The following is a 72,089-nucleotide window of genomic DNA, read 5'->3' as shown; positions in this document are numbered from 1 at the left end:
GTGAATCCAAAAGGAGAGAAAAACACACATCAGGCTCCATAAGGTATGCTGGGTGTGTGCTTTTTATAGACTTTTCTAATGTGCTTATGGATAAGGCAAGAGAGTACCTGAATGGTCCAACTTAGTGGCCTGATTGGTTGATCGGATATTTTCATAGTCCATAAGCTGGAAACGGAGGGTCTGGACATCTCCGTGGGTTAATCCGTCGTAATGCCTTTGAATGGCTATAAAGAAAAGGATGCAAAAAAAGTCAGTGGTAAAGTGCCTGAAAGCTGCACAACATATGCTAGATGTGTACTTTTGTAGACTCTACTAATACGCCGGTGGATGAGAGAAAGAGTACCTTACTGGTGGGACTTAACAGCCTGATTGAATATTCTTGTGGTCCTTGTGCTGAACAACGGCAGCTCTGATCCTCTGTGGGATAATCAGTTGGAGCGCCTTCAAATGACTGGAAAGAAAATGCAGAAAAGAGCAAGGCAATGGTAACATGCCCAAAAATCCTATCTATGCTAGTTTCAATACATACAAAATAAGCTGAATATTTCAGTGTCTTTCGCTGAAGTACGCCACCCCTCGTGTGTTAGTAGGTGTTAATGTGGGTACTGAGATGAGCATACTGAAGTGCTGCCATCGTTAGTACAGGTCCGTATCGTGTACCAAATTTCGTATACAAAGATGTAAAGATTGACAATTGCGACGGGAGTGGCACGACGACCGTTATTAACGCGGAATCGTGTTGAAAAAGTCTTACCTTCAGGGGTGAACTGGCCTATAGTGAACTCTTGAGATTCCCTGGTAGGCCTGTGCACCCCGGGCATCTTTTGTATGGTAAACTATTTTATTTTCAATTTTTCTCATAGTACAAGGGTTGGGCTTGCTGAAAATGTTAATATGGTGCCACTTTGAATATTACTTACAGGGCCTCTTTTGAGTCCCAGTCCACCCCTGCTTACCTTACAAACACGGTATATATCGTGTTTAGGGGAAAAACCGGCGGCCGTGCAGCTTTCATGCATCTGTGCTCGAATGGCTGAATCTTGACGCTGAGCCTGGTTACCTAGCAACGTGATTGCTTTAAAATGGCGGCTACCATTTTGGTAACCCTGGGAGATTGTGAAGCCAGGTTGAACTGTTGAAAGTGTCTTGGTGAGGCGCATGCTCTGCACACGGTGTGTTGCGAGAGAATGGGGACGCCGTATTTGGTAGTCATGGCGACATAAATGCTGCAGGTCCTGATGATGGGCATATTATTCCAATTATAAATGCGCGGGAAACAACCAAATGTGTTGCGTGAGATGAACCACATTCTGCCAACATGGCGGCCCCAGATCTGGTTGCACAGAATGCATTACAGGAGAGCCCTACCACGGTGCATGGGTGACAAACATCCTGCTAAACGTGCAACGCTCGTAAAATGCAAGGCCAACTGGTCTGAATTTTTTAAATTAATCTGTTGATGTGTATCTCTGCTGAATATGAGGCCTCAGAGTATCTATAGAACATTGGATACATACAGAAGGATCAGTGCAATGTCCATTATACAAAATTAGGCGATTGATATGACATCATACCGATATCAAGCATTTTTGTTGCATAAGCAGTTGTCACATCTCAGCTCTGAACATAGTTTATAACACAGGTTCAATTACCAGAAAAATCCAATGTCTTGCACACATGAGGCTCATAGTCATTAGCTTACAAACAGGTCTAATGGGCAGAAAAATCCAGAGTCTCGGAAATAAACATATAAATACATTCCATATCAAACATGTCAGCAAAAAATGTAAACCTATACAGGCTACTTGATCTTCAATTCCATGTTCATTATACAAAATTAGGCAATTGATATGACATACCGATGTCAAGCATTTTGGTTGCATATTCAGTTGTCACATCTCAGCTCTTAACATGATTTATAAAACAGGTTAATTGACCAGAAAAGTCCAAAATCTTGCACACATGAGGCTCATAACCATTAGCTTACAAACAGGTCTAGTTGCCAGAAAAATCCAGCGTCTCCGACATATACATCTACATATTCATTCCATAACAAACATGACAGCAACATTTTTTAACTTATACAGGCTACTTGATCTTCAATTTCATCAGTCCTATGTGGTGCATAAACCTGAATAAAATCGGTGTGCTCACCAGTTTGCTTACAGTCAGTGATGCCAGAAATGTTTCCATTCCACAGCAATATTTAGACCGTCCTTCACCGTATTAAGTCTATGGACCCATCTTTGTTCCAGCTGGGTTAAGACTTGATTCATGTCCCCTCCTCGTCTCTGTAGGATAACCTGTTGATGCACAAACCATCTTATGTCCTTGTAGGAATGTGCCATTTTTACAAAGTGCTCCACTAGAGATTTGTCAGGAACGCTGTTCTTAATGCACGACCTGTGCTCAGAGATTCTCTGCTTAATAGCTCTTATGGTCTTCCCCACATATAGAAGGCTGCACAGGCATTCTATAATATATATCACATTTTTGCTGTTGCAATTTGTGTGGGTCATCAATTCCCAATGTATGGTTTTATAGTCAAAAGTTTTCTTGGTGTCTGTGAAGTCACATGCAATGCAGTGGCCACATTTGTAATGTCCTTTCACCTGGGGCAAGTTCCATAGCGTGTAGGATTCTTTTGCTGGGTCTATGTACGTATGAACCAGAGGATCCCTTAAGTTCTGCTTTTTTTTTAAAAGCAAAAACTAGTTTCTTGTCTAGACTCCCTCTGTGTTTTATGAGGTGCCAATGTCGATTTATCACACTTTTTATCAGATTGCTGAGTGGACTAAATGTTGTGACTAAAAGGCGTCATAATCAGATAGTAAAATGCGCATAATATCTACATTGGAGATGATACCAAGTGCAAGTAAAAAGTCCATGCATAATCTATTGCTTACACATAATAAGTAAGTGTTGTTGCAAACACAGTGGGCCGATACTACATTACAGTGTATCTAGAAACTAAGGCAGTAATTCCAAAATGTGTAACATCACAGTATTGGTGTAGAACATATATTATTTGACATTATTTGCCAAAGTCTGTAGATCTCATTGTTAGTATCCAGATACATACACCACAGTTTCAAGTTCAATCATATGAAGCATGTGCATTTGACATCTTCGTTGATTCCTCTTGGGGTTAGGGCATCCAATCTTTCGATCCAACAAGTCTCTCTTTGATCTAATCTCTTTGGCAAATCTTCATGCAGATCTTTTTTGCTGATCACTTCCACAACCTGGAATCGAATCTGAGACATGTCATGTCTTTTTCCTAGCCAACGTCTGGCCACTGCTCAGTTGCCATTCTTGGTCCTGATGCAGGACCGGTGCTCATTCCATCTTTGTTTACATGGTCTTTTGGACTGTCCAATATAATACACCTCACACGGGCATTTAATTGTATAGATCACATTATTAGTGTCACATTTGCAAAACGGTTGATTTAAATTTTCTCTCCAGGTCGAGGATGATTAATAACGTTGTCCTTTGCTACAAACCCACAGTTTGTGCAAAGCAAACAGGTGAAAGTACCTGTCCGTTTGGTAAAGGGAGGCTTTTTAGCTGCTCTAGTTTTAACCAACTGGTCTCTCAGGTTTGTGCTTCTCTTGTGGGAAAATGTGGGTAGTTCTTGGGACAAATGCTATACCCTTGTATCCCATAGTTAGTTGTATTCTTGCTGCATCGACCTCCTCGGGTTTGTAGCCTCAGGCATAGAATTTCTCTCCCATTATGGTGATCTCATCCTCATAGTCCTTTGGGTGATTAACAATCCTCCTAACCCGCAGCATCTGGCTTAAGGGCAAGTTTTTACTAAGGACTATGTTGATGAAAGCTTAGCCTATGTAACGGGTTGTTCCTGTCAGTTTCTGTGCTGAGAATATTGGTTGTGTATTTTCCTGCATATGGTATGATCTTTACATCAAGATAATGTATGCAGTGTTCTTAGCTTTCATTTGTGAATGATATGCATGGATCTATGGTATTGAGATATCCTTCTAAACTTTTGAGTGCCCTTTTCCATATCCCAAATACGTCGTCTATTTAATGTACTCATATAGGCAGGTAGTTACGCTAGACTGCATGGTCCAATATATGCTCTCTTTCGAATGTATGCATGAAACAGTTTACATATATGGGGCCATTTTGGCCCCCATTGAGGTACCCAATACTTGGAGGAAGAATAAAGATTGCCCACGCTAACAGCTCAGGAAGTCTTCATTCTATTAAAGACGAGGAGGCGAGCATTATGCTTTTCTTTCTTTAATACTGCCATAATAGCATTTCAAAAAACATGACTTTTTAAACTTCAGCATTTGTGCTTTTCTGTTACAACAAAGAAATAGCCAAACTGAGGTTTTAAAAGTCCAACTAAAGTGATCCTTCCTTCAAGATGACTATAAAACTAAAACTCCCATGATGCCTATGGGGTGTTGTAGTCCTGACCCTAACTCCTGCTCCAATCAGCTCATAGGTCAGTCTATAAGAACCTTGCTCCCCAGGTCCCTTCCTCTTTCTTTTGCGGTCCAACTCTCCGGTAACGAACTCAACAGTCTTATGAACAATCAACTCAGGATTTCCAATCTAACTGTGTCCCAGGTCCATGAACTGTAACTCTTTGCAACCCCTGGGCGAATAACTTGACTCCGCTCTGAAGACTCAGCGCTCGTGATCATGCTGCTTTCTGGTCGTCTCCTAGGGAAAAACGGAGAACCAATTATGAGGGTGGGTATCACGACAAGTTGAACATCTTAAATAAATCTTACATTAGTTCAACAGTTGTCTACACTTCGGGTGGGATATAATGCTTGCCTCCTCGTCTTTAATAGAATGAAGACTTCCTGAGCTGTTAGCGTGGGCAATCTTTATTCTATGACAAGACAGGAGGCTCGCATTATGCTTATTCAAAGCTCGCTACCACCCTATCAGGTATATCGGATACAGGTTTAAAATAAAATGTCTTAAAGGTCGATTCTGATGACCAATCTGCTGCTTTCATTATGTCTTGGAGTGGCACTCCGGCGGAGAAAGCTCTAGAAGCCATAGCGCCCCTCGCAGAATGCGCACCAAACTGGGATAAGTCCATTCCTGCTCACTGCATGACCTCGCGCACCCATCTAGCTATTGTCGCTGTCGCCACTGCATGATAAGGCTTCCTACGCGCTATTAGCAGCTGCGTGACACCTAGCGGTCTGTAGTGCGCTGTGACGGTCTCGTAATCTTTGATACATTGCGCTACACATAATTTTTTGTTTCCCGTAAAATAGGGGTATGAGATAACACGTGAATCTGATTTCGTTTGCTTGGTTATTGTAAAGGCCGCTCCATCGGGATAGAATATTTTCCTATCTATTTCTAATGCCTTAACGTCCGATACTTTCGGCATGCCGTAAGACACAATAACATTGCTAGCTTGCATGACAGCTGGGATCGGGATAAATTACCGTTATCTGGCCATTCCAGGAAAAGTCGGAAGACCTCTTTAACATCCCACAGGGTTGTGTATCTTGGTTCTGGAGGCTTTTTCAACTTCATACCTCTCAGGAGTCGCAGCACCGTGGGGTGTTCGCCAATGGCGTTACCCTCTACTTGATCGTGCCCTGCTGATATTGCGGACCGTAATACTCCTATTGTTCTAAAGGCGTTGCCTTCCTGAAATCTCATCGCTAAGAAGTTTAGCAGTTGCACTACAGGGGCAGAAAAGGGATCCACACTCTGCTCTGCACACCAGTGCACCCAACTGTTCCATGCAGCGTTATAGCTCTTAATGGTGGAAAGCGCCCACGAATCTCTGATACAGTCTGCAGCGAGTCGCGAAATGCCAGGCAATTCCCATTTTCTCCAGAAACCCTGCAGGCCATTAGTCGTAGAGTGCCCGCTAAGATTAGCGGATGCGCTCTCCCGGTCGGGTCGAGTAGAAGGTCCGGCTGGTGCGGAACAATCCTCGGAAAATCCGTAGAAAGTTCCATCACTACCGGAAACCATGGCTGAGATTTCCAGATAGGGAGCACCACTATTAGGTCTGCTTGCTCTCTGCGTACCTTCGCTAGAGTCCTCGTGATCATCAGAAACGGAGGGAAGGCATAATGAAGCGCCCCTTTCCATGATTGGAGAAACGCGTCTGTGCCAGCCTCACCCGGGTCTATCCTCCAACTGAAATATGTCTGTGTCTGAGCGTTCAGTCTGGACGCAAACAGATCTATGTGTACTGGACCCCAAAGGTCTGTTAACGCTCTGAACACCCTCGGATGCAGTCTCCAATCGCTGGAATCCACCAGATATCGTGAGTTCCAGTCTGCTACTTCGTTCAGATTCCCTGGTAGGTATTCTGCTGTAACCGTTATCTGATTCTGCAGGCAATAATGCCAGAAATCTTTTGCTAACTCTGCCAGCATGCGGGATCTCGTTCCTCCCAGTTTGTTTATGTAACGCACTGCCGAGATGTTGTCCATCTTCAGCAGCACGCAGCATTGCACTTTGTCCTTCGTAAAGGCACGCACTGCGAACGATCCCGCTAGTAGTTCGAGACAGTTTATGTGTAGTTGTAACTCTTGTCCTGACCATTTTCCCCCTGTCTCTACGTTTTCGCATCTCGCCCCCCATCCGGATCTGCTTGCGTCTGATTCTATAATGATGTCTGGAATGTCTCCGAAAATCGCTCTGCCATTCCAGGCTTCCATGTTGAGAAGCCACCACTGAAGCTCCGAAAGCGCTTCCTGATCCAGGGTTATCAGCTGGTGATAACCGAGTCCTCCCTGTAGATGCTTTATCTTGAGCCTCTGTAATGCTCGATAATGCAGTGGGGCTGGAAAAATCGCTTGAATCGAGGCTGCTAGGAGGCCTACTACTCTCGCTAGAGCTCGAAGAGAGATCATCTCCTTTGTTATCAGTACTCTGATCTCCTTCTTTATCGCTCTTACTTTGTGGTGTGGAAGCTCGAGTGTAGCTCTGATTGTGTCTATGTTGAACCCTAGGAACTCTATATTTTGCACGGGTACCAGCTGGGATTTGTCTAAGTTCACTAAGAAGCCCAGAGAGGACAAGAGCGTGAATATCCATTGCACGTTCTTGGATAGCGAAGTTTTGTCTGACTCTAGAACTAGAATGTCGTCCAGGTAGACGATAATACGAATTCCTCTTTCCCGAAAGCCGCTGCTACGGGCCTCATGATTTTGGTGAAGGCCCAAGGCGCTGATGCTAGGCCGAACGGGAGACATGTGAACCGCCATATTTCCCCGCCCCAGTGGAACCGTAGATATCTCCGATGATCCTGGGCTATCGGAATCGTGAGGTAAGCGTCTTTGAGATCTAATCTCACTAACCAGTCCCCTGTTCGGAAGAGGTCTCGCAGTAAATGGATGCCCTCCATCTTGAAATGGTTGTAAACAACCCATTCGTTCAAACTTTTTAAATTTATCACTGGACGAGTTTTGTTCCCTCGGTGAACTAGAAACATATTGCTGAGGAATCCTGGTCCCCCCTGCGTATCTTTTTCTATTGCATTCTTGTGTGCTAAGCTGAGCAACTCTCTGTGTAACAACTCTTCTTCTCCCCGGGACACCTGGATGGGTCGGGGTTCTGAGCCCTGAATGGGGTCCTGTATGAACTCTAGCTGTAATCCTGCTACTGCCTGTAATACCCATGCATCACGCGATAACGCCTGCCATGCGCTCAGAAATTGAAGGGTTCTCCCTCCTACTTTCACGCTTATTACACTCACCTCCTGAGGCTTTGGGTTGTCTGTGAGAGCCTCTTCCTCTACGGCCTCTGGGGAACCTGGCTCTAGACGGGAAGAAGGTGTCCTGCTGCTTCCCTTCCCAGTATTGGGCGCGCGGCCCTTGGGGTCTACGAGAATAATTGAAGCGACCCCTGTAACGTCCGGTCCCGGAAAAAACTCGACCAGGGAATATCATCTTGATTGCGCTTTGCACCCTTTCCAGCGCGGAATACGTGCCTACAAATTGTGACATCTCCTTCGCAAAGGCTTCACCAAACAATAGACCTCTAGCTCCTTCACCAGCCTCATACGAGGCCAAGTCACTTAGTTTATTGTCTATTTTCAGAAGAACACCTCTCCTACGTTCCGAAGACATAGCGCAGTTAGCGTTGCCCATGAGACAGACAGCTCTTTGCGCCCAGTTCGCCAGAGCCGAAGCGTCTACTGGTGTTCCTGTGTCCTTGGCTTTTTCCGCCAGGTCCATTATCTTAGCTAAGGGACCTACAATGTCCAGAAGCTTATCTTGGCACCCTCGCCAGGCTCTGTCTATTCCTTTCCGGATATCTCGCGCTGTTTTCGTCACAAAAGTGACCATCTTGGAGTCAAGCTCCGGTGTCTCCGCCAGTTTGAATGGCAACTCTGGTCGAGGGCATTCTGACCGCATCCTGGACCTTACCTCCCTGTCCAGAGGTTTCCTAATATGCTGCGCCATATAGTCTGCTACTCTGGACGACGGGACCCAATCTGAAGATTTGGGGTGCCTGATAGCTTCTGGGTCAAACATATCGGTGGTACTGTCTATCTCCTCTGCATGTTGCACGGAGTCAACGTCGTCTCCACCTTCGTCCTCTGGCATATAGCCTTCATCATCGTCCCCTAGATTGTTCACCCCTGGGCAAGGGGGTCTATCCTGGCTTTGCCTCTTCTTTTCCAGAAAGGCTCTCTTCAGCCTAGCGACAGGGTCGTCTGGTCTTTGGGGAGCCTCATCCTCCCTATCAAGATTGCTCGGGGGGGTCAAAATATGTTTAGTTTTCTGAGCTGCTTTCCGCCCCTTATGTTCAATCCCTTCAGAGGGATGTCTGGCTGACAGCTGATCAACTGATTCTTCTGCTTTCCTCTTATTGGCAAGCTGGGCTTGCTGTTCTTGAATCATGGCTTCTAGAACTTCAAGCCTCTGCGCAATAGGCTGCACACCTTGCGATACCGCTTTCGACAATGAATCACCTAATACCATCTTAAAACTCTGTGAGAGATCCGCGTCCTGTTGGTACGGGGTCTCTCCCCACTCTTCCTCAGACCACTCGGGAGAGGTGGAAGGTGGAGCACCGGGGCTGTTGGATTGTGCCATCTCTAGTGTTGGTAATACCAACTTCTGGGATGTCAGCAGGGAACAGCAGCAGCTAGGCCCCTGATCCACAGAGATATGCGTATTGCGGGGTTGTGCAGGGCTGCTTCCACAGAGCCTTTAGCCGGTATTAGGTCGATGTTTCCTCACTGTCCGCTGCAAACGCAATGAAATCACTTACGCGCGCGCGCGCGCGGAAAGGTCCCGATGGAATGCTGGGGGACTGAACTTTCCTTCCGTTCCCCTGGGTCCTACTGCCCGACTTGTTCGTCGGCGGGGAACCTCGAGGAGCGGGGCCGGTTGCCTGAGGCGAGCGCGTTCGCTCGCGGCGCCGCCCCCGCCTCCTCGGAACCTGAACAATGCAACGCCGCGGAACAACGACGAGTGAAATAATATTCCGAATGTCCGAGCAACACGGATTACTTACTATATTCTCTTCAATTGTAAATATTACCTTATATATATATACGCTCTAATGTCAATGAAGGACACATTCATAAATATAAGCGTTCTATATACGCTGCGCTGGGGATTATGAACATACGCACACAAATATTCTAAAGAGAGATAATGTGAGGTACTTATCTTTGGCAGCAAAAAAGAAAGAGGAAGGGACCTGGGGAGCAAGGTTCTTATAGACTGACCTATGAGCTGATTGGAGCAGGAGTTAGGGTCAGGACTACAACACCCCATAGGCATCATGGGAGTTTTAGTTTTATAGTCATCTTGAAGGAAGGATCACTTTAGTTGGAATTTTAAAACCTCAGTTTGGCTATTTCTTTGTTGTAACAGAAAAGCACAAATGCTAAAGTTTAAAAAGTCATGTTTTTTGAAATGCTATTATGGCAGTATTAAAGAAAGAAAAGCATAATGCGAGCCTCCTGTCTTGTCATAGAATGTGTATTTAAACTGAAAGTACCAGTTTTCAGAGATAAACTGCAATAAGATGAAAATGAATTCCTTGGATGCCTTTATATCTCCTTCATTCAGGAGAAAACATTCAATGGCTTCCATACCCAAGTCAGGTGGTATAGACATGTATATGTTTTTCATGTCAATAGTGAACATAATGGATCCCTGAGTGTGGGAAATTTGACTTAATTGCTGTAGGAAATGGGTTTTGTCCCAAAATATATGTGCTAATTTTTTGGACTATGGCTTGGAGAAAAAAGTCGATATATTTTCCCTGTGGTTGGAGAATGCTCTCCATGTCTGCCGCGATTGGTCTCCCTGGTGGATTGGTGGGGTGTTTATGAATTTTGGGAAGTGTGCAAAAGTTAGGGATTCTTGGGTGGGTTGTTTGAAGAAATGTCTTGGTATGGTGCTTTATCCACCCTACGTCTTCTGCTTTGGTAAGGATCTCTGCAAGATTAGTCATTATGACTGATGTGGGATCTGTATCCAGTCTAGCTTGTTTGTTTGTTTGTTTTATTAATTTGTAATGCGCGCCAGACCCAGGGGTATCAGGGCGCAAAGGATACATGAATACTTTCAGCATAGACAGTGTTATCATTTAACATCATGTTACATCCCTGTGGGCCTCCTGTGGCTATATTAATAAACTCCTCAGCCACATCTGCAGTTTTGTTTCATCCAAGAATATTTCCCTGATCGCCACTGCATTGGTGAACTCAAGTCTGGACTTCTGCAATAGTCTGTTCCTGGGTACCTCACATGCAAACATTGCAGTACTACAGGTGATCCAAAATGAAGCAGTGCACGCAACATGTGGTCTTACAAGACGCAATCATATCACCAATGCCAGGAGGGAGCTTCATTGGCTTCCTGTGAAACATTGTGTTAATCACAAAGTTCTAACTTTGAGCTAAAAGTGCATGAACAATGAGGCATCTTGATACCTTATTCATCTTACCAAGATTTACCGGCCTAGTTGTCACCTCAGGTCCGCTGATGGGGGCAGGCTCCACAAACCCAAATTCAGACTGAAGGGGTTTGGTGGGACTGTGTCATTGTCCAGGCTCCTTTAACCTGGAATGCTCTTACTCTTGATCTGAGAAAGATAAAAATTCTGACTTCAAAAGAGGGATCAAGACCCACCTCTTTAAACTTACACATTACCCAGCCGAATCTGAGATCTCTCCTTTCTACGCCCTGATCTTTGTTGTCTGTCTTGTTATGTTTTTGTGTGCCCTGAGACCTCTGGGTGTGTGGTGCGTTATACAAATTAAAATAAATAAATACATAAACTGTCTGTCACATTCTTGATCATAATCTGTGGTATCCATAAGCACAAGCGCTCCAAGCTTGTTTGCTGGGCGGATTGTTATATTTTTAGCACTATAGAGATTCTTCACTAGGCTCAATTCATGCGGTCTCAAATTGTTATTTTTAGAGTGTTTGTATGAGATTTCGGAACTGTTTGTGGATGATCGCCACAGATGGTATGCTGGTGGGAGGTATAAAGGTGCTCTTACTTCTAAATTCCTGCATCTGTTCTTCTTGTTCCATTATTTCCCTCTGATTGGTCTCCTCCATTTCATCAACAAAGACTAAGTTTCAGTTCCTCACAAATCTAAATAGCTACACCTGCGTGTCAAAAAGGGTTGTGCTGTATGTGGGGACACACTTTGAACCCCTTTGAAGGGTGTTAATTTCAGCACTACCTAGAGTCCTCCTAGATAGATGTACTACTAGGTTTTCTTGTGTTGTTGTCGTGTTATCTTCCCTCCTCCTTGGTTTCCTTTTCACCCTTCGCGTTCTCTTCCTTTTTGTGTGCTCCCTAAAAAAGTTGCTGCAGATATGGCTTGCAATTCGTTCCCTCCAACTGACACTTGAGTGTTCCCACTGCCCCTTACTGGAGCTTCTTGTTCACTTGTAGTCTAAGACTCTGAGCTTGTTGCATCTGTGGAACTACCCTGCTGTGGTCTTCTTTGAGGTAGTCTGTATTTGTCCATCCTTTCAATACTGACAAACATGTTATCTCCTTCTTAGTCCTTTGTAGAACTGATTACTGTGCCTGTCTCCTATTTGGCATTCCCAACTATGCTTTTTCTTCCTTATACAAAGTAGCCAAATTTGCAGTCCCCGCACTTGTCAACTTTTCTTCTGCATCCTCTTCATGTCAACAGATTGGCTGGTTATCCATTAAACAAAGGGAAAAGAGTAAACTTCTTCTCATCATCTTTAAAACTATTCATGGACTTGCCCACCCTACCTATGTTCACATCTCACGCCCTTCTCTGCCCCTGCTTGTTGCGTTCATCCCCTGCCCACCTTCTGACCACCACTCGCCCCCCATGCACTCCCTCTCATTTCTGCTATCTCCATATCCTCGCTCCCCTTATCTGGAATTATCTTCCTCTACCTATCCGTGGTACTTCATGTATATCACTATTTAAATACAACATCAATGTTTTCCTCCTTTCTGACAAATCACTTTCCTAGCATCCCTCCCCTCCATAACAGCCTGCTTTTCCTGACTTACCCTCCATCCCTACTTCAATTTCATCTCCCTCTACCTTTTGCATAGCACTTCTCTACCATCCCGCTCCTATGTCATGTTTGTCTGGTACTTGTCCCTGGCTTATGTGTCACCTTTCCCTGCAATGTCTGGTCATCAATTCATATTATTTTGCCCATTGAAAAGGACTCACGTCCTCCACTCTGCTATATATACAAATATTCTGTACGCGTTTTTGTGTCAAAATGTGTTGTCTGTTGCTCTTCCAAAATAAATGGATCTGATTCCGTGAAAAAAAAAGTAGTCCGTCATTGAGTTTGATGCTGAGGCCACCCTCTGTTGCCACCCTCTCCGGAGCATCTCTCTCACGTCTAGGCTTAAAAGTCATAGACACCTCTTGGTGTCTGAATAGAATATTGATGCCTTCGAGGAATGTGGACTCATTGTGTGCCATTGGTGCTGATTTCTTTAGCTTTCAATTTGTGCTGGCATTAGGGTTAGTAAAGTACTGTCGGATGGCAGAGCCTGTTCTGGGATGCTCTTCAACCCATTGCCCTTGTTTTTTTTAATTTTTTTTGTTCTTATTGTTGCTTTAACTCCAACATCTCTTCATTGGTGTTAGATGCTTTTCCTTTTACTTCCACTAGCAGAGCTTTCCTTTTGCCTCTCGTTGTCTGATTTATTTTCTTGGATAAAGAGAAGAGGCCCTCTGAGGAGATTTCCAATGTAACATTGTTTGATCCGAAATCAATTTAGCATTGTGAGGGAGGGTTTTGGAACAAGGTTCTTTCCATTTATCTCGGTTTAGTTGGCCTGATTTAGATCTTTGCATTATAATTACTCTTTTCGTTTTTTCCCTTTTGTGTTTATTTTCTGTTGTTCTTGCTGTTTTGCTCTTCTTAGAGTTCACATTTAGGCCCTGCTCAGTCTCTTCAGTGGGATGACAAGCTCGCTTTCAGTGGAGTAACTTTGCTGAAAATGTTGGGGGGGACATCATGGCAACTGAAAGAAGGGGGTGGGGTGGGGTGGGCGGACGGACGTAGGCACTGAGGGATATGACTAAACTACTACATGACAAGAGTCCATTGCTGACGCCCTCGGTTATAACTTTCATAAGACTGAAGTGTGGGCACAGTATGGCATGCTCGTCAGAATCATATACACAAAACATTCCAGTATGCTTTTGTATGGACATTGGGCACATCATACTAAAACAGGTATATGTGCTGTTACATAAGGAAGCACCACATAGGTGCTAATAACCAATGGGGTGGTGACTTGTGCAGCGCACAAATCATTGCTGCAAACATATCACTGTACTGATTTGCCATGGACTATGTCTGCACGGTGACGACAGTGAACGCTACTTTCCTAATCAAGGTGCCAAGTGACATTATGTTGCCATCTGGTGTGCGCGCTAGGCAGTGGCTGGCGTGTTTAGACAATTAAACAAGCTTTGATGCTGAGCTGATACATTTAGTCCATGTCCCAAAGCAGCCACCAGAATACTTAAGCAAGGAAATTAGAGTTAACCTTCCCAGGGATGCGCCATATGTAACTAAAAAGTAAAATAAAAAAAGAAAACGTGTTGGTGTGCCAAATAAAGAGACATGAAAATAAAGAAAATTGTTTAAAACTTTTCTGTGCAGAATTTTAATTCTCTTTTAAGAATGCATAGGTTTGGTCCGCTAACTGATACTTGTGCTGGCCTGGTGAATACAAATGCCCCATGGTCAGTTCTTAACTCAGAGCTTAACAGTTCTTAACATTGAAATGTTAAGCACAAAATACTGTGTAAAAACAATGGCTTGTTAAGTGAGCCAAATGTATAAATTGCCCCACTTGAAAGGCTGTCAGCACAAAGAATGAGGGGCAGTGGTGTGCATGTGTGTGCGTGTGTGTGGTGTGTGTGTGTGGTGTGTGTGTGTTGAGTTAAGGTGAGCTCCAAAGGTCAGATATGAAACTTTAAATGGGGTCCTTTCCCCTTCCAAGGACTCGTGTAAAGAGCTTTGGGGATTCGAGGCCAGGATCTTTTTTCTTCGAACTTCCACGCTCTCTTAAGCTAGCTTTGGAAGAAGGCTGCAGGAGTTCACCCTGGAATTGATCAAAGCCCCCTATCCCCCACCAAGTGCTTCCAATTCTTACTTTCTTTTCTTGGTGATTTTCATCACGCCACTTGCAGAACCTCCCACTTCTGATAGCAAAGGGGAGGAGTTGGGGGAGAGGTTTGAGGATCAGAAGAGAAATTGGAAAAGAGGGGAAGAACAACGTCAAATGAAGGGGTGGGGGTGAGGGGCAATTCTGCCGCAGAAAAGCATAAGTCACATTCCAGTTGCTAGAAGAAACAAGCATTTAATGCCAAGGGTGGAAAACCATAAATGCTGCATGGTGGTATCATTATGAATCCTCATTCCTGATCAGATGAATAGCCTAAAAAAACCTCCTTCGAGCTTAGGGATCAAGTGGGCGCTCACTGTGTCCCGAGGAGCTGCTGCACTCACAACCGGCACGCGAGTTCTCTCCCACATGGACCCTAGTTGATGCCCCTCCCACTGGAGACTACTCTGGACTCTACAGTGAGGCTCGCGAGGCACTTGGGAGTCACATAAAGAAGGATTTGGAAACATATCTTCTGATCCTGAGTGAGAATCCTAATGCGCCTTTATGAGCCTCAGAGCCAGACTGCCCCCCTGGCTCCCAAGAACGAATGCACAATATCATCACCTTACACATGATTACAATGGACAGGCAGGTGAGTGGAAGCTGTGCTGAACAGGTCAGCAGCTCCCACCCTGACCTGAGCTGCTCATTTTTTGGCTTTGGGGGGAGCACAAACCTCCTCCTTTCAGAAGGGGGGTTCTTGATTAACCAAAGCAATGTACCCACGGTTGCACAGGCCAAGGTTAAGACCTACTCATAGAAGGCACGAGAGTGCAACCAGTTCAAAGCCTAAAAGATATGACTGGCAATGCCAAGTTATAAAAGTAGCTAATTACCGTCAAAAAATATGACATGTCAGGGAACACGAGAAAACAATCCCATAAAAAAATATCCTTAACATGTTGCAATCAAGTAGATGAGGTCCCAGGTAACTTGGGCTGCCAGGGGGCATAATGTCAATCACAGAAAAATATCTAAAGATGAGGGAATGGCCAGCAGGGGACACGTCAAAGGGCAGTATTCACCCAACGCCCCACAAGCCGAGCCACCGCGTGGATGCCTCCTGGTCAGAACCTCGCGTGCTATGAAAAATGACCCCCCCAGTCCATTTAATCGCCCAGTGAGGTCTGACCACCAAAGGGCAGGTGCAGGGTATTGGCCCTTCACAGTTTCTCTTCAGCTTTTGGTTTGGGGTGCCGTTTTTGTCAAACCCTAGGATTTGCAATTGGGTAAAATACCCTGTAAATGTTCACAGCTCCTTTCGTATCCCTTCTAGGCGCTGGCTGGGGCCCACTGGTCCTGAGTCTAATAGGCACTGCAGACTGTAACTGCAACCGTCTTCATCTCAAGCCGCAGGCTGCCACAACCACCTCATGCAGTCCATGGGAAAGGCGGGCAGGTCTCCGGCCAGTCGATAGCCCTCTGTCCCCTAGGGTAAGTGGGTGGAATGACTGCCCCACTCCGGTGGCAACTAGGGACACCGCCCTTTCAGCAGGTTGCTTCCAGAGGAAGGCCCTCCTGATGCAAGCGGTTCGGCAATAACCCTTCTTATAGCTCAGTGTGTTCTAGTTCTGAGGGGCAGTCACCAATCTTTGCCCTTCCCTAGCTAATTATGCCCACCTGTGATCTCCTTCGCTGCTTCAAAGCTGCAGAGGTTGTCACCCCCTTCATTCAGTTAAACGCTTTCTACTCATCCTGGGGGAGCCCAGTACACCGCACTACTCCAGCCCTGGCACACTACACGGGTGTGACGTTTACTGCCTCGAGCCTGGCACAGTTGCACCTTAGAACTATGGGACAGGGACCAGGCCCAGGTCACAGAAAGGCATGCTGCAGAGTGAGAATCAAACTCTTCTTACCAGCTGTGCTTTGCGATCATTGAATCTTCGTTCAGGACGGATGCCCGCAACAAGGCCGCAACTTGCAAGGCTTAGGCATGGCAAAAGGCACACACCCACTGTCACTTTGGGGGAAACTGTGCAGTGCGCACGTGCCTCTTATGGACCAGGGTGCCTCACAGTTTGCCTTCGCCTAGAACACTCCAGAAGGTTGCCACAGTGCCGCCCACGCGCATGCATTCGCGTAGCAGCGGCATCATCATTCAACTCACCCACACCCATTATAAGAATTTCATTGGCTGACAAACAGCCAATGAAATATCGTATAGTGTAGTATCCGTAAAGAAAGCCTACAAACTGGCCCGGCCCGCCGCTGCGCTGCACACGCAGAAGCAGAAAATAGAACTCAGCTGAGCTGAGCTTTATTTTCTGCTTCTGCGTGTGGGTCAGCTCATCGAGCAGTGACAATGTGGCCCCCTGACCCTCCTGCCAAAAGGTGGGGGGGACAATAAGGCATGACACAAAAGTTGGGGGGGACAAAACCCCTGTCCCCCCTATAATTACACCCATGCTCGCTTTGCCTCTGTTTAGTCTTGCCAGTGGCCTTCTGGTGTGTTCTTTGGGCCTACTGAAGGTGAACTACCCCTCGGCTCCTATGAATAGTCTGTCTGTTCGTCTGTACTTACTCAGGTCTTATGAGGTCAGAAATGTCACAGGCTACATTATTTAGTGCTGCTTTAATGCCCAAGTGTTTAGTAATCAGGTATAGAATGTATGTATGTTTGGTGAGAACCTTAAATGTTCTTTCTCCATGATTAACCAATGAGGTTAATAAATAGTCTACGGCTTGTATTTTTAATGTGGAAAAAACAGAGTCATTTAGCAGAGCACTCTCTCATTGTGGGGAAGTAGAATGTGGCTCCTGGTTTCTGACATTTGGAATAGTTGGAGGAGTGCTTCTTTCTTACTCTGGGCAAGGCTCACCAGGCTGTACTGAGGCCTGGGCATAAAGTCCAGCCTGGTTGCTATCCGTGTCTAGTGAATCATTGGAACTAGACTCCAAGATGGTAGCATTTAGAAGTGGGAGGGACGGTGTACCAAGTAGACTTTTATTGAGCATCTCAAACATGTCCATGTGGACGGTGAATTTATCCTTCTTCACGGTACTGAGTTGTAGGTCATCAGTATTGTTCTGATTTTTATTCTTGTTGTTCGCGTGGTCATCACTTCCCACTAACAACTCAACCAGAACAGATTAATTCTGTCATTTTGGGACCAAAGCATGCAATGGTGGTGCTTAAGTGGTCTATTTGGGAAGTGCTTAGTGTACCCCTGTAGCAACTAGGGACAATCTTTCTTATTTTACATCTTTTAATCTTATCCCTCTCTTTACCACCTTTGTTCACTGTGGTTCTATTATTTCCCAAGACATACAGATGTAGAGCTCTGGACTTCGATAACAATTCCGGCTCACTTACCAAGACAGGTAAAGCCTTTGCTTTTTTCTTCCTACCGCATCCTTCGTTCCTTCAATAGGTATACCAATGCCAGCTACTCCATGCTGGCCGCCTGCGGGAGACTGCGTGTTTGCAAAGCACTTTGCCTGCAATGCATGTGTCACTTTCATGCCACTGAAGCGCCGCTGAAGCACCGCTTCAGTGGTGACCACCACTTTAATCCGATGTGAGAAAGGGAGCAGAGTAAGCAACACTGCGGTTCAAAGAGCACTTTGCCCAACAATCGCAGCATGAATGGGGAAGATGCTTCTACCTGTTGAGTCTCGAAACAGGTTTTGATAGTGCGCCACTCCAACTCTGACCACCGTTTTAAACGGATGCAAGAATGGGGCACAGTCTGCAACAATGTCGGTCAAGGGGCTCTCTGCATTTTATCAGTACCTTAGTCAGTTCTTGAATGTTTCAAAGTGTCCAGCTGGGCTTCTTAACATTGTGTGACCGGGTGGTGCCATAATCGTGTGATGGTGCGGGTAGGGCAGATGCAAAGTCATACACCACCTCCCACACCTCGCAAGAAAAAGCATAAATATAAATAAGAACACTTTTTTAGCAAACGTTTTTAGGCCTTTTGTTGTTTGAATAACTGCCATGTTGATTATGAACACAAGTAGAATAGAATTCGTTTTGCCACACTTTAGGGAACTAGTTTTGCTGCACTTCAGGGAGCCTAGAAACTAGATACTAGATATGCAACAATTATTTTCATTGCAAATGATAACTAGATGAATACACAGAGCTTTGACTGCCCGGTGCATGAGGATCCATGTATCAACATTGCCAAATATACAAAGCTAAGCTGCATACACAGCCCCCTCAACGACAAGTGCCATCGCGCCCTTGATAGAATGTTTTGGTGAGACCAATAAATGCAAGAAATGATTTCCTGTACACAGGGTCTCCACCATGTTTTGTCTAAAACAGCCACTCATCCCATGATGTAATTAGAAGATTGTCCACCTGCTCCTGAAAGGGGCCCCTAGGGGACACTGACGTCTATGGAAACAAGGCGGGTCACCACACACGATAGAGACGCCAGACACGAGGTTGTATTCCCAAAGCTAGGGTTTTATTACAAAGCAAAAGTCTCAGTTGGCCAACTCGGTCTCACGCCCCGCGACGTGTATCTCTAGACCTCGAGGGACGCAAGAGAGTGAATTACGTACATCAGTTACATATATACAAAATGCATATCAAACAATCAGCTATGACATGTTTAACACCCCCCTTTATTGGGTTTCTTTGAACTTGGTGTGATGATGGACATCTCCGACCACTATGACACCTTCAAACATCTATTCTAGTAACAATTTGCAATTCGTGAGTGCGTAGGCATCTTTCGGTTCTCGAATAGAACACAGCGCTTCTGTCCTTGGAAGCGAACTACATACGGGGGGGAGTTGCATTCCGGACCTTGCTATCTATCAGGTGCTATTTGCGTCCTGGGTGCCGACATGCTCTTAGCGGGCTCAGCAAAGGGGGGCCATTAGAAAAGCATAATTCAAGCCTTTAGCAGTATTATTCTAACATATTCTACCATATAACGAGACTGGCTGGCAGCTGTGAAATGATTAAATGCCCTGCAGCTCTGCTTCAAGGCTACATTAAGGAGGGAGCCGGGCATTCTTCCTGGCGCTGCCTACGTTTGTGTTTCAGCGAACTCTTGTTATCCTCTCGGCCCTGTGGCCTTGTCCTTTTCACATACAGACAACAATGTTCCACAGTCGAGCAGTGTAAGCGGAAAATATACTGCGAAGCAATAGGAACAGAAAGCAATGAGCAATGGTTAGAAAACAAAATGGCGATTCTTGTTACAACAAAATGGCCGTTCATTGGCAAACTCGAAAACCTATATTCTGTCGTATTGTGCATGAGACGGTTGGTCCACGGCCACCAAAATGCGTTTGCGGTCTCAAAGTAGAGGTATCCGCATTTCTAGACTGACACGTTGGCAACATATATCGAGAGGAGAGTTGCAGAATGAGCCATTCAAGGTTAGAGAACGGTCTGGGATCATTGGGGCCGGAGCATGGGAAATGAGGTGGGAGTACTCGTTTTCGAACTGCCCGTTCACATCAATTGCTAATTGGGTTATCTCGGAGGGATGCAACATCCAAGTCCACCCTAAGAACTGCCAACCAATCGCATAAAGACTTTTCATCACTGTCAGCTGGCAACCTGCCTACTAATCAAACAGTTAATGATGCTCATGGTGATGACGTTGTAGTTGATGGGTTGGACGTGGGTGGTTTTGGAGATAGTGGATTAGCCAATTGTAGATTGTAGTGTACATGGTTCTGTAAGGTTTTGATTAGAGTAGCCAATGACTATGTTAGAATTGTATGATTTTTTAAATGTAATTATGTAAATTCTGTGGCTTTCCACCGTATATTCATTGGTCCAATGTAGGCGGGTTGAGAGAGTTATTTGATTTTTCTACTGTCCATTACTATTGCAAAATAAATGAAATAAAGCTGTCTTTTTATTGCACCTGATGTGCTTAATTATTTTGTTTAATTGGATTGAGTTTGGTGGCACTTATACAATCAGATGCAGTGAATGGTGGTGATGCAAATGGGAAGCAGGCGCTGAGTTGGGTTCAGATGCCTTTTTATGCAGCGCTCAAAGGATGCGGGTCAATGACGTCAGGGTTAGTTCAGTATTCGAACAGAACAGTTTTTGGGATCACTTTTACAAAAATGACCTTGGCTCCGTACACACTTTTGAGCATAAAACTATGCAAAATGAGTACTCTCTCTCTCTGTTATCTTGCAATTTTTCACATGTTTTAATTATTTTAACGCAAAGTGTATATTATAGTGACAGATGTCACACATCAGTTTTCAAATTTCTTAAATTCTCAAAACATAAATCATTCTAAAATTTGGCATTACCTCATGCTTCATGGTTTTCAATCTAAATACAATCTTAGAGCAAAAATACTTTAAATATTTTCATGTAGCACACATCTACTGTAAAAAAATGTCACACATTCTGCATCTGTAAGTCCATTTCCTTTGGCTCAGAGAAACATTAGTCCATATATAAGACTTTATTTTAGCTTCAGGCTAGTTGGCCTTTTGTTCTTGGAGTTCTCTAATGCACGACGCGTTTCGGGCTATAAACGCCCTTCAACAGGTGCGGACAAATGTCTTATTTAAATTAATTAAGTTCTGGAATTAAGTTCTGGAAATTAAAACAAAATGTATATCTGATCAATACCTTCATCCATCTTTTTTCAAAGGATATTTTTACTGTTTTTGTTGATTTCATAAGTGTAAATAAAAGACCTGGTGTACCTGAAACTCTGAAGATATTGTTTTAGTTCAGTATTCGATCAGGGGTCAGCAATGAAGATGCTAGTGGTTTAAGGCGCAGTTAAATACGTGCAGTTTCAAGGCTTCCTGTGATGCTGGAAATGCCTTATGGAGAGACAAAGCCTATACTAATCAGAGAGGATGCCCTATGTGCTGAAAAATTCAATAAATGTGTTTCAGAAAGCGCATGCTGAGGACCAGAAAGTGTGTTCTTATTAAAAATATATCATTTTATTCTGTTACAATTTCATAAAATACATAATTTTTGAACAATTATAAGACAACGGTTCATTTCCAATCAACATATATTTTTGTGAACAAAGTCTTTGTGCAAATAGCACATTTTTGTGTAAAGATTTCTCCTATGTGTATATCACTAACACACCATTCTACCATTCATCTTCACATCTTCACATTCATCGTTGTTTAGCTGAGCGGGATCGAGCGGTCGCCCGTAGCCCTGTGTTGCCAGTGTGAAGGCTTCCCTGCCATTTCCAGTGGGCTTTCCAGTGAGTGTGTTTAAATTTATAATCAGGAACTGTTTGTTTGATTTGAATTTGTTGCGCTCTGTGCGCGTTGTGCTGCCCCCTGCCCTCCTCCCCCTGCAGCCACTTCCTGATCCTCCTCTACCTTCTTCCCGCCTCCCTGCCCGCCCACCCCCCCTCTGACTGGTCTTCCCCTGGTCCCTCCAGGGCTATGCAACGGCCGCTCTCCACGCTCGCTTCGTTGTTTAGCTGAGCGGGATCAAGCGGTCGCCCGTAGCCCTGTGTGGCCAGTGTGAAGGCTGCCCTGCCATTTCCAGTGGGCTTTCCAGTGAGTGTGTTTAAATTTATAATCAGGAACTGTTTGTTTGATTTGAATTTGTTGCGCTCTGTGCGCGTTGTGCTGCCTCCTGCCCCCATCCCCCTGCAGCCACTTCCTGGTCCTCCTCTCCCTTCTTCCCGCCTCCCTGCCCGCCCACCCCCCCTCTGATTGGTCTTCCCCTGGTCCCTCCAGGGCTATGCAACGGCCGCTCTCCACGCTCGCTTCGGTGTTTAGCTGAGCGGGATCAAGCGGTCGCCCGTAGCCCTGTGTGGCCAGTGTGAAGGCTGCCCTGCCATTTCCAGTGGGCTTTCCAGTGAGTGTGTTTAAATTGATAATCAGGAACTGTTTGTTTGATTTGAATTTGTTGCGCTCCGTGCACGTTGTGCTGCCCCCTGGCGCCCTACCCCTGCAGCCACTTCCTGGTCCTCTTCTTCCTTCTTCCCGCCTCCCTGCCCACCCACCCCCCCTCTGAGTGGTCTTCCCCTCGTCCCTCCAGGGCTATGCAACGGCCGCTCTCCACGCTCGCTTCGTTGTTTAGCTGACCGGGATCGTGCGGTCGCCCATAGCCCTGTGTGGCCAGTGTGAAGGCTGCCCTGCCATTTCCAGTGGGCTTTCCAGTGAGTGTGTTTAGATTTATAATCAGGAACTGTTTGTTTGATTTGAATTTGTTGCGCTCCGTGCGCGTAGTGCTGCCCCCTACCCCCTACCCCTGCAGCCACTTCCTGGTCCTCCTCTCCCTTCTTCCCGCCTCCCTGCCTGCCCACCCCCCTCTGATTGGTCTTCCCCTGGTCCCTCCAGGGCTATGCAACGGCCGCTCCCCACGCTCGCTTCATTGTTTAGCTGAGTGGGATCCAGCGGTCGCCTGTAGCCCTGTGTGGCCAGTGTGAAGGCTGCCCTGCCATTTCCAGTGGGCTTTCCAGTGAGTGTGTTTAAATTTATAATCAGGAACTGTTTGTTTGATTTGAATTTGTTGCGCTCTGTGCGCGTTGTGCTGCCCCCTGCCCCCCTCCCCCTGCAGCCACTTCCTGGTCCTCCTCTCCCTTCTTCCCGCCTCCCTGCCCGCCCACACCCCCCTCCCTTTCCTCTCCTCTTCCTGCCTTAATCCTACTCCCTGGGCAGCCCCCTGCCCAGCAGCCCCCCTCGGCTAAGGGCCCCTTAGGCAAAGGGTGGCTCCACTGTGTCTGCAGGTGTCAACAGGGGATGCTAGACGCCAGTCTTCTTGTTAGCTCCACTTGCTCCCCGGCCCACCTCACCTACACCTGTGTACTTCATTCGCATGGTGCCCTCACTTCACTGTGCTCTGCAAATTGTGGTATCCTAGGGCTTTTTTCTCCCCTCTCAGGATTCTCATACTTAGGTGGCTTATCCACTGGGTATCTAATACGTTCTTACTGTGTTCACTGTGCTCTGCAAATTGTGGTATCCTAGGGCTTTTTTCTCCCCTCGCAGGATTCTCATACTTAGGTGGTCTCTCCACTAAGTATCTAATACGTTCTTACTGTGTTCACTGTGCTCTGCAAATTGTGGTATCCTAGGTCTTTTTTCTCCCCTCGCAGGATTCTCATACTTAGGTGGCCTCTCCACTGGGTATATAATACGTTCTTACTGTGTTCAATGTGCTCTGAAAATTGTGGTATCCTAGGGATTTTTCTCCCCTCGCAGGATTCTCATACTTAGGTGGCCTCTCCACTGGGTATCTAACACGCATTTACTGTGCTTACTGCTGTTCTGAATTGTGTTAACTAGGGCTGCTGCTCACTCCCTGTCCCCTGCTTTCGTCTGTCCCCCCCCTCCCTCCTATTCCATGGTGCGTTCTATCTCGCCTATCTTCTCTAACTGCTTCTCCATTGACTATCCTGCTCTCCTCACTAAATCTGGTAGGAAAAGGTTTATAAAGGACATCCTGGTATCCAACCCAGGCCTCCCTATCGCAGACACCTACACCAGTGCCTCCTCCAAGGAAACCCTCGCTGACTTCCTCTTCTTCGTGCCTTCTCCTGACCTATGGACCCTTCATATGGTCTCTGTGCTCTCTCCTTTCTCCTCTTCTCCCATTAATGGTGGTGCCCTTTGGGATGTCCTCTTGGCCTCCTTCCACTCCTCTAAGGCCATCATTAATGTCTACTCTAATGGGACCGTCTTGGTCAAGGCCCTCAGGCCAACCCCCACCTCTTTGATAGACGCTTCCCGTGCCTCATCAACTTCCTTTCCTCTCCTGCTGTCCCCCCTCCTCTGTCCTCGGCTACCTTGCCTCCACCCTCCCTCCCTGCCCCCTCTTGTGCTCCTTCTTCACCTCTGCAGGGCGTACCTCTGATCTGTACCCCTCCCCGGAAGTCCTTCAAGGATGGCAACCTTCTCCACATTGCCACTCTTAACTCTCGCTCTGCCGTCAAACATTCCTCTGACATCTGTCGCCTTCTTGAGGAACTGGACCTTGACGTCCTCGGTCTCACTGAGACATGGTTCACGGCCAGCTCTGTCACCAGCTTTGACACACTCCTACCTGACGGTTACAAGATCCTCTCTGTGCCCAGGCCCAACCGTGCTGGGGGGGGGGGATGGCCCTTATCTTCCCTGAGTGGATTCCTGCCACTGTCATTCCAACGCAGACTTACTCCTCTTTTGAATGCCTTGTCTGCCGACTCTCTCTCTCTCCTAGCCATTCCCTTACCGTGGCTACTATCTATCGGCCACCTGGTCAAATTTCCTCCTTCCTCTCTGAGTGGGCGGACCTCTCCTCCTCACTCCTGTCTTCAACCACTCAACTCCTCTTTCTTGGAGACTTCAACATCCACCTGGATGCCTCCTGTCCCCCCTCTGGAATCTCGCGACCTCTGCGACTCCCTCTCTCTCTCTATTCTCCCGTCTGGGCTGACTCATTCTGCAGGGCACACTCTTGATGCCCTGATCTCTTCTGACCTTCCCCTCTCTGTTCCTCTCTCCACTCCTCTCTCCTGGAGTGATCACTTTCTCCTATGCTCCCACCTCACCCTCCCTACCCCACAGGCAAATCCACTTCCATCATTGCCACCCACCTTCTCGGTCATCCGACCGATGAAGCGCGTGTCAGTTGAGGCTTTCGCTGCCACCTTCTCTCCCCTCCTCCCCCTTTGGCTGACTCCCACCCTGACACAGCCCTCTCCACGCTCCACTCTGCTATATCCGATACTCTTGATATCCTTGCCCCTGTCATGAGAATCCGCCTGAAGCCCATATCCAAATGTAACTCCTGGTATGACTCGGATCTCGTCACCATAAAACGCAAGTGCAGGGTGGCAGAGAGGAAATGGCATGCTTCATGTTCATCCTCTGACAAACTGGCCTGCCGCCTTCTCCAAAGGCAATACCGGCTCTCCGTTCTCACCAAGAAGAGAGCCCTTATCCAAGCCCGCATCTCTGCGGCATCTAACAATTCTGCCGAACTCTTTAAAATCTGCAAGGAGCTGGCCAACCCTGCTGCAGTCTCTACCTCTCCTGTCCCCTCCCAGGCCCTCTGCACGGCCCTGGCCTCTCATTTCATCTCTAAAACCCAGGACATCCTGTCCTCACTCTCCTCCTATCACCTCCCTCCCTCTATTCCCTGCACTTCCTCTGGCCCTTCTGCAGCCACCCCTCCTCCCTCCTTCTCTGCCTTTCCCCTTTTCTCTGCTGACGAGGTTTCCAGACAAGTCCGATCTATGAAAGTCTCGTCAAAACAGGTTCACCCCTGTTCCTCCAAAACTATCAAGGACCACATAGACTCCCTGGCTCCTGCCCTGGCTGACTTTTGCAACCACTCCACCTCTTGACTCTTCCCATCCCCCCTTAAGCACTCCCTTGTGCACCCTTTTCTTAAGAAACCCTCTTCCGACCCCTCCTGCCCGGCTAACTATCGCCCAATCTCCATCACTCCCTTCCTGGGCAAGCTCCTGGAGAAACTGGCCATCTCCCAGCTTAATCTCCATGCTGAATCTGTTGGTAGTCTTCATGACCATCAGTCTGGCTTCAGAGCTGCCAGAAGCACGGAAACTGCTCTCCTGAACATTCGTGAGGACCTGCTCTTGAACCTTGACTTCAACTCTCCATGTGTTCTCATTTTGCTCGATCTCTCTTCTGCCTTTGATACTGTCAAACATGCCATCCTGCTCAACCGTCCCCGCGATAACCTGGGCATCACTGGTCAGGCTCTGGCGTGGCTGACCTCTTTCCTCTCCAATCGACCCTCCCAGGTCCAACTTGGGTCCTTCCTCTCTGACATCTTTTTCTCTACCTGTGGTGTCCACCAGGGATCTAACCTCTCTCCCTGGCTGTTCAACCAGTATCTGGCACTCCTTGCCCACCGCATCGCCGCTCTCTGCCCCAACTTTCAGTGCTATGCGGATGATACCCAGCTCATTTTCAGGCTGCCCTCGGCCGCCTTCTCTCCTTCCCTCATCTCTGACTGTCTGTCTGCTATCCAGGAATGGTGTGCCGCCAATGACCTCTGCCTTAATGCCAGTAAGACTGAGATTCTACTCATCGGGAAACCCACTCCCTCCTTCCCTGCAGCTCTCTGGCTGGCCTCTCTTGGCCCTCTGCCTGCTCCTACCTGCAAGGCAAAAATCCTCGGGGTCACCTTCGACTCCACACTCTCCTTCTCTCTTCACATATCTGACATCTATAAGAAGTCACACTACCAGCTGCACCTCCTCAGAGGTATTCTTCCTTTCCTCTCCTTCCCCCAGAAGCTCACTGTCTCCCGAGCCCTGGTTCTCTCGAAGCTGGACTACTGTAACAGCCTCTATCTAAATCTGCCTGCCTCTACACTCCGCCCTCTGCAATTTATCCAGAACAGGAATGCAAGGCTTGTCCTTGACCTCAAGCCCAGGGACCGTATCTCTCCAGGACTGAAATCTCTGCACTGGCTGCCAGTGGCTGCGAGGATTAAGTTTAAAACACTTCCGCATTGTCCACACGGCCTTCTGGGGCCTGGGGCCTAAATACCTTCAACTCTCTCTTCCTAAATATCTTCCTTCTCGAGCTCTTCGCTCATCCGCCTCCAACTCCCTCAGGGTCAGCCGCTTCTCCAAGCAACGAGTTGGGGGTAGATCTCTCTCCGCGGCAGGGCCTCCCTCTGGAACAGCCTTCCTGCCTCCCTTAAACTTGAGGAGAACCATCTCCGGTTCCGGAAGCACCTCAAAACCTTCCTCTTTGCTTCTGCTTTCTCTCCCCCTCTCCCCTGCTAATTCTTGACTGAAACTGCACTGAATCTGCAACTGGGCCACTCTCACCGATCTCGGTCCTTGGTCCAGCCACTCTCCACTTGCACTGACAACCCCTGGACTGCGGGACTGTCTCTGTATCCCTACAGCCCCCTTCCCAGCACTTGTTCTGCACTTACCTTGCACTTGCCACTAGCTGGCCATATTATTTATTATTATTCTACTTACCCTGTACTGCACTTTCCCCCCTCCCTTCCCCCTTGCACTTTTCCTTTCCCTCAACCCATGCACTTGCACGATCTGAATGACACCTGGCCTAGTAGGATCGCTGTCTGTCTTACCTTTGTTCCCCCTCCCTGCCTCGTCGCGCCTTGAAACACTTGTGTATAGGCGCGTTACAAATGCCATATCATATCATATCAATCAAATCTAGTTTGTATAGAGACATTCTAAATAACTTTTACAGTAGTAATATTCCTACTTTGACAGTCCACCATTATGTATCAAGGCCTCCTAGACATTGTCCTACCATTTCTGTGTGTGTGTTTTTTCTATGTTTTCTGGCACTGAGGTCCCACCTGGTCCTCTAGCAGTGCAGCTCTTCATGTTTTCCTTTTGGTGAACTACACCCATGGGATAACCTTATGGCACCCATGGGTGGGGGTACACCTTATACCCCTTTTTGTGTTTTTGGCACCTGTGTGTTGCCCACAGAGCAGGGTATGGGCTGGTGGCAGTAACATGCTGACTTGGCAGTAGCTCTGAGTGCCATCCATTTTTGGGACTCTCAGGCCCTGACGTAGGAATCACTGGATTCCTGAAGAAAGGCACAATGACATACTGCCTTTTACCTTGTTTCCCAAAGTCCTGGGAAGCCCTTTCTCTATTCCCCTCCCCCCTAACTGACCTTTAGGTGGAAATACCATAAATGGCTCTGTGGCTGCCTCCAGTCAGACTGACTTGAGCCTTCCCAGGGGTTGTGTGTTGTGGTTACACACTTGGGGGGGACCTTTGTGAATAGAGTTGGGAGTCAATACACATTCTGTGTTGTGGGTGTCTGGTTTCTGTGAGTGACAAAATGCCTGAGACAGCCCTGACTGAAACTGGTATGAATGCAGTGTAGTGTGCTGAAAGGCTGGGTGCTTACCCCAATCCACATTCTTTGTTATGGATGTCTGTCTGGAGTGAATGACCTGAATGCCTGTGAGCCTGATTGGCTGTCTGCCTGTATGAATGCCATTCTGTGTGATTGGTTAACTGAGCCTGGCTCAGCCTGAGTGAATGGGGAACAAATGTGTATAACTAGGGTCTTTGCACTCCCCAATTTGTTCAGAAGCTGAAGTAAGAAGAAGCTGTTCCTTGAAGCCCAGCTGGAGGACAGGTCTGCAGCTGAATTTTCTTCACGTAATCCAAAAGCTACTGTGTTCTTAAAAGGACTGATCCAGAGAGGACCTGTTTAGGAGACATCTTCCTGAGCTATGAGGGACCATCCTGCAACCTACTGCTCTTCATCAGAAGTACCCTTGAAGTGAGTCCTTTGTACCGGCTGTCCGGAGAAGGGGTCTACGTGAATCCAGAAGAGGAGTCTCTGGACATCTCGAGTCAAGGAAGTCCAGTGGTGTCCCCCAGGGTCTGGAGGAGCATTTGTGAACACTGGAAGCCAATTGCAGTGTAGCGCCCAGAAGAGGGCATACTCTGGCATAGCCAGAGAAGGTCCAGGGTCGCTGAGTGCAGAGGTGGGTTTCACGCCACCAGAATCCAACAAAGAACTCCACAGGTTCCAGACTTCGTGAGGGTCCGTGGTCCTCTCCAGTGGTCGAGTCCTGGTTGCCAGAAGCCACCCAGAGGTCCGTGCTGTGGCTGCAGCACCAAAGAACCGAAAGTCGGAAAACCGCAAAATCCCAAACCTTGACACCAAAAGTGACCTCTGCAACCGTTGCTGCCAGAAGTCATCGAAGGTTACCAGTGGCCTTGTTATCATCTGCCAAGCCTTTGAGTAGCCCACAGCAAAGTTTCATCTTCCCAGGACTCCTACAGTCACAGAAATCGTCGACCAACGGAAACCACAGTGAAGAGCAAAACTGATGCACTTCCGAAAGACTTTGGTTAGATTTTTCTTCTTGGACTCAGCATCCCAGTGGCTCCTTCTTCCAAGGGGGGGTCCATCCTCAAAGGGAATCATTGAGTGAAACCAAGAAACTCTGCCACTTTGCCTGCCAAGGCGCCAAAGGGACTGTGACAATAAAGAGCATCTTCTAGCCTCAGGAGTCATGCAGGGGTCCCAGATCCATCTTGGATCCTGTTCTCCTGTGGCCTCTCAAGTACTTTGGGGTGGTAGAACCTTTACAAAGAAAGTAGAGGGTTATTGAACATTTTTGGACTAGGCTGTAAAATACAAGATAAGTTACTCCCCAGCTTTTCCATTACAGGTTGACCAGGTGGGTGGATCCTCACACAGAATTGTGTATCTAGCCTAAAGAAAGCATTCTGCCGCTATTCATAACTAACCTGCCTTTCTTCCCTAATCTATGCTATTACACCTCAAGTAACTATTCACATGCCTAATTGAAACTGTCTACAGCTGGTGCATTTATTACTGAATTTAAGTATATAAAGAAGCTGTGTTATCACCTGACATAGTGTGTGGACATTACTTTGTGGGGGCTTGGGGATTCACTGTACTTAAGAACCAGCCTGCATCACCTCTTGAAAGCTTAATCCTGGCTGCTTGTACAATGTTACCAAATTGAGAGCCTTGGCTGGGGTGCTCTGTGCCTTTGTCCCAAACATATAGAGGGCAGAAGTACCTATATCCCGCTCCAGTCTTTACACTTCCACAGATGCAAGCTTCATGTTTGAGCCAGGGCAATAAGCGCGTTCAGCTGAATTAGCGCAGCAGCAAATTGGTCTGAGGAGCAGCAGTTCGAAGTGGTTTGAAGAGGTGCCAAAGGGTTCTGTTGGTTGAAGACACTCAAACACAGTCTGCAATGGTTTGATAGCAGTTTTATGTGGTAGAATGTCGGAAACCAGCTACTTTCCTTTTTCAGCTGCTATGAGTCCCAATAAAGGATCCCATGGGCAAGATGAGTCTTTGTTCTCATTCTCCCAACCTGAGAGGCTGGCTAATACTTGCAGTAGCCCTTCACCTCCAGTGAGCGCCTGGGTACCGGATAGTTGGCAGAAAGGCACTTCTTGATCCAGCAGCAGTTCACCACCAATGTGCCTTATGAGTGGGCAGGCAGCAGAGCTTGACTCTTCCTTGGAGCACTCCACCTTAATTGCTAAACACTGTTGAAAGGTCACCTCTCTCGGAGAGCTCCAAATTAATTCTTCTTGCAGTCCAGGAATGAATCAAAGAGGGGGAGACCCCTTCCTTATAAAGGAAACAAGCCATCAGGATTGGTTAAAAGCAAATCTGTTTTAAGGGGCCCAATCACTGTTGAGCTAACATGTGACAAATGTGCCTTATTGTATCATATCCAAAGTGCTTTGCTGTGCAGAAAGTGTGGGAGAGAGGAAGCAAAGAATGGCCCGCAGAAAACTGACATGGGGACCCTGTCCTCGCTTTGGTTCTGCTCTGCCTCCTGCCTGTCTAAACCCACTCCCTTCTTTAGCCCTTCACTTCAAATGCCTTTTGGTATGCAGCACCCTGGTGTGAGGATGGCCCTTTTGTTTAGGGTGTGCCCTTTGAAGTCTGTTCCACAGGAAAGCTCCTGCTGAGAACAGGGATGTAATTTCACCAAAATGACAGGGGTAGCGGAAGTGACATCACAATGTAACACCCCCAAGAGTGGGCGTTGCACCGGAAGTGATGTCATTTGATCAACTCCCCCCTTCCCCCATGACATCGCACAGGAAGTGGCATCATAAAGCATTATCCCTCGGTACACTAAGAAAAATATGGTTACGATGTCACTGTATTGTGACATATCATACAAGAATGGATCGTCGTATGTAGCAGTGTGTCAAGGCCCATGTTGCCATGGGAAGTGTTTGAACCCAAATCCCCTCTTTATGCAGATCCACCCTGTTATTTCAACAGGGCTACAGAGCAAAATCCCATTCTGGGGGGACATGGGTGGATAGGTAGGTATGGGGATAGGGGAAAGCCCGGATAAAAGGGGAGAGGGAGAATATTTCACCAGAGAACATGTATTCGTCTAGTCGATGGCATCCACAGTCTTCAATGATTTTGGCACTTACCCCATTTTCTTCTGATTCGACAAGTTACCTTCAGTGTTGTCTAGTGTTGGACTGTTTGCAGTTGTTTCATGGACTTCATTACTCCTGCACAAAATAGCCAGACGTCTCCAATTTTCATCTCCTTCAGAACCTAGAGCTAAGTTTAAAATGGGCTTGATTAGTGCATTGGCAAAAACTGCTACCTGATCATCTTCCTGTATCTTGTCCAATCCTCCACCCGATTGGCTACAAAAGACTGTTGCCGGTAGCCAAATCGGCTGGAGGTGTGGGCAGGACCCGGGCGGGAACAAGAAGAATGCAGACTGGAGCAAAATAAACGCAGTCATACTGCTGGATTGAAAACAGTATTAGCACGTTTATTTTGCTTAAGCTTTCATTATTTTTGGCCAGTTTCCCTTATGTTTTAGTCACAACATAAGGCAAACTAGCCAAAAAGAATGAAAGCTTAAGCAAAACAAATGCGGTAATACTGCCTTGAATCCTGTGTCATTAAAGACGGTTTATAGTGATCATTTCGAAAACAATAATGTCGAAAGTCATTATTTCGAGAAAAAAAATGTCAAAAAAAAAATGTAGAATTTTTTTTTCAATATGTTTTGTTTTCGAAATGGGGGGTTCCCCCCAAGCCCCCTTTTATTGGATTTTTTTTTTGGTTTTACCCCTTTTTTTTTACTCCCAGACCCCAAAATAAATATGTAATTAAAAAAACAGAATTTGAAATTTTTTTTTTCGACATTTTTGTCATTCGACATTATTTTTTCGAAATTATGACTCACCACCATTAAAGACACCGGATTAAAACCGTATTTAGCGTTTATTTTTTCAGCTTTCATTCTTTTTGGCCAGTTTGCCTGGGCTCAAGTCGAGGTTACACGCGGGTGGACTAAGTCCACCCACTCCCCCCCCCCCCCCCAACTGAAGTGAGAAACATTGATGGTCTGCTTTGAATTCATGAATTAAATCCTACCTCAGGGATTGAACCACAGCCATCAGTTTTGCAGGCTGGACGCCTCACCACTGCACCATATAACCTCATAAAAAATAACAAACAACTAAGGTGAAATGTCCAATTTCGGTACTGCAAGTTCCAGGGAAAACCTTTGTATAGGTTCGTGAAGTTTAAAACATGGACGCATTTAACGTTTTCAAAAACACTATTTGAAGAAAATATCCTCTCTTGGTTTTGCGTCTGTATTGATTTTATGGCAGGCATATGCCATTAGTCCTATGCAATTTGGGTGGTTATGAATGGCCAACTTAATTAAATGTATTGCATTCCACTGTAAAGTGCAAACTGCAAACCTGTTGCAGTTCCAAACCCCAAACCGACATATCTCTATGATATTGAATATTCTAAAACCTGCCATGTATATCACCACCAGAGCAGTAATAATGCTCCGAGCAAAATTATAGCCTTGCCCCATCAAGGATAGGGTGGAGCATACCTGATACGTGAGGTAAACATAGCATATTCAAGGTGCTTTGGTGAGGGGAGGATATCTACCCTACGCTGAATAATAAGAGCATGCTTGACAATTACATATGGTGATAACTATAGTTCTCACCAGCGACTAGTGTGCCATACTCATGAGTTACTCATGTGTTGGCCATGTAGAGCCTCACCTCAGTGAGCAATGGAACTAATGTGCTATTACGCTTTCTACCAGTGCCTTACGCTGGAGGACAGATTTCTGTTGTCACTTTTCCAGGATAATACTGTTGACTACACACTTGGTGGCAGAGTTGTATTTCTCACATTGCACAAATACCCCTGTTGAGCACAGATTTCACAAATTAGAAGCCAGGATGCGATAAACAAAAGAATGGAAGGGGCCAATGCAGTTACAGGTACACATAAATGTATGATAACTGGGCTGATATGGGACTTACTGTGTGTATTACTATGCAAAGTTATTAGACTAAAGTGAAATGAAGACGTAATGACAATAAGCCTGAAAGGACTCCACCAGTCGAGAGAGGCACGCGCCTGCGATTGCCAAAATAGCGTCGGCAGGCGCGGGCAAGGAGTCCTGCCATGGCCGACTAACGCTGCGGCCGCAGGCGAGTTGGTGAGCATGTCGCTGCACACACCTCATCCTAGGCCGGCTGCGGCGGCACCACGTGGCGCAGCCATTTTCGAATACCGTGGCTCTGCAACTCTGCAGTAGCCTAAGCCATCCCCAACCCAGCCAGCATTACCCCCGACCCACCTCAGACAGTGATGATGACACTGACTGTCTGACTCACACTTTAATTACTTACCGTGTTGTTTCAGTCTTTGCAGCAGGGAACAGGAGTTGGATTCAGGCCGGGGCGCTTGAGAAACAAACCACACGTGCAGTGCTGCTCTCGTAAAAAATCGCTGCATATCTAGCTGTGGCCACGCCCCCTTTCCCTCTGATTAGAGGAATGCCAGAGGTCGCAAGAGATTGACAGAGATCACTACCAACCGGCAGCGGTCGCTCTTACGACCTCTGGCGACCCCTAAATGACGTCCCTGGCTGAGAACTGTCATATCTGACCTCACAAAGGATAAAGGAGAGGCTCAGTCATTCGTGTTCTTTGTCCTGCTGGTGAACAGACACAGTAGTCAGGCCTGCCCATGGCTTGCAAGAGTCACAGGTTTGACATGAGTATGATACACATCAAGTGTGGCTTTTAATAATATATGTGACATGCCAACCTCCATACCACAACCTAGGTGATGGTTTATATTTTCAGAATGCCCTGCCACCAGGGTGGCTTGTTATCACAGTATCATGATTTTGCGAAAGAGGTGCAGATTTAAGTGCAGCCCTTGGACTAGAGTGACTTTGCTTTCACAGCAGCTGTCGAATAGGGCACCTGTGCCCTCTAAACCCACTCTGTGCCAGTGGAGAGCAGATCAGGAGACTGATGCAGCAGATCACAGCTGTAAACTAAGGTTTTGGCATCGAGCCTATGAAAGGGTGAACACCCTTTCTGAATTATCTGCATTGTTTTATTATTTAATACACATTTTTTATCCAGATTTATTTATTTATTTTATTTATTTAATATTTATAATGCGCCGGTAGCTTGCAAGCCTCGGGGCAAGGGCAGGAGTGGACTGGCCTATACGGAAGTCTGGAGATTTCCCGGTAGGCCGCTGCACACTTGGCCTCTTTTGTGTGATATTTCTAAATGTTCTCATAGGAAAAGTGTTGGGCTTGCTGAAGAAGTGTTAAATGGGGCCATTTTGAAAATTATTTCCAGGGCTTCTTTTGGTTCCCAGTCCACCCCTGGGCAAGGGCTTGTGCGCTGATCAAAGGCTTGCTCTATGCTAAATGTAATAACCCAAAGCCAAAAATCACATTTAAAAATGGTTAGCATTATGTTTGTTACACATTTGGGATGGACAATTGTAAATGACATATGGTGATAAGAACTTTCTAGGTATATTTTGGTAGAAGTCACTTTCGGTAAATGTCGAAGCGGGGCGGGGGCCTATCGCAAACCACCATTCCCAAGTCTCTAACTTCTCGTCACATCTTACACTTCTACACTGTCAAATAAGACGCAAGTGGACGGTGCTACGGTGCTGCGCCACGCCTCAGGCGGTCGCGAGGCGGTTATATATACGGGGCCGAAGCGCTCCCACGCAGGGGCATTTTTTCACAGGCTGCCGAAAGTTATGCGTGGCACTGCATTCCTACAGTCACATAGGAAATCTAAGATGCCTACAAGAGTGTGGCTCTGCTCGCTCGTCTTCTGTTTGTGCCCCGCTCCAGCCGCACCCTGCAGCAGCCAGAGCGGCTTCTCTGCCAGGCTCCAAGGGGACATCATCATTGGGGGCCTCTTCCCCATTCACGTGGGAGTTTCACGAAATGCTGACGCTACTCCGCTGGAAGGCTTCAATTGCACTCGGTAGGTGTCCGTGTTTCTGCCTTATGTGCTAGCTGGTGCAATATTTGTATTTTTTTTGTAAATGACTTTTGCATCTACATTTACATGTATATCTTCAATTGGCTTTATTTGTTCCCAGCTTGGAAATTCGAGCCCTCATTGAAGCCCTGTCGATGGTATACACAATCGAAAAAATCAACAATTCGACCCTCCTTCCAGGCGTCAGTTTGGGATATGAAATCTATGATTCGTGCTCTGACGTCTCCAAAGCCGTCCTTGGAGCAATGCAGTACGTGGCTGGGAGCAATTCCTCTGACTGGACACCTGTCGCGTGCACGAATTCCACCGTATTGTCTGTTCTTCAGGCCGTTGTTGGCGATGCATATTCGGAAATTTCAATTGCCATCTCTCGATTCTTAAGCCTTTCCTTAATACCTCAGGTTAGTATCTAGAGTAGCGGATTTTACAACAGTGTGATTTCAAGTGACTGGCAGAATTTCTAACACGATGTGTTCTTTGTATCAATTGCTGGTGCGAAATATTCTCATATCAGTGCCTTATGGTAAGATAATAATAATTCATATTACAGTACCTAGGCAAGAGTAGGTCGTTGCTTCTTTCTCATGAATGGAATGTGTTTTTTACTTACAGTATGTTTCTTGATTGTCGTCATACAGGTTTTCTTTTGTCTTCCAAATGCTTCTCTATTAATTTGATTTTTCACCACAAATTGCTGTTTTCTTTGACCCCCCCAGACTTGATCGTTTGTGGTTCCTGAATGTAATTAGTGATAGTGGTGGTTGTGGGGTCTAAGAAGGTTGCAATAGGGCTCTGGCTGACAGGAGGCTCCACAGTGATTGGCTGGCAGGATGCGAGGGCCAAGAGGGCCCACACAATGACCATGACGGCCCAAGACAATGCAGAACAGCACAGGTTCGATACTCGGTTCCGCGTTTAGAGGCTGGACTCCAGCATGAAGCACAATAAACGCAATTATTTGTTTTTTTAGAGGCGAGAGACACTATTTTATTCTTAGGTTGTCGGGGCTGGTTGCCTCGTTGATAGTCCGTGCAATGCTACTGGAAGTTCACTATCCATGTCCTGTTGTTAGTCGAGAGCCTAGGTCCTACCAGACTCCATTTTAGGACAGTTTATCTGGTGGACAAGGGAATGGATAATGCCTGGGGAGGTTTCTATTGGGGTGTTCAAAATGTGCAGGAGGGTCAAAGTGTGCATTGCGCTTTGACGCAATGTCCTATTTCTAGCCCTATAATGTGGTACAATGTGGTTTGGAGGGTCTTTCATGTATGTGTTCGTGCTGAATGTGACTTTCTGAGGGGGATTTGGTATTCATTCATAATTTAGGGTGTAGGATTACTGTTTTATGCGCAGGCATGTTTATTGAAGGGAGTTGCTATTACCTTTTAGTTTTCAAATAAATCGTTTTTATTCTCATTTAGCAGAATGATTTAATTATAGTACTCATTAGGTGGTTCCATATATAGTTCTCTGCATTAGTATCCTTTACAGTCGCTTTATTGGTTGGGTTTTCTTAGTCATTTTTTTCTAGCAACTTCTTTTTTCTGGGTGTACATTTTGCTGCTATTTTTCCAATGCCGTGCTTCTTTTTAATGGGCTTGGCTTTATGGCAGTATTTTTCAAGGGTGAATATTTTTGTGTCATTTTATACCTAATATGAAGGTTTATGACTGCCTTTTGTTTGTTTGGGTTTTTTAATTTTCTTTTACGGTACTGGTTTTCATACCATATTTTCGTGTATTTGTGTTTGTTTTTCCGTATTCTTTTATATCACCTGTGTGTATTTTCGGGTTTTGGCTCATGCTTGTTGCAAAGTGAAACCTCGAGTAGCCAAACGCGGATACTATGAGTAAGAAGAGGCGGGGGGTGGGGGGGGCGGTCGATACATGTTTGCTGGTGATTTTTGCCACATTCCCACCCTCTCTGTACTCATGCAGTGGACACACGGGTGGCCCATGAAACAGCTTGACTCGCCATTCGTTCTTTTACGCTGTCATTCAGATGTTTAAAGTATGAGCCTTTGAAGACAGGCTTGTTTCTAAAATTCAGCCTATCCATATAACTATTCTACTTGTTAGCGTGAATGATGTCTCACTACTGGACTAAGGAAGTGTCTACTAGCGCTGACATCTATAATATTATGCATTGCTTAACTGCATCGCCCTGTATGACTGATGGTTTGTGAGCAGGGCCGGCCTTAAGGGCAGCAGCACCCTGGGTGAATTGGCGCCCCATCCTCGCCCACCGCGCCCCCCTGGTTAACAGGGGGCGGGGCGGAAGGGGCGGGGCCAGGAGGGGCCACTTTTTTTTGTTTTTTTTAACCTCCTCGCTTTGGCGAGGAGGTTAAATAGGGCGCGTTAGCACCCCATTGCCATTGAATGAGCCCGCCGCCGCAGGAGGTTCATTCAATGGCAATGAGGCGCCTGCCACGCCTTCTGCCACCACGCCAGCTCTGGGGAGCCCTTGAAAGACTCCCCGGAGCTGGCGTGGTGTGGGGCTAATGGTGCCTTTTCTTGTGAAAAGTGGCCGCGGCAGAGGGGCGCATTTAAATGCACCCCCCTGCCGCGGGCACAATTTACAGTAAAAGGCCACCTGCTGCGCATTCTTCCACAACGCCAGCTCGGGGGAGCCCTTGAAAGACTCCTACGAGCTGGCGTGGCGGGGGCAAAGGGCGCCCTGAGGGGCGTGGTGCCCCGGGAGGTCGCCCGGCTCGCCCCCCCTAAGGCCGGCTCTGTTTGTGAGCATTGATTCATGGAATTATTTTTGCCGAAAACGCAGATTTGTGCGCCTTTCTGCCTGATAATTCCTGTTTGAAGTATGGGGATTTTCGGGCGAAAAGGCTGCAAATCTGCGTTTTAAGCGCAAATAATTCCACGAATCAGGTTGAAGAAAACAATGTTTTAGAGAAAGACTGCACGAAGCTAGGATTGAAAAAGGAACTCTGTATTTACCATGTGTTGCAGGGCACTCGTCGTGTTGACTTAAACGATCTCGATTGTACTGAAACGTGGGGCGATTAGATTGGGACAGTGGAGTAACTTTTCTGAAAATGTTGGGGGGGGGGGCATGACATCTGAAGAAAAGGTGCCCCAGCCAAATGGATGGGGACAAAATGGAGTGCCATAAAAGTTGGGGGAAAGGGGACAAACACCCCCGTGCCCCCTAAAATTACGCCCATGTATTGGGACATCTGTCACTAAAAGGTGTGATTTTGGTTTGGTAAACAGTAGTGAATATCACATAGATTTCCGCGACTGATGGATTGATAACTGTATTTGCACAGAGACTTGCAATTCATAATCATAATTGCTGTATTTGACAATGTTGCCTGTTTAAACAGTATCAAGTGGTAAACTATTTTGCTGCTTCCTTACTCGAAGAAGTGACTCACAGTAACTGACTTACTCCTAGAGAGGGTTATTAGATTCATAGAGGACCTTCCTTGCCTCGAGTAAGTCTTCCTTCATACACATATTGTGATAAGAAGTTACTGTGATTAATTATGACTTTTGACTTACGTCTGGCGGAGGCTATTAGTCACAAGAGAAGTTGCTATGAGTAACTCTGACGTATTCCAGACTTACACTGAGAAAGTAAACGTATTTGAATTTAATTAAAAACAGGCTACCATTTTGAACAGAACTGAAAGAGTAAGGAATGACCGAGAGCATAGGCGGTGGTAGGGTAAGGTGCCTTCACATAAGAGCATGTTTGGATTGAATGACCATTGGTAAAGCAAAAGTGGCCGTTTTCCCTGCAAAGAGCTGAAGGCCATGACGAAAAGAGTGTACTTAAAAAGAAGAAAACAAGCAGCCAGTGTTGTTTATGGAGGATAGGTGTATTACGTTCAAAGTGCAAAACATTTTGCAGAGTTCTTGCAGCTGGTTTCTGCATCACCAGCAGTTTCTGGGTTAGGCATATAGGCAGATTAACACAGAGTGCATTTTCAAAACTCATGCATTTGCTTGGCATTGGCAGTGCATGGTAAGGTAGTCACACCATTTCCAAGCTGTTGCCATCATGAGCCTTGGAAGGGCCGTTATATGTCAGTTGTATGTTTTTCTATCACATTGAAGGTATGGAAGTCAAAAGCACAAATACGCACACCATTGCCACTTATTGTCCTGAACATCGCATGCTGTTGCGCAATTGTCTCATAATAAGTCCCTTTCGTGGATAGTCCCAATTAGGATAAGAGAGGAAGTTTCCATTATGCCTAGTAAGCACACCACTGGAACCTAGATGGAAAAGCACAGCCAGGTTCCATTAAGCCCAATAAGCACTAGAGTAGGGACATATTTCATTATGCCCAGTTAGCCGAGCAAAGCCAGATTCCATTATTTCAAGTTAGCACAGTATGGGCCTGATCACGAGTTAGACGGTATCCTGGATGGGATACCGCCCAACTATATTAGCGTTAGCGCGCACCGGTCCGGCGGTATTGCTGCGGGATCACGGGTTGGGAGCTTACTGTTAATCTCCATGGACCCAATGGGGAATTTTTGGCACATTTACCGTGCAGTGATACCTCTGGCCATAATTGCACTGAAAATTGCAATTTTCTCAGCGAATTTACCCCCAGCTCAGAGCTGTGGGTAAATAAGCCAGACTCGTGATAGGACCTGCCCATAAATGCAGGGGCAATACCGTTACCGCCACATTTAAGGGCTACCACCGAACCAACTCGTGATGAGACCCTATGCCTGGATGCCATTATAATTAGTTTCAATGTTAAGGCCAGATTCAAATGTGTCAAATAAACACAGCAGTGCCAGAGTTCTTTATGTTCTGGCAACATAAAAGTGCCAGATGTCCTTATAGATATTGAATTATAGATAATGAATGCAAAATAGCCAGCATCACTTTTGATAGGTTGACACAGTGAGATATGATTCCATTACTCTCAGGTAACACAGTAAATCCATCTTCCTTTGTGCCCCTTTAGCAGCCAAGGCAGATTTTATGAGACCACTTAGCACAGTAAGACATATAATAGCATGGCCTGAAAGGAAGTCTGCAAGATTCATTTATGCCATTTGCATTGTCATCTGTGACGTCCAGTGTGTCAGTCTGAGCAGTGCATCGAGGGGTTCGAATTATGATTGCATAGCTGACCATAACTGGCAAACTTATTTGGTTTTTTCGATTTTGCGCTGCCACCATAATGTCCCATTGACAAACATTTTTCTCTGAATTTTAAATACTTTTATTAGAGCAACTTAAACATAACGTCCTTTAACAAAGATTTTTCATTGAATTTCAAAGGTTTTTATTCGCGCAACTTAACCATAATGCCCTTTAATGTTTTTTCACTGAATTTCAACAGTTTTATAACTAAAGATGTTTTATCATGTTCCAGGCCTTTTAATATATATAAAATAACTATAACAGTCCTGCAAAAAGCATATTTTTTGAAGCACAAATTGATGTGTGTCACTCTGAGCAGCACATGTTGGGAATGCAAGTCGTGGTTGAATTGTCTAGGGATTGAGTCTTAACCAAGACCTCTGCACCACCAAACCACCCAGGGAAGGGACTGCTAAGCATCTCAGAGTAGACACTGGCCATTGACGCAGGCCCAGTCCCCACTTTAACCTCATAGCTGGTCCCTTGTGGCCATGGCGAGTGGCCAGATTGTCCGGGGCATGGCCGCTGACCACAGGTTATCACTCAGGCCCCAATGTTATATCATTATTTTTAGTATCTACATTTTGGCACTTTTGGAAAAATAGAACACCGGACAGATAAACCCCAAATTAGCAAAAGCATGCTTTTGCTACCTGGCAAAAGCCCTCAGGCACGTTTGGTGTAAATCCATCCCGTGGTTCGGAATGTGGCCACAAGCACAGGTCTGTTCACTTCCATCAGGATTTCCAAACTTTTTTGACCTCCCCCTACAACTTTGCCCCCTTCGATGAAACAACACCAAATTTTTCTAAAATATTCAAGTTGTTTTTGAAAAGATGTATGCAGATTCCTCAAACGACACCAAAGGCATAAGCTGCCCAAAAACAGCCATTCACTGATACTGGCCTTCTTACAATGTCCCACCCCTGACGAAACCACACCAAACTTTGCAAACATATTTAAAGTCAGGTGTATACATGGAAAAATAAGCAGGCCCCAGACAGATAATACAATTTGTATTCATAATTATGGACTCCTATCTTGTTTCACTGTGTGCTTCTCAGATTTATATGCATTGATGCATTGATGCTCTGCAGATACCCTGTATAATAACACATGTCTGTAGTAATTCTTGTATCGTGATTCCAAGTTTAACATTAGTCAAGAATCTCATAAGCTTGGATTTATGATTCTACTGGCCAAACATACCAGATTAAGAATACTCTTCTTCTATGGTCCATGCTGCATCCGTTGCCTATATTTATGTTTTACTGAAATGCTGTGTTAACAACAAAACTACATGTTGTGATAAATGGAGTAGTTCATGAGAGGTCTCCCGATCACCCTTTAATGTTGCTAGCAATAGTCTAAACCGAACTCCCTTTGGACTTTTCACCAGGATTGCTACAGAGGAGTGATGCCATAGGTGACGTCATTAGTAATGTCATTGATGATGCCATCTGTGATGTGATCTTTGGTGTCCCAGGTGTTAGTCTTAGCAGTCCATGGTACATGGTGGTGGTGCGAGTTATGGTTGCATAGCTTACCATAACTGGTGTTTGTCTTTTGCTTTTAGATTTTGCCCTGCAACCATAACCTTCCTTTAACAAAGGGTTTTTGCGGTGGGTGAAAATATGGTGAGTAATGGCAATGGAGAAGGTAACTGCCATAAGAACAGGGACATACCAGAGATACTTGTCTATATGGTCCCCTTTTAGAGACTTTGTCAGAGACAGGGAAGCCCATTTCGATAAACCACAGACCCTCAGAAATATATTGATCACCTAACGATCCATAACAGGGAGAGAGAGAGACAGCAGGACGAGAAAACCAGAAGGAGGCAGCAAAGGACTTAAGAATCCAGTAGAGATGGCCATGGGGGGGGTGGAGGTTTGGGGGAGGGAAGACCTAGAGGGGCAAAACGAAACACAAAGGGGAAAACCCCAGAGATACAGGACAATACACGATATAGCAACAAGAGTAAATAGGACTATGTTGTAAGAAATGTTAAATTGAAATTACTAGGTTTGGAATACGGTAACACCGAAGGGACACTAAATCTGTTAAAAAAGGGAATAATGGAAAAGAAAGAGGGGGGGATTAATTGTTTAATTGTTATACTCAAGAACTTGAAAGAAACAAACACTGACTATAAGAAGAATGCTTGGGATACTACACTGGTTTTCTTAAACATGCTTTTAACCTATGCTCTTGAGAAGAAAATAGAAAATAAAGTTTATTAAAAAAAACAAAGGGTTTTTGCCGAATTTTGCAGATTTTTATTAGAGCAATTTAACGATAACGTCCCTTTCACAACGTTTTTTCATTGACTTTCAAAGGTTTTTATTGGAGCAACTTAACCATAACGTCATTTAACAATGTGTTTTCATTGAATTGTATATGTTTCATTAGGTAACCATAACGTCCCTTTAAAGAAGTTGCTCATTGAATTTAAATGCTTTTTTTATAACGGAAAATGTTTTATGATGTTCCAGCACTCTATATAAACTATCAATAATTCATCTTTTAACTTATATGAAAGTACTACAATGCTTCTTTACCAAGCATATTTTTTGCAGCGTGTACTGTCTTTTTCAGTGGCACATGTTGGGGATGCAAACCATGGTTGAATTGGCTAGGGCATGATGCCCGACCATGACCCCGCCCACTAGACCACCCTCATTATCCACTGCACCTAGCCTACATCCTAGTCCACTGTCCACTATATCCCCATAATGTGACCAATGGCCAGTGTTCATGGCTTGCGGCCATGGCCAATGTCGACAATCCATGGGGCCTGGGCATCGGCCACGTTGCAGGTCCCACTAAGCAAATCAGAGTAGACCTTTGTCCTTGCCGGGGGCCAAGCCCCACTGCCCATACACCAAAGCTATATCACAATTTTTTGTACCTACATTTTGGCAATTTTGAAAAAATAAAACACAGGACAGATTAGAAAAAGCATGCTTTCAGGTCCTTGCCGATGCACCTCATGCAAGTATGCGGCAAATCCATCCAGCACTTCAGGTTGTGGCCGCAAGCAGAATTTATTTCCCCATTCACGCCTATCCAAATTTATTATTACACAGCAGGACCCTGGTCGCCATGTCCACTTTTACTGCATAGCCAGTGTTTCATGGCCATGACTAGTGATCAGGTTTTAGGGGGCATGGACGGGCAATTTACTACCGAATTTCAGAATTTGCACGCACAGGGCAGGCCTTCGACTTCATATTATTGATGATGATGAGACAGTATTCGTGTCTGTACAACATTCCACTGAAAGTCTACAGCCAATACACCCTTTTTCGTACCTGAATTGGAAGTGATGTCACAGGTGCAAAATTAGCACATATACCAGAAGGGAAAATGCCTGCCAGAGTGATTAGCATTGCTATCTGGTCATGTGGTAAGTTGGATATCGGTGCATCACACAAAGGAATACCTCTCTTCGCTGGGTGACCGGTAGAAATAGGTCATTTGGCACGTAGCTACTCAGCTGTTCAACTTCTGCCAGCACACTGGTGGAGCGCTTAGTGGAAATGATACCCCCGCGGGTAACAAAGGAAAGGAGCCTGAGGTAGTCTGTCCACCACGTTGATGGAACCTGCTCAGGCATCTGCTCACAGCTTTAGGGGATTTCCTGGGAGCTCCTATTCAGATCATGGAAGATACACCCCTGCTACGCCAACACACCACAAAGGCTAAGAGTAGCACACGGCGGGTCTTACTGTTGCCGTGTTCCCATTTACTATAGCTGGTGTTTTATGTCATATTGCAGGACAGTTCAGGTGGCAGAATGGCAGGGCTGGTTTTAGGATTCAAGGGGCCCTGCGTGGAATAAGGCAGGAGGCTCCCTAATTTGCATATTTATTGACATCACAGAGATGTCACAGACAATGATGTGACCTGGAGCAACATGAGTCTTTGATACTCGAGGGGCACATCAGATCTTTTACTACAAGCAGTTACCTAAGTATGCAAAGAGACAAATACACCTTCTTTGCAATATATGAACGGTCTCAGTTTGTATTGTTATTTCAAATGGAGCAATACCATGACATGAGGGGGGCGTTTTGAGTAGTGGACATCGTGAACTGAATCACTTTTAGAAACTGTTGATCTTTGGCCGGTAGGACACAGTGGCATACAATAAATTGCCCAGATGTACACATACTAGTTAAGTGGGCAAGCTGGGATCTGAGTCTAGCCTGCACCTTTGCCACTAAACCACATATCACCCCAAATGTAATTGGTTGAAATATGTGTTTGGCTTTTAAGAATACTGTTTGATTGAGATGACACCAAATGCTACACAAATCTAACAGATATATAGATCCTTACAGAAATATGCTAATCAAAATGATTATGGTTGAGGCATTAGCTTCCCCATCTTGAATGAAATACTACAAATACCAGAATACTATTCAGCTTGAGGCTAAACGTGGCTTCTGGATTTTGTGAATGTGCTTTGGAGACATACAACCACACAATAATATATAATGTGTGACAAGGTTTACTAGCCACTGACAAGTATATGATGTCAAGAAAAGGTGACATTCCACAAATCCCACAAAAAAGTAAGCAGTTTGTTGTGTGTCAAATACAAAACCATAAAAATTAGGGATATAATTTGAAACCTTCTTTTGTGCAACACATTTTTATTGTTGTGAAAGAAGGCAAACATTTGGGTTGCTGACAGGAATTTTGTGAAGATTTTTCAAAGGAGATATTCACCCATTACAATTGTATCATCAAAACGTTAAAACGAATTAAAATCTTATCGAAAGCAGTAAGAAAGCACCTCGGTTTAGATGCTCTGCCTATTACATAGAAAGGATTGAGTAGTAAATCACGTAGCACAATTGGAACCTGCAGGGCCACGTCTGATGGGTTATGGGGGAGTCCGGCTAGATGGGTGGTCTCCAAGACCTGTCTGGGGTTGGTAGAAATTAGCAGGGCCTCACGGGAGAGAAAGTAGAACCTTGCTTCGCAGAGCAGCCTGTCCAGCGTGGATCCTCATGGCTAATTTATAGGGGGCAGCTGCTACCTGTGGGGTTCCCATTGGTGCGACGTCCTGGGTGACCACACGATTGCCTATGCCTAGCGATTGCCCTGGTAAAGAGAACATGCATTATTCACATGCCTGACCTACACTGTAGTTTGAGGACATAGTTGTGAAATTATATATTTGTTTTTAATATCACAAATATGACCCATTCTATATGAGATTTAGACTATGTAAGAAACACAGTAGTAATAATCGGAGGAATTCCATTAATCTGGTAATTTAAAGAATAGTGTTTTAAACAAAAATCAGTTAGTGAATGCGTTCTTCTGCAAATTAGTTTTTTTGTGTCCAACACATTGTCATAAGTTTCACAAATTGCATTTTTATGCCAGTGCAGGTTTTATAATGTCATCACTTCTTGTTCACACAGATCAGCCACTCTTCATCCGCCTCTATTCTCAGTGACAAAAAGAGGTTCCTGTCGTTTCTGCGAGCAGTTCCAAGTGATGTCTACCAAACAAAAGCCATGGCCAAGCTCATCCGCGCCTTTCAGTGGAACTGGGTGGGAGTCATTGCAAGCGATGACGACTATGGACGCTCGGCGCTGCAAAGTTTATCAGACGACATAGGTGCAGAATCTATCTGCATTGCATACAAAAAGTTAATACATTTTGATGTCAACCACCCAGACTTGAAGGAAAACATACAAAACATCACTGATACACTTGTATCATCAAATGCAAGCGTTGTGGTTATCCTTGCGAAAAGCTCCGTTGTCATAAAACTGATTGGCGAATTTGTCAAGCTCAACATTACAAAAACCTGGATTGCGAGTGATGCATGGTCCACGTCCAAAGAAGTGGCAACCATGGAGGGCGCAAGTGAAATTGGAACCGTGCTTGGGTTTTCTTTTAAGAGTGGCAAGATTGATGGCTTTGAAGAATACCTGCAAAATCTATACCCACAACCTCTTGTAATTAATCGATTTATTGAAGAGTATAAGGACTATCGCTTTCTCTGTACAGAAGAGTACAAGCAGTGTCTGGAGACTTCTTCAAAGGCCTGCAATGCTTCTGATTCAGTGAACCAAAAGTCTCCCATGGCTTGCAGTATAGACAATGTCTTGCTAGCAAATGATGACTTCTTGGTGCAAAATGTTGAACAAGGCACTGCGTACGGTGTCTATTTGGCAGTTACCGCTATAGCACAAGGTTTGCGAAGTCTAATGTGTGACTCTGGAAGATGCAATAACATCACCAGCTACCCTCCAGGCCAGGTACAGTACAATGCATTGTGGGACTGATGCCTGTAAAACACTGCACACATTAGTAGCCCAACAACATTTGTTTACCTTTTAAGGTTGCTCAATGTGTTGAAATCACGTTGCTAGCTACCTTGGCAATTGTTGAAAGAATACAGTTTACATCTACTCATGGTATTGATAAAAATACATGTTTGATGAGAACCTAAGCCTGCCTTATATTCTAAACCTTTGGATCCAGATAATGTACTCCATCATTTGAGTCTTCAAGCTCCAAATACCATCAGACGTGTACCATGTAGTCAGCTATTATATTCTAACCATGTAGTTAGTGATACTTCTGAATTACAAAATCAATTTCATATGATGAAATCTACATTTCTGAAGTGTGGCTATTGCCCGTTAGAATTACAAGAAGCTGAACATAAAACCATATCAATTACAAATGAGGATTTACTAAACCCTTCAAGGAACAATGGATCACCAAATGTGCTATTTAGACGATGATCTTAGATAGATGGAAAATGTTCTCTCATGAGCAGACTCTCTCTCTACTCTATTTCAAACTCCCCGTACATTACCTTATAAAAGAGACAGACATTTGAGAGTCTTCTTGGTGAACAGATAATGAAGCCCTGTTGTTACATAACAACAAATATAAAAAAGAAATAAATGTTCAGTTGCCTTAATTGTATTAATTGTAATACTGTTATTAAGTTAGCCATTGCTTACTTATAATAATATTATTACAATTAAGGTAAGGGAACATTTATCTATTTTTAATATGTGTTGTTATGTAACAACAAGGCTTCATTATCTTTTCACCAAGAAGACTCTCAAATGTCTGTCTCTTTTATAAGATAATGTACGGGGAGTTTGAAATAGGGAAGAGAGAGTCTGCTCATGAGAGAAGATTTTCCATCTAACTAAGATGATCAAATATATAGCACAAATGTGAACATACAATGTGGAAACGAACACCATATTTGGTGACCCATTTTTCCTTGAAGGGTTTAGTAAATCCTCATTTGTAATTGACATGGTTTTATCTTCAGCTTCTTGTAATTCTAACGGGCAATAGCCATACTACCGAAATGTAGCTTTCATCCTATCAAATTGATTTTGTAATTCAGAAGTATCATTAACTACATGGTTAGCATATAATAGCTGACAACTCCTGAAACCATGGGTTCAGAAAATGACTTCCACTTTAACTGATATAGGTTAATCTGAAACCAAACTCATAAATAATCCAATAAAAGTGATAACAAAACTAGAAACGTGGGTTTGGATAAAAACTCAAGATACGGCAGCCACATAAAAATAAGCGGCTCATATTTTACCAATATGTAGGAAATTGAATGATATACGATTTTATCTGAGGAAATTTCCAAATAGATTGTCCCGACAAACCTTTATGAGAGCTCGCCTGAAAATCATTGCAACAAATTAAATAAGAGTGACCATAGGGTTATCAACCACAAATTTATGCTGCTTCTGTGGGATGACGGACCAAAGGGAAATCATCAGACACCTGCTATTTAATTGTAAAGGTCTGGAGAAAGAGAGAACGACCCACATGTTGCATCTGTTTAAAGATATACCCTACTATGACGAAGCAACTTGGTGGAATCGCCTAATGGAGTGAGAAAGAACTACTGAGACTATTGCAGTGACTCAATTTCTGCAGAACATTGGCCTTATGAAGGCTTAGAAACAAGCTAACCTTCTTTGAAAAAACAAATGGCCGACCGTCAACTATGTGAGCAAGTAAATTGTCGTTTTCTTTTTCAGGGACATTCAAAAATGAAGTAATGTAAGAATTCTTTTTGTAAAAAAAATGTGCAAACATTTTAAATTAAAAAAAAAATAGCTGACTACATGGTACACGTCTGATGGTATTTGGATATTGAAGACTCAAATGATGGAGTACATTATCTGGATCTGAAACTTTAGAATATAAGGCAGTCGTGAACTGATTAGGCTCTCCTTAAACATGTATTTTATCAATACTATGAGTAGATGTAGACTGTATTCTTTCAACAATTGTGAAGGTAGTCAATATATTGCACTCAGAAGAATTTGAGGGTAGCCAATGTATTGCACTTAGAATACCTTTGAGGGTAGCCAATGTACTAACCACCCCTGCTCCTGCTACCCTCCAGAGTAGCACACAGGCCCTAAGGGCCAGCCAACCTACACATGAAACACACAAAATACACACCCAACACAACAAACAGTTGCACAGGACACGCACAGGAGCCAGTTTCACCTGGTTCTGCAAGCATCATCAGAAGAGCACAACCTCTATCCTATCCCTCTTCCCTCGCTAACCCACAACGTCTTTTTTCTTACAAAGCCGTGTGAGCGCCTGGAGACCAAGCCAATGGTAACGGTGCGTGGTATAAGTTAACTTAACATAACAATCATATTGATATATTTCAAAAAATCCATAGATGTTTTCAGAGAACCTGACCATACTACAAAAGGCATCATTTATATACCAACAACAATATTTAATGAATTGTTGCCAATCCATATTGTTCAAAATGTATCTTGAATCAAAATGAAACATAAACAAATGTGCATAGAGGGCTACTATAGCACCAATGGATGTTCCAGAGGTCTGTAGACAACATCAGCTATAAAACCTAAAGTAGTCATTGCGTGAAATAAAATCCAATAGTATAATCAACAACTCTTTTCATGCTGCAATTTCAGCTGCTTGACTCCACTCAACTGCTTAATCTTTTGTGTAAGCTGTACATTTGTGCAGTATTCCTTTGCATTAACAATTGTGTTCCTTTACCACTCAATGACATACATGTAGATTTGATTAGATCTATGAGGTATTGGTCTGAATAATAGTTTATTCCTGTCCGATTTGAATGATAACATATTGGAGTTATTTTCTAATGTTTAAGAGAAGAAGAAAAATGATATTATATTATGTTTACAGTACATAGTCACAATTCCTGGGGGTGAATGAGCCCATTCTTTTGAAAGTTTGAGCATGCGATCTACTCTGGAAGAAATCTCGGGGACCAAGAAATATATCATAGCTGGGTAACTATGCTCCTCTAAAGTGGAATCTCCCTATTTTAGGAGCACAGAAAGTATATGCTGTGCTAAAAGGAGTCTGTCACTCAGGACCCCAGTGAAGGCAGATGAATTGAGGGTTAATAGAAAAGTGAAATTTCTGAGTCCCAACAGTACATAAGTTTGTCCCTCCTTCACCATCCCTAGGAGGGTCACATTGAATCACAGCACAGAGAGAGCCCAGACAAAGAAGCCTCTGTCTCTGCATTGAACCCGCCTAAAAGGACAGAGCCTGTTGTACTCTCTGAACACTTACATAACACATGTGTGCTGCCTTAGTTTTCTGACACTGTGTATATCATGGGATATTTTTACTGCTGCCAACTTGGAGTTAAGGAGCCCTCCCTGAAAACATGCCCACTTCTTGTTTTGTTTATGCATTGTTTGACACTAGTGTTGATTTTGTGATTATCCACTAGTCATATTCTCATGGGATCTGTTCTAAGCAAATATGTATTTTCAGTATGCTCAATTCCAATATTCTGCTACATATCTGAGTTTTAGTTAAATATTCTATCAGAAATGTAAGGCCCACAGCGAGTCAATTAAAGCTTTGCCTTCATGAAGAGACCATGGGCCTGATTTACAAAGCAATTTTTAATGGGATTGCACCATTGTAAGGCACATGTGTAAATCAGGACCTACGTCTCATTGGGGATGACCAGCTGAAAAGAGAAACATCTTGGGAATAGTCAAAAAACAATAATAACACAGTGGATCAGCAGAAGACCGTAGCCACAGTTACAAGGCCTCCTCTTTCATCTCCAACCTTCCTTATGATCGCTCAGTGTCTCCCTTAGTCAACATTCCACATTGACAATGCTCACTTCAGCTGTGTTGTTTAATCCCTTTCCTTGATTTTGCCATATTCTAATATCTTCAAAGCCTTGGGGAATGAAGCTGTAACAGGGGTTATCATCCCCTACTCTCTTGTGCCCTTGACTTCACCTCTGGCCCAAAACTCGGGTGTGGGCCGAAAACACCTGATATAGCCCTGCCCCCTGGTCTGTAATGTCACACAACAGCATATTGTTTTTTAGAGCAGATCAGAGCATGTACATATTGCTAAGGAAGAATGTTTTCATGCTTCCTTTGCCCCAAAGACCCAGGTGAAGCCATATGCACTAACAACGCCACCCAATCCGTTTATATTCCTTAATTATATCTGATCTTGCCTTTTTAGTTACTCAACAAGATAAAGAAAGTGAACTTTTCCCTGGATGACGGGCCCTTTTACTTTGATGAAAACGGAGATTCCATTAATGGATATGACCTGATGAACTGGCAGTACCGCAATGGCTCTTTTCAACTAAGGAAAGTGGGGGAGTTCACTTTGTTGGATCAGAATGTGAAATTCAACAAAATCCCTATTCAGTGGAACTCAGCAGAAAAGAATGTAAGTATAATGATTGACGGTTGCATGTTTATACATTGAACCAATAGCCAAGACTTTGGGCTTTTAAAACGATGGTAATCACAGTCCCAATTATGACTATTGCATGGGGGGTGGGGGCACTAGTTTCCTAGTTTCCACAAGAACAGAACTGGGTGGGTGAATACTGATATTTTTTACAGAGAAGCATCCAACCTCAAATGCACACACGTCTGGGAGACCTTAAAGTGAATGAAGCCTCTGAATACGTACACACCGGGCCAACTTATATCCACAAAGCCATTACCAAAGTCGAATACTACATTTAGTGTTTCATTTGTCCTTTTTTTATTGTTACAGTTGAAAGCAAAGTTCAACTTTTCAATGCAGAATTTAAATAAAGAAAAGGAAAAACAAAACATAGTTAAAAACATTCCATATATCCAAGTCTGAGTGTACAAAACAGCCAAAAGAATCACAAAACATATCATGAAACTCTAACCAACATAGAAACAACTACATTTCAGTTTGTGAAACTTCAATAAAATGTCCTAAAAAGGCAATCAACATTTCTAGAAATAATAGAAACTTTACCATAGCTAAGATCACAGTAACACAGTGACCCATACAAATCTTTTCACATAGAGTGTCAGCCGATAAACATCTATAATACTTAAAAGTATGTTGTAAAAAACTATTTTCTTTGTGATAGTAAATACGGACAGACCACCACCAGCTGTTTCAGGGTTTCAACCTGGCTTTGATTTTGACAAAATCGGCAACATTGCTTTTCCATCGGCCATTTTAATCTAGACCCCAAAACTTCTCTAGTTGGCCATAAATTGAAATGAAATTCTCTAAACTTCGTCGACGGGAACATCATAAGATACAGAGGGCTTTGATGCAAAAGCTTCAGATCAAAGTAACCACTTCAAAAAATCTTATATCCATAGCACTGGTCCCAAGACATCCTCCAATCATGGTGCCATAGTTTAGTCTTAGCTCGATCTGGATTAGTTGAAAGTAGATATAAAGTAATGTCTGCTTCTAACATAGTATTGGTATAAACTTTCTTCCTTGACTGCAAGGAACCATCCAAGTCGGACTCCAGTAAAATAGCTATGGATGGAATTATTGACATAGTTTTATTGCTGTTTAGAATACATTTCCTCAGGATTCGCCATTTGTACATGATATTTAGTGATAATACCCCAAACTCGTATTGTATCAGTTGGATTGGCATACTTGATGGAAGAGACAGCATTTTCTTCCAGAATAAGCTGTCAATATTGTTCCAGTCCGGTATAATTTCAACCATCTTGGTCCCCATCCCATAAAATAAAATAGGGACCACCTTTTGTTTATAAAAGGTGACTAGAGGCCTGCATGAAAATTTCCCATATTTCCTATGGATGATCCCAGCCTGTATTGCCGCTGTCAAAGCCTTACTTCTAATATCAGATTTATAAGAGGCCTCTTGATTACTATTATTTGTATTCATGTCCAAATAACGATACTCATCCAATACTACCAGGGGTTTCTCATATAGGGACCATTTTACTGGACATCTTTCGGTGGGTAAGAAATCACACTTTCCAGATGTTGACGAATGCCGGCTATAAACAGGTTGAAGAGTGCAGGTGCTAAAATGCACCCCTGTTTTAGGACTCTGAATGTCAGTGCTGATTGTGTCAGACGTCTGTTCTGATTCAACCTGATTTGTATCGATGTATCTGAATAAAGTTGGGAGACCAATGATTGATTATATACCGGACATGCTTCCTCCTCCATTTAAAAAAATAAAAGATCTATTGGAACTGAATCAAAAGCCATTTTAATATCTCTAAATGTCATGTAGACCGGCTGACCTAATTGAATTACTCTTTTTTTGACCAAGGTTAATGCCAAAAGATGTATTGAAGTACCCATTCCCAGGACAAACCCTGACCGCGGCCTGTCCCCCAGTGATGCATGTTCAATCCAGCGTGTCATGTATCTGAGGAGCAAACGAGCAAAGATTTTACCCGGGGCATCTAAGAGGGTGATAGACCGATAGTTCGGCAGCAATTCTCGATCTCCCTTCTTAAATATCGTTATGATAACGGATTTCTTCCGGGATTGTGGGATTTTGTTGGATTGCAAAACCTGGGTGAAAATAGAGAAAAGAATCATGGACTAAGCCTCCGGATGAGTCTTTAACATAAAATGTGTGAGTCCATCAGGACCCGGAGCTCAGTTTTTTTTATTTGAAAGACAATGTTGTTAAGATCAAAAACTAGGGAATCATCAGTATTTCAAGTGTAATTCTCTTTGCAATGTATCAAAGTCTGTGAGGCCTATGGTTCTAGAAAATTTGGTTTCCATACTTTCTCTTGAATTGGGTTAGGTTGGAGCGGGAGTTGTAGATCACTATTACCTTTATTCATTTATATTTTTGGTTGCTATTGTACGAAGCATTATCCCCCCATCCTGCTGTTACATGAAGGCTCAATGAGACTTCAGCCAATTCTTGTACCCCAATTTAAGTTTTTGTGACAGAAGTGATCTAGGAGTCCAGTCTAGATGGCCAATTGCGCTAAGGTTTTTCCTCAGCTGTCCTTTCATGTCTCTTATCTGAATATCAAAGACATGTTTGTGTTTGATGAATGTGGGCCCAGAACCCCCCCCCTTTTTTCTATAAATAGGATCAGGGCAGCTACATAATGGCCCTCTGAACCTACTAAATCTGGGTTCAGAACTAACCTCTCATTCCTTATACAAGCGTTTAGTTTGCGTAAGGTTAAAGTTATCCATCTAAACCTATTCCTCCCTCCTGCAACCTCCAAGTTGTAATCATAATGATTCCCTTGTGGGAGAGAAAGCAGCACATCCCAGTCTAGCAATAGTAGTCTGTGGTCACTATTCTCTTGAGGTATTAATTGGAACTCTTTAACCGTCATAAACATTTTTCTTGCAGCAAACATATGTCAATAATAGAGGCCTGATCAGCCCTACTACAGGTCGGCCGAGGAGGAACATCACCCATAAAAGTTCCATCCAGCATAATTAAATCACGACTTCTCACTAGAGCTAACCATCACTTGCACTCTTAGTAATTAAGCTAAAGCCTGTGTTTATACATAGGATATGTAAATCTTCCACAATTATTGTTGAGATTGTGCTGGAGTCTTGGAGAATTATGTCCAACATCTCCCCTATGCCTTCTAAAAAGAGGTAATCTGTGATTGCTGCGTGTTTCCATTATAGATTCAGAAGGGTATAATGCCCCCTGGGACACACTAATTTAGTACGTTGCGTAAAAGAATTTTGCAAGGCCCAAAGCTGCAAGGTCAACCCAGTATTTTATTCACAGTTAACAATCCTGCTGAGGGCCTCCCCTTTTGCACCTTAACCTTACCAGAAGCAATGCGTAACCATCCCAAACCGGGGGTTGCAAGAGCCATGTCTCCTGGACATGTCCATACCTCCCAATGCATAACCTTCTTTAGAAAGCAAGTGCTTAAAACCCTTGGTATTCCATGCAGCTATTTTCGAAATTAGGATTGTTTTTGGTCCAGGAATTAATTTAGCAAGTTTCGATCCTTCCATGCTAATGCAGCCAGGACCAATTCAAATGTTTTTGATTGTGTGGTGCTGATATCAACTCAATATGTCGGGAACTTTTAGTTTGCCACTGAGTGCAAGCGATCCTCAAAGGGGCTAGAGAGCACCTCTTTGCCTTATGATGTAAGGGCAAGGGGTCCTCCCTCTTGCTGTTTGAAAGTTGGGTATTATCCTCCTCCCTCAATGTGAATTCCAGATGGAAAACATGCTTTCCTGCACCCAGTAGGGCATTTGTGTCCAACTGGGATGGCACTAGCAACCTCACCTTGCCCAGGTCGTAGCCACTAAGGAATTAGACCTGGACAATTTCAAAGGATGGAATGGCCTTCAAGCTTGGGGTATCGAATAGCAGCTTCAAAATATTAGTCCTGTTCAGGATAAATTACTCTTCAAATGTTCCTCTACATTCTAGGACCAGACTATGATTTTTATTATACTTCATTGGGTGAGAATGATGTGACCATGCCTGCCTAGGGGAGTATTGTGATTCCTGTCTTATATTCCTTTAACCCCTATCATTCTTCCCCTCGTTTTGATCAAAATCATCACATGTTCTCCGATGGTCCTCTTTCTTTACATTCTTTCCCCCTAGCTCTACTGTCTTCTCGTTGAATCTGATTTATTGCCTTATGCTGTTTTAATAAGCGATTCCTTCTCTGCTCTAATGTGAGGAATACGTCCAGAGAGGAGGGATTGTTATGATGGGCAGTTTTATCCAGATGTTATAGGACCCTGGTATACTGATTCTTCCTGGGGGTTACCTTAATGTTCGTTAAACCTGCCTCACTAAATGAACCATCCCTATCTGTATGTACAGTAAGATTAAGAAGATCTACCTCTTGCAAATATTCATCAATATCTTCCGGCTTCTGTGGCCGGGAGAAAACTGATTTGGGGGGAGGAGTATGATCCACTATCATAACCAATTTTTAAGTTTTTTTGTAATGGGATTTCATTTTGTTCGCTACTACATAGTTTGGTGAATTTCATGCAGAGGTGTAGTTAATGTGCGCAGGAATATTCGTGAGCCGAATAAAGTTGATCTTGATAGAGATCTCTGATTTCTGGTCTTTTTACAAACTTGTGCTGATTTCGCAGCCCCCTTTCGCTTTGCAAACATTTTAAAAGTTGGTTCATTCGGTTCTGCTATCACCTGATTGGTTTCATTGGATGGATCTTGCAAAAGAATACTCTCACTGCCCCGCGCCAAATTATCTTCTTGGCAAGAATTGAGGAGTCATCCAAGTTACCGCCTACTACAATAGAGATTGAAGCTCTAAATCCATGACCACCAAGGATGGACCTATGATCGAGGTTACCGGTTTTGCATTTTCCCTTATCTCAAGTGAACCTGTCTCCATTTGAAATGTATGCTGCTCTATTAAAGTCACTTTCATTATCAAAGTAGACAGTAAGATCACTTGCTCTGCAGCTTTCATGTCCCGCGTTTCATACAATTTGGCTAAAGCCATTAAGGCAGTATTAATTTAGTGTGACCTCCATCATAGGTGCCGGGCCAAACTCAAGACCAGGGACCTTCGAGGTGTAGGGATAAAAAAATAAAGCGATTAACTGGATGACGAATTCAGGCATTCTGGAAATAATATGGGAGATTGTGATATATTTAGCGGAAGAGGAGAAAGTGATACTGGTGGTTGGGTTTCTTGCAATAGCACACAGTCCTCCAATAAGGTGTTTGGGCCTTCCTGCAGTTGGATAATACCCAAATTTGGTGGTGAGTTATTCTTGGTCAATAAAACATTCTCAGGCCTAGGAACTGGGCTTAAATATTGGTGGGTCTCTGCAAAGTGGTGAGATGCCAGTGTATGTTTACCCAAACTGGGAATATTAAGCTGTGAAGCGTCCCCCACATACACCTGAGCTGTCATTATCTATGGAGTCTGGTTACCCCCTGAGTGGGACCTAGATTCTATAGTGGGACACTCCCTCCTTCCCTGCAGCTCTCTGGCCTGCCTCCCTTGGCCCCCTCCCTGCTCCTACCTGCAAGGCAAAAAACCTTGGGGTCATCTTCGACTCCACATTCTCCTTCTCTCCTCATATTTCCGACGTCGCCAAGAGGTCACACTACCAGCTGCACCTCCTCAGAGGTATTCTTCCCTTCCTCTCCTTCCCCCAGAAGCTCACTGTCTCCCGAGCCCTGGTTCTCTCGAAGCTGGACTACTGTAACAGCCTCTATCTTAATCTGCCTGCCTCCACTCTCCGCCCTCTGCAACTCATCCAGAACAGAACTGCGAGACTTGTCCTTGGCCTCAAGCCCAGGGACCGTATCTCTCCAGGACTGAAATCTCTACACTGGCTCCCAGTGGCTGCGAGGATAAAGTTCAAAACCCTCTGCATTGTCCACAAGGCCTTCTGGGGCCTGGGTCCTAAATACCTTCAACTCTCTCTTCCCAAATATCTTCCTTCCCGAGCCCTTCGCTCATCCGCCTCCAACTCCCTCAGGGTTAGCCGCTTCTCGAAGCAACGAGCTGGGGGTAGATCTCTCTCCGCGGCAGGGGCCTCCCTCTGGAACAGCCTTCCTGCCTCCCTGAAACTTGAGGAGAACCATCTCCGGTTCCGGAAGCACCTCAAAACCTTCCTCTTTGCTTCTGCTTTCTCTCTCCCTCTCCCCTGCTGAACAGCTAATTAATTCTTCACTGAAACTGCACTGATCCTGCAACTGGACCACTCTAAACGGCCTCGGTCCTGAGCCCAGCCACTCTCCACTTGCACTGATGCCCTGGAACCCCTCTGCACTGCGGGACTGTCTCTGTACCCCTACAGCCCCCCCCCTTCCCCAGCACTTGTTCTGCACTTATCTTGCACTTGCCACCAGCTGGCCCTATTTATTTATTACTTTACGCCACTTACCTTGTACTGCACTTCCCCCCCTCCCCTTCCCCTTGCACTTTTCCCCCTCCCTCACCCCTGCACTTGCGCGATCTGAATGACACCTGGCCTAGTAGGATCGTTGTCTGTCTCCCCTTGTTCCTCCCCTCCCTGCCTCGTCGCGCCTTGAAACACCTGTGTATAGGCGCGTTACAAATACCATATCATATCATATCATTCCCACAAGTCTGAAGATGGGAGGTGGGCTGTACAGGTAGTTCCTCCCTACTTTCCCATTCCCCCCAGCCCTTGCTCTATCTGGGGAGTTCCACAGCAATGACGGAGTCAGGTATGTCGTTAAAATCTATCAGCAATTCTTGCATCTGTGGAGGAGCTTCAGGTGGTTGATACCCCTGACCTACTGATACAAGAAGTCTACTAATTTCCGCTTCCCGCCCTTGTTTTGTTTTAGCCCAGTAGCCTCTAATATCTGTATTTAAAGATTTTGTGCGCTGGTGTATCGTAACCTGGTTTTCTCCAGGGTGGAGCCTGATTTCCTTGGGGATAGAACACATTTCAGTTGAATTGTGTTCAATCTGTTGCGCAAGAACCTTTTTAGGCATGGTGGTCTTGAGTGTATATGCATAGTACATTTCAGCTTATTAAAAAACAAAAGAAAAAAAAAGACAAATCACAATACAAGGTTAAATTGTAATGCACAGGTGCCAACAACTAATAAGTCGAAATCAGGTGTGCTCAAAGGTTCGTATACAAATCCAAGATATGCTTCAGTGACAAACCAAATTTGAGTAGCCTTGCTCCAGCCACAGCCACCCAGCCGCCCAACAGCCTAAAAGCACTCAGTGCTAGAGTTCAAGGTTTTCAAAGTCCAAGAAGGAATGTCTCAGTTCATCCCCATCCTCTGTACCTCACTTCAAACAGTTAACAGGCAGCAGCCTAACAGCACTCAGTGATGCACTCTGTGGTGCGCCACAAGGCAGTTTTGAAAAGTTTGGGAGGAAAAGGGGCATGGCCAATGAGTGTTTTGAGAAAGTTTGTTGAAGTAGTCCAAAAATAAATAATAAAGCTCACGTCACTGAAAGGTTTCCAGCAGGCAGCATTTAACAAGAAGCAGTCTAACAGCACTCAGTGATGCACTCCGTCTTTTTATAGTATTTGAAGACTACCTGGAGTCTTTTTTAGCATTCCATAGTATTCGTTTTGTGAATACAAGTGTGCAAAGACTACTTAACATGCTAGCTACTCATTGAGTACTAACAAAATACTAAACTACTACTAGTGTTATATTAATTTAGGGTTGTATTCACCGAGCGTTTTTCAGTGGGGCTTTGCATTATAAAACGCTTCTGTGAATTAGGCCCTTAATCTTCACTTAGTATTGCTGATCTCTGCCAGGTTCTGCACTGGGCACCTGGCTACTCTGAATTCAGGCCCAGCTCCCTGCCAACCCAGCTGCATACCCGCACTGCCTCCTGGCAACCCTTTGCACTCAGTTCTGTATCTGCAACTCCACAGGCCCCTACCCGCACTTATTTGACATCTGCTGTCTGCGCTTAATTCTTGCACTTGCCTCCTGCGAGCCGCACTACCTCTTCCTGTTTTATCCCGTGTTCAGCACTTCCCACTCCTCCCCTGCCCCTTGCACTTTCCACTTTCCCTCCCCCGGCACTTGCGCGTTCTCAATGTCACTGGGCCTAGTAAGATTGTTGTTTTTGTCCTCACTTGTACCCCTCCCTTGCCTCGTCGTGCCCCGAAACACTTGTGTATGGGTGCGATATAAATAAAACATCATATCATGTCACATATCATATCATATTGAATAGTAAATTACCACTACTGAGCACCACAGAGAAGACTAAAAAAAGATGAAAATGAGATGTTCCACTTTGGTATGGGCTCACACGCATTCAAAAAACACATACAATATGTCTCTGGAAAATTATATTGAGATGCAAAATCTGAATTAAGGGGTGTGACAGTGCGCAATGTGCACCCCGATTCACAGAGTGAAGCACTCAGATATGCACTCTGAGTCACAGACTTCCCCTCCTCCTAGTCTGAGGTGGTGTATACCAGGACGGCCCTAGCAAAAGCGTGGGCCTAACAGGGGTCTTATCAGACCCATGACCACCCAAGAGTGCCCCAAATGGGCTTCCTATGCCCCAAAAGAAAATCACTCATATACTTCCAGAGGGAACAACAGATGTCGATGCAATCACAACAGAGTGGCATTATCAGCTTCAAACAGGATACACATTTTAAGTTGGTTTATTCATGATGTAATCAATTGTCAATGTAAATTAAAACCTGGAATATCTGAGATACTAAATAAGTAAATAAAAAGAGATGTGCCTCAGGATAATCCATGTTTAGTTAAAGTCAGTGCGCTGTAGGAACATTCAGCAGTCATTAAATGCAGGGATCTGCAACCTGTGGCTCCCAGATGTTTTGGACCACAATTCCCATGATCCCTCTCACCTGACAATGCTTGTATGGCTAAAGGGAGTTTAAGTCCAAAATATCTGGGGAGCCAAAAGTTGCAGACCCATGAAAAATGATCTCTGAAAGTGCTGCACACAGAGATGGTGAACGTGCACCTTCATGTGCATAGCAAACATTAGACTGTGCAAATTGTGTAATGTGCAACACTGGTGAAAAGTTTTTTTCACATTGCTTTGTTTATACTGTTTAATCATGCAGATTCCATTTTCAAATTGCTCCAAACCATGCCCTCCTGGACAATACAAAGAGCATTCACTTACCAGCTGTTGCTATGCATGTGTCCCTTGCGCAGAGGGCTACTACTCCAAAGGCTACGGTGAGTACAGTGTCAGTGTGGGTGTTGCAAAAGCCACATGTATTGCCCCTGCAGATAGTCCACATCAAGGGAGTGAAACATGTAGTTCCCACCCAGATACTTCCTCTGCAAATGCACACATCTTCAGAGGACAGATATCAACTGGTCCAAGACGACCAAAAGAGTACATTTCCCTTTTAAAAGCCCCAGAATGTATGTATTATTCACAATTATTGTATGTTTTGTCGCAGGGATTTACTTAGCACATTTTTTGTATTAGGTGATTTATAAGTGATATAGTGTTGGAAAAATGTCTCTTTATGTAGATTCATGAAAATACAACTGTCTTTTGCTAAGAGTTTTCTTTGTGAAAGCATGGCCAATAAAATTCTATGTTTAGTTTTAGAAATATAAGCATGTATTTGAGTGAATAGTGTGACAATAACATTGCTATTTATACAATAAGACATAGCCACCAGACAGTAGGGGTGTAGAGGTATTCGTTTTACGTCTGTATTGTGGTGGATCGGAAGAAGGAGGCCTGCACTTAATGGACATTTTGAATTATATTTATGTAAATAATAAGGATAAGGCTTAGCTTTACCTATTGCTAGAGGGTTACCCCTGTCTATGTAAATAACTAAAGGTGCTCGTCAGTTGTCAGGAAGTCTCGAAGGAATATATCCACCATACAAAGCTAGTTCTAACTGCCCCCACCACTATTTTATCTAACTTAAATTAAACTAGGAGAATGTCTCCCCTCTCGTAGTTTGTCTGACGAAAATATCTCTTCTTTATTTCAAAGTTCTCCTTAATGTGAAATCATTAAATAATCTCTTTCGACCATCTGGATTAGTTCTTATAACCCTTTTAAAATGTTCTTGTGTTTTATCTCCCCTTTTCTGGTAGCTTTTCAGCAGTCCTTTATATAATTTTTTCCTATACTTGACCGAGGCTGGTATGTCTTCCTTTTTCTTGTAACCCAGGCTTCCTCAAACGGAATATACTTTTTTGTGTCTTGAGTATCCCCCTCTCATCGGGTTGTTCTACTTGATTAACCTTTTCCTAATCTACCTCACTTGCATTCAGTTCACATTCAGATTCATGGAATGCTCTACTTTTTTCCACAGTGTAGCTCTCTCTCTTTGGGGTCCTTTCCCCTGTTTCCAGGGTAATTGGGCCCACATTTGAAGGCCTTCTCTTTCAGGCTTATTCGTTCCCCTCTTTATTGCTGTAGCACAGTTCCACTTAAATGAATGTGGGTTTAGTAAGCATGGTTACACGTTTCTTCCACTTGAGAACGATGTCCTGGCAGCCTCCAAGTACTCCTGTTCTCCCTGTTACCTCTTGGTCTGTAGGGGAACGCTCTCGGGTTTGGCACTCGCTGGGTTTGGTTCCTTCCGTTTGGCTTCTCGTCTGTCTTGATGCTACCAGTGAGCCATCCTTTGTCTTCGTCCGCGTTGTGCCCGGGTATGGTTTTGGGTAGCAAGGCATCTCTTTCACTTTATAGCGGGATCGTTTTGGTGTTGTTTGATGGCCGCACAACCCGCAGCAAAGCTGACATGGTCATGCCACCGCAGGTATTAGTATTCCCCTCTTGTCTGTTTTTCTCAGCCAGTTTACGCCGGGCCTCCAGTATTTCCCTCTGGCATTCAACTCCACCTCCTTCAGGCGTCACATTGTCAGAGGGTTTACCCTGCTTACGCGTCTCTCTCTCTCTCTCTCTCTCTCTCTCTCTCTTTCTCGCTCTCTCTCTCTCTCTCTCTCTCTCTCTCTCTCTCTCTGTGCTTTGCCTCTCCTCAGTGTGCTCTCCCAGTCTCAGTTATTTGTCCGCCTTTTCTTAAAGAGACAGATCCTTTACCTTGTTCATCAATGCACATTGCGTCTCTGTGTGCTATAATGTTTTTCAGATCTGAAAGTCCCACATAAGCCACTAGCCTGGAGGGTCTAGGGAGTTCTTCACAGGAACGGAAGTCCTTGTCCTCAAAGGGGGAGGCTCCCCCTTGGGGAAAAGGGAAAAACACCCTTGATTCATCACAGTACACACAATACCCCTAGTCTTTTTTCCGGGCACCTTTCAAGATTTGGAGGTGATAACTAACACATGTTTACAGAAGTATAGCTATAACCCTGCCACCACCTCAACTACAAAACCCATTGTGGAAAAAGGGACTGTGCCTTCACCATTTTCCGCAAAGGGTTATGGTGTCATAAATGTGATAAATGAAAACATACTTTGGAAAGTAACATGAGCAGAAGCATAGCTCACAAATTCAGGTGGGCAATGGGGAGAAGAGATTCATGCAGGGAAATCATATTAATGCCAGTTGATTCTGCTACACATTGTGCTTGACATATGTCACAAGAAATGTGGGATTGTTAAGGTTTTTTAAAATATTCTTTTATTTGCAGATTTGAACAAATGCTCAAAATGCTTGGATGTTGAGTGGTCCAATAATGGAAGCTCAAGCTGCAACAACAAAACAACAGACTTCCTCCACTGGGGAAACCCGTTTTCCATTGTGCTGCTCTGTTTTTGTGTATTCGGCTTTGTCACTGTGTTGGTGATAGAGGCCATTTTTCTGAAGTATTGGAGTACACCAGCGGTTAAAGCGGCAGGAGGCACGTGGTCTTGTGTGATGGCTGTCTCGCTGTTGGCAAGTTTTGTAAGCCCTGCCTTCTTTATCGGCGAACCCACTGACACCACTTGCCAAATAAGACAAACCATGTATGGCATCAGTTTCACCCTCTGCGTCTCATGTGTTCTGCTGAAGTCTCTCAGAATTGTCCTTGCATTCAAACTTGGTAAAATCTACCAACCCAAGCGGAAAGTCACTCACCTGCCAGCAGTGGTGATTATTACGGCAACAGCCATTCAGATTCTCATTTGTACCATGTGGCTCATATTTAACCCCCCAGAGCGTAACACAATTTACTCAGACCCCCAAACAATTTTACTGCAGTGCGCGGAAGGCTCCTATGTGGCCTTTGGCATCATGCTGGGGTACATCGGTGTCCTTGCGTTGCTCTGCTTTGTCGTAGCTTTCAAGGGTAGGCGCCTGCCAGGCAAGTATAAAGAAGCCCGGTTCATCACATTTAGTATGCTCATATACATGTTTGTCTGGATCGCCTTCATCCCAATTTATATTTCCACGGCTGGAGTGTACCTGCCCGCCGTTCAGGTGGTCGCCATATTGGCTTCCAACTATGGGATTATAACCTGCCACCTCTTACCACCCTGCTATGTTATAGTTTTCAAGAAAACTGTCAACAACCGAGCCAGCTACCTGCACAGCATCCGCATTTTCCACAGAGCAAAGCAGTCCATCTTTCCCCGCACCACTTGGGCCGCGGAGCCGGAAAATCATTCTCTTCCACCCAGACCATGTCAGACCATCAGACAGCCTAAAACTGTGTGCGTAAGTGTGATTCCTATAACAAGAAGGAGACGCAAAAGCTGCTAGAGTGTTCTGCATTAAGCGCTATTTAATAAACCTTGCACATATGCACAGTTCCTTCCCTTACCCTGTAGAAGGTGTAAGCATGTGAATAAGATGGCCCAGGACATTGGGGGAGAGAATTGCATTCGTCCTAGAAGTCATGGATACTCAGTAACACTGTCAGATCATGGGCTCTCCCCGTGACCAACTGGGGAACTACTTTCCTCTCTTGGGAGATAGCATCTGAACATTTGTTTGGAAATGGGTTCTTACATGGCGGCCATTTCCTCCCCTCCTCTTTAGATGAGAACTGCCTTTAGCTAGCCCTCTGTTTTTAATCAATGGCAATTTGGAATCTGTGATGTTTAGTTTCACTTTGTCTATGTGGAATATGGGCCTGTGAGTCCTGTCACCTGGAAAAGTATTGGTTAAAAAGCAGGATTGGCTGTAGAGGACTCACATTATGTAGAGCAGATGGTAACCAAAGCTAGTTCAAGGGTACATTGAACTGATATGTAGCTGCTGTTTGATATCAACACAATATATTGTCTCACTATAATTGTTGTGAGTCTCCCACATATTTCTATTCATTCCTACCTCTCAAGTGTGACACTGTAGGGTACGCTGGTGCTTAGAAGATTAGACAGAGAGAGAGACTGCCATGCGCCAAACTTTGAGCCTGAACTCCTACTAGTCTTTAGGCACATTAGTGTGTGCATTGTGCTTGACAGCATGCACATCACGTGCAATCTTTCAAGATGGTAGCTTCTTGCTTTTGAACAAAGAGCAGAAATGGGAAATCTAGCAGTGCGAATTATTTCCAGTGGCACATTGTGCATAATATTTAACCCTGGTATTGTCAAATGAAATGTATGTGTGGTGCTAGATACTTGCCAACATTATGGGAGATTTAGAGGGAATTCCAGAGAGGTCTAAGCTGACACTCCATTGACGTTAAAAATAAATGCAACTGCTAAGAAAAAGCATCACAAATGAACACAATTATTAAATAAAATATTTAAACTCAAAGGTAGGGTAAAGATCAGAATCTTAGCATATATTCTGGACCCCTTATGTAACCAACATCAGCACCTGGGGTGGGGGAGCAGCCAATCAGGTTCCTTGGATCACAGGCTGTAACTGCTAATCTCCATGGAACCCGGAGTCTGTTTCTCCTTCCCGCAGCGCCATCTTTCCTCCACCCTTCCTTATCTAATTTTTTTAAGGTCCCTCCACCCGGCGCCCCACTTACCTGTTTTCTTTGGTGGTGATTGTCCCCTCTGCTGCCGCAGCCGTGCTTCTGCTCCCGATCCGTGGCCGCGATGGAAATGGAAAAGGGGCTCAGTTTGGAGCCCTGTCTTCCAGATCCATGGTGGCCAACTTGGGACAGTCATTTTATTCTTTGAACGGGGTGCATGTGGCGTCCCGTTCAATTAATAAAAATGCCTTTTCTCAACTCCCCCCAGTTACTGCTTTAGTAACCTGGGGTGCTAATAGCCTTAAAACCCTATCCGGCTGGCCGGATCGGGTGTTATTGGCCCAGGGACCCTCTTTAAAGGCCCTCGCTCCGCTCTGGTCATCAACTCGGGCCCGGGCTGATAACACTCGATCCGCCCTTTATTCATTCTTGGGCTAACAAACCTTCCCCAACTTATTGCCTATTGCTGATTTATCTCAAGCAGTAATTATGGGGCAGGTTATTAACCTACTATAATGACATCTACCAAGGTCATCAATTCTTAATTATCTAAAGGCATGAAATGTGCCCCAGAAACCAGCCGTTTTGTCAGGAACCAAAAAAACAAAGCAGAGAAATGCTGCGTTGTAATTTGCATGTTTGTTACCAAACAAAGAGTTTTGAGCTGAGTGCTTTTTACTTTTTCCCTCAGTACCTGCTAAAATGTTCGACCTCCAATGTTTGTGTGTGGGCCTTTTGAAGTTGAATTCAAAATGGAATATTTTATGTTTTCCTGTTATATATGACAATGTGTCAGGATGTATTTGATTGTATATCGATATATATATATATATTTATTTTTTTACATACACCCACTGATTTTTGGTGTTTAAACTGTTTTGCAGTTACTCTAAGCTAAGTGTACTTTGCGTTGCCATTGAATCCTATATGTTATGTTAGCGGTATTTTGTCAATAAAAAGTGGAACAGTACATGTCTGCTTACGAATGATTTTTTCTGTTGAACAAAGCAACTAACAATTTTCATTCTTAAGCAATTACTTTGCTTTCTCATGCAAGGTTCTCCAACTGTGTTTTTCCTTGGTTTGTCTTTGTCTTCGAAATTTCGAAATTTTAGATATTAAAAACTAGCCAGTCAACACCAGCCTTTGCATTCCCCTAAAGTAGAGCAGAGTAAAGGTCACTGTTACATTCTGCACTGTGTTTCTAGAGGGAGATATCTTCATTCCTTAAGGTTGTTGCCATAACATGTATTATCCTATGCTTTAAATGTATCCATTATACAAAGTCACTCATTCTGCGAAGGAACAATCCTATATGTGTGCACCACAATAATAACATGTCCTTATCAGCAAAGTAATGCACACATAAAGTCACCTGTATACTACTCACCAAAACCTCAACTGATCCCCTTAAGTAAATACGAGGCATTCCAGATCTGTATTACATAGATTAATCATTGGGCCTCATTATGAGTGTGGCCGAAAGGCAACAACGGCGCCGGTAGTGATACCGGCGCCGTTGTTACCTCTCCGCCACATTACGAGTTCTGCTTGCCGGTGCCAGACTGCATGGTCTGACCAGGCGTGCAGACCGGCACCCGCGAGCAGAACTCATGATTGCACCAGCACCATTATAAACGGAGCCGGTGCAACCATGCTCCCGACCCCCATTCTGCCCTATGGGGCAGAATGGGGATCGGGAGGCCGGCCATAACGGAACCTGCAAATGGGTGGAAAAAACTACCGCCAGAGTTATAGTGAGGGCCATTGACTTTGTAGTAATGCATTGTTTTGGATCCCCATTTGACATATCACCCCAATAAGCATAACAACTCATACAAGTTTCACTCACAGTTTTAGTTTTGGCTATTCGGTTGCACTTCAGTGCCAGCTTTTCACACCAAACAAAGTCTACTTAATGGCGTGTTTAAAAAAAAGAAAGAAATTCGATGAGTTTTTTCGGCAATAATTGTTCGGAAAAACACCTGTCGAAAAAACAGGTATAGATGATATGACATAGAAACAGCCGTGTGGTTCCACCAGGTTTCGAGGAGTGTCCCTGGCTGTGTGACCAGCTACGTCTCCTACTACCCACCAGCCAATGAGGAGCCATCGGCTCTTCCTTATATCCAGCCTTCCCTAGGCATCCTCATCACGAGCATCCTTAGCTAAGGACTAAGACAAGGAAATCAACTGTTTGAGCCTGTTGTGCTTGGAAAGGGAGAACCCCAGCCTCTCCAATGTCAGGCAGACATGATAATGTGTCTCCTACTGCCTAAATTCATTTCCACACAATCTCACAAACACTCACCATGCCAAGGAGCCATAAAATGTTTTCTGTCTCTCCCACATCCCCTTGTTACCACTTTGACCCTTTTGCCACCTACTGCTCATGGATGCACACTCAGCTGTCCAGCACAAACCGACATCCCTTACCTCATCACCAGACACAAACTCAATGCCATTGTTATCACATAATCTTGGCTCTGCCTCACTTCTATCCATGTATGTGACATCCTCATCCCTCCTGTGACAGCATCCACCACGTCGACTGCATGGGGAAAGAAGGGGGGGAGGAATGGGGATGCATAGCAGTTATTCACAAATTGAACTGGACCTGTACCATGCCAGGCATAGAGCTATGAATCCCTTACTGCTTTTTTCGTACCACTTTCCACTATCCCATAAACAGACTGCTGCATTCCATCTGATCTCATGCCCATGCATATGTGGTCATTCTTCAGTGACATTTCTGTACTTATCACATGAGAATCAATCACACATTCAGAATCTTTCTTGGGAACTTCTATTAGCCATAGGCCTAAACCACTTAAAGTACCAGGCACACCCTCCCCCTTATAGATTCCCTGGACATAATGCAGCACGTCTAAACCCACACCCATGCAAGAGGAAACATACTCAACCTTGTCCTCTGAGCATCCTCTATATAGAATGTTTTAACCCTATCCCTCTTGACAGGACATGCCATGTCACCATTGCATACTCCTTTCACAAACCCACCCATTTAACAAGACACAGGGTAAACTCACCATGTCCTCCATTTACTCTTTTAAGGGCTTCTCCTGGGACGTATAAGAACACAAATTGCAACTCTAGATAACCTCTGCATCCCGAACCCTGACGCTCTCTTATCAACTCTCAACCAAACCATAATGCAACTGGTAAATGACATGGCCCCTGGAAAGTATTGTGGGACTGCATTCCTCTTCAATAAGTGCATGTATATCAGTACACACAAACATGACGAGGGATTTAAGGCTGTCCCATGTGAACTGCAGCAAAGGGCATTCCCCAGCCCTATGATATCATGTACCCTAACATCCCTAGTTCTTTATTAACATAGGACTTTTAATTAGGTTTCCCTTCCCCATGTTGGCTGATGCCAATGCTGGTCAAAGGGCAAATGATCAGAGACTAGAGGCAGTAAGCTCCATTCCCAACGGATCTGTATAGGCGAATCTGGAATAAACAATGTACAGTTGTCAGACGGCAGATATTGTTACGGGGCTGGAGGATCTATGCCCCTCGGTTGATGAATTAGGACCCGAAGCACTACACCGAGGAGAATCTCTGCCCTCCCTCAGGCTATTCTCTTCAGTAACTGTTCATGAAAATGTAGTACAACTTCTAAATCCTATGAAAGGATCTATTTTTTCATGACAGGTGGGATTAACGGGCCAGAAGGGCAAGACAGAGGTTTTCTTCAACCTTCCTAGGTCAGGTGACCACATCGCTATAAAGGTAACGGGTCTGGAGGAGGAGTCAGGCTAGTAAGATGGGTTTTGTTATGGGCAGAATGCTGTGCTCCTTGACTTGCAAGACAATTAATACATCTTCTCTGTTTGACATTAACCAAAATCGCAGTGTGACTCTAGTTTTCTCTGACAGTTTGGTGACCACAACTTGGACCTGTCACACAAAGCGGGTGCACCACCTAGCTTGGGATGGCCTGCTCTCAAAAGCTCCACCTGCGCCACCAAAAGTCCTAGTTTAAAAACTCCCAAACGGTAGCCTGGAGGAGGCCAGTTGTAAGTGGTGTGCCTGCGTGGCTCACTCAGGCGAGCTGAGAGTTGTTTCATGAATGCTAAACAAGCGTTGAAGTGACTGGTATTTGATTATTGGATGGATATTCTGGGTTGAGTACCTGTTTTTACTGTTTGTTTTTGCTCAGCTTATTATCATGATTTTGGGAGTGACATGTATGCTATGTCCTGATAAAGATTTGGCAAAATACTCAAGGACCTCATTACGAATATGGCAGAGTGGTGAAGGGTTGGCAGTAACAGAATTACCACCACTTTTCCTGTTCTACCAAACTCCAGGTTTGGCCTTGGAGTGGGGAATCCTCCAACTCTCCAACAAAATATCAGCAGAATCAGCAGAATTACTGGTGGCGAAATTACTGCTGGTGGTAATTCGCCGAAAGCCCCATGGCGTCCAAATAATGGGTACTTACGTCACCTACCACACCTGTAATCCACCGGTAAATCCATCGGACCAATTGGCATTAATGGTAATTCCATTTGGTGGTAATCCAGCAGATTTACTGTGGGAATACAGCCAAACTTGTAATGAGGGCCTTGCATTTTTAGAGTAGTTTGGACTGGTCTGGTGAGAGACAGGAGCTTTCTCTGGTGTATTCCCGTTTCAGGTCTGGTAAAGGTTTGTGGACCCCAAACGTTTTTTGGTATTCTGGTATCCCTAGTTAGTGTTCAGAAAGGAAATTCTGAATATAGAGTATGCAATGGGAAAATCCTGTATAGGAGTAAAAGATAGAGCCCAAAATAAATAGAGAATGCAGGCACGAGTAGAAGGTGAGTGCTCCATTCAGCTGAGTTTGAGTAAATTCCCCTCCCTTCTCAGGACCGCACATGAGTGGAGTCAAAGTACAGATACTACAGAGGAGACATACTTGAGTGAATGGTACTAAAATGACGGGCAGAACATGGCAAGGAACAAAGTTAACAGGTGGAAGTCCCACATAAGGGCACAGTGCACACTTTATGTATGCCAATTACATTAGTGCCACGTGAGACTTCCTCGAGGTGTGGCATCTGTTGATCCAAGATAACAGAGATACTCAGTTTCCAGTAGAATACACTTTTAATCTGGATAAGATGACAGCTTTAAGGTGTATTTTAGAGGCACAGAAGGGAAAAGTGACCTTGAGAAAGTGGGGGGCATATGCAACGTGGTGAGAAGAGACAATATCGGGACAAAAAGTATCAAAGATATGAGGGCTGAAAGATTCCAATGATTGAAAGGACTAATTCGATTTCTAAAGGATGGGGTTCCCACCCTACTGAACTCTCAGATGATAGATCAAAAGACAATGAGCAATTTGAAGAATCCACAGAGGACATTATTGATTTATTTGCTACCCTCCATACTGTGACTCTTGTGTGGAAAGGGTACAGGTGGCTGGTACGAGCGCCTCAATGCCGGGTGTCACACAACTGCTTGCGCCAGCACACAACAAATGTAAGCATCAATAGCACACATCCTTCTAGGAACTGGCATCTGTGGTGCACCCGGAACTTCATTCATGTCAAGTATATGCGGTCAGTGACGAGTCAAGGTACGCTGTATGGGGTCGACTCTAATCTCTAACAAGCGCCACTAAGTCAGATGCCAGGAGGTTTGGCAGTGGAAGGGGATCCCCATGTACTCACTGTTCATGTTCCCTGGATTTCTAATCTGGGTAATCTATCCAAAGAGTTACCTAACATTAGAGCGGTTCCTCAGCATTCTATTGAAGAGATACTCACAGTCATTCCGTTTTACAACCCCGCTTATGCTGATATGCACCAGTTTCTGAGAATAGTGATGACTCCGGAGGTTGGACAGAGACTGACCCAGCATGTTATTGACCTGTAGCAGATCTGGGTACAGGAGCGGCCCTTAAACAAGGTAGAAACAGGTTTGTAACTACAATTCCCAAAATGTGTCCCCTAAAGAAGGACTGGGAAAAAAATCTGAAACTGTAAGCGGAACAAGTGTAAATCAGCAGCTGACTATTTACATTGTTTGGAGATAGTGTTCACACATCATTCAGGCATTACTAAGCCTAACCGGACAGTGCTGGAAGTGATAGCTAACTTTTTTATTTCAGGTTTGGTGGCCAAGATAGAGGTCCAACTGAAGATTATTTGTATTTGATGGCAGAATAAACCATTATTAGTGCTGGTTTCAGTTGCAAATCATTGAGAGGCTTGCCAGGGAGAAAAGAAAGAAAATACTGAATGCAAATTGATGACATTGCAAATAAAAATCTACAAGCACAGGCAACCGACTTAGCAAGAAGTGGTTTCCAAGGAGGATTTGTGGGTAGAAATAGATGCAGGGGAGGGAATCTGCACCACAGGGATACCAAGGACAGCAGGCAAATTCAGTACAACTAGGACTTCAGGTACAGCACGTACAACATGGAACTGAAGGGTTTCAGGAGCAACAGGGGCCCTATGTTAACCCCTCAGTGTGCAATCACTCTAAACAGTCTGGAAATTGGAAGAATGACTGTAAAATGTGTTTCTAAAACCCCAGGAGTAAGGTCTCAACCCGAACCATGCAATGAGTACTCCAGGTATTTTTACAAACCACAATGTGAATGTGCCAAATCGCTTCCCAAATCCAAATGCCGCACATGTTGCTCCTGTTTGGTCCCAACCACCAACAACAGAGCCAGATCCACTGTGACTGAAAATTAGACAATGTTACCATCAAGCCTTCAATACCAGTAGATTAAAAAGGACTATATGAACAATGTGAAGTAGAAGGAAAACACATATCTAGCTGGTTAGGATACTGGTGCTAGCTGATCTGTTCTATGGTCAGTATGTCTCTAATGTTCCATGATCCACAGGCATGATGAAAGCAGTGGGAAATCCCAATATTCCAGTATT

The 72,089-nt window shown here is 44.6% G+C and overlaps 1 protein-coding gene across 2 annotated transcripts; it reads left to right on the top strand.

The window, feature by feature from the left end:
* The first annotated feature begins 35,115 nt into the window (after positions 1 to 35,115).
* Positions 35,116 to 66,136, top strand: LOC138453622 (G-protein coupled receptor family C group 6 member A-like). 2 transcript variants are annotated; one of them, XM_069606632.1, is made up of 6 exons: positions 35,116 to 35,390; positions 35,509 to 35,809; positions 45,977 to 46,822; positions 51,090 to 51,302; positions 60,432 to 60,549; positions 62,941 to 66,136. In XM_069606632.1, the coding sequence occupies exons 1-6, from the start codon at positions 35,158 to 35,160 to the stop codon at positions 63,990 to 63,992; spliced, it is 2,763 nt and encodes a 920-aa protein (XP_069462733.1). In that variant the 5' UTR covers positions 35,116 to 35,157; the 3' UTR covers positions 63,993 to 66,136. The 2 variants fall into 2 exon arrangements, with proteins under 2 accessions (XP_069462733.1, XP_069462734.1); XM_069606633.1 differs by lacking the exon at positions 35,116 to 35,390 and adding an exon at positions 42,112 to 42,172 and having other exon boundaries at positions 35,687 to 35,809.
* Positions 66,137 to 72,089: the final 5,953 nt, after the last annotated feature.

This window comes from Ambystoma mexicanum, chromosome 4p (assembly GCF_040938575.1).
Source record: "Ambystoma mexicanum isolate Mex_15411 chromosome 4p, UKY_AmexF1_1, whole genome shotgun sequence".
Lineage (NCBI taxonomy): Eukaryota > Metazoa > Chordata > Amphibia > Caudata > Ambystomatidae > Ambystoma > Ambystoma mexicanum.
Note: the sequence above shows the minus strand (reverse complement) of the source record. Positions and strands in the feature narration are given on the sequence as shown.

Excerpts from the sequence above, each read along its gene's own strand:
- LOC138453622 (XM_069606632.1), top strand. The coding sequence starts at position 35,158 with ATGCGTGGCACTGCATTCCTACAGTCACATAGGAAATCTAAGATGCCT. Across the intron at positions 35,391-35,508 it reads GAAGGCTTCAATTGCACTCG|CTTGGAAATTCGAGCCCTCA; the intron begins GTAGGTGTCCGT and ends ATTTGTTCCCAG. Across the intron at positions 46,823-51,089 it reads CCAGCTACCCTCCAGGCCAG|TTACTCAACAAGATAAAGAA; the intron begins GTACAGTACAAT and ends TTGCCTTTTTAG.